The sequence below is a fragment of the Arctopsyche grandis genome, chromosome 11 (genome assembly GCF_051622035.1).
Source record: "Arctopsyche grandis isolate Sample6627 chromosome 11, ASM5162203v2, whole genome shotgun sequence".
Lineage (NCBI taxonomy): Eukaryota > Metazoa > Arthropoda > Insecta > Trichoptera > Hydropsychidae > Arctopsyche > Arctopsyche grandis.
Genome location: NC_135365.1, coordinates 3,679,514 through 3,751,602, shown reverse-complemented (window position 1 = coordinate 3,751,602; position 72,089 = coordinate 3,679,514). Strand labels below are relative to the sequence as shown.

General features: G+C 33.5%; 2 protein-coding genes across 2 annotated transcripts; both read right to left on the bottom strand.

Moving 5' to 3' along the window:
- Window positions 1-31,619: 31,619 nt before the first annotated feature.
- On the bottom strand, window positions 31,620-33,637 carry LOC143919305 (uncharacterized). Its single transcript, XM_077441557.1, has 4 exons — window positions 33,579-33,637; window positions 33,274-33,470; window positions 32,885-33,048; window positions 31,620-32,804 (listed from the first exon to the last, which is right to left on the bottom strand). Exons 2-4 carry the CDS (start codon window positions 33,465-33,467, stop codon window positions 32,623-32,625), a joined length of 540 nt encoding a protein of 179 aa, XP_077297683.1. The 5' UTR covers window positions 33,468-33,470; window positions 33,579-33,637; the 3' UTR covers window positions 31,620-32,622.
- A 301-nt stretch (window positions 33,638-33,938) lies between these two features.
- LOC143919306 (uncharacterized) lies at window positions 33,939-35,045 on the bottom strand. Its single transcript, XM_077441558.1, has 4 exons — window positions 34,978-35,045; window positions 34,665-34,864; window positions 34,380-34,552; window positions 33,939-34,267 (listed from the first exon to the last, which is right to left on the bottom strand). The coding sequence occupies exons 2-4, from the start codon at window positions 34,856-34,858 to the stop codon at window positions 34,101-34,103; spliced, it is 534 nt and encodes a 177-aa protein (XP_077297684.1). The 5' UTR covers window positions 34,859-34,864; window positions 34,978-35,045; the 3' UTR covers window positions 33,939-34,100.
- Window positions 35,046-72,089: the final 37,044 nt, after the last annotated feature.

Here is a 72,089-nt window from a genome sequence, read left to right as displayed (position 1 = left end):
TTAAGGTAATGTGTGGTTTTCATTTTAAATTTTCAGATATTATATTTTATTTTATATAGTAAAAAAATCTTTTTTATCCACCAATTCGTCGTAATAATACTTGTTTTAATAGTGCAATCGCACGTATGTATGTATGTATATGCCGTCTTTACGATGGTTTAGATGATTGTCCCGACTTTTTGCTGACTCTTTCAGTATTTTTAGGGCTAAGGTGAAAACAATATATACATAAAAAAAGTGTTTGAAAAACATACCTCTTCTATAATTTGTATATAAAATTATTATTTTGAATAAAAACAATAATTTTATTTTACTACCGCCATCTATGTTTAAAACTAATAAACAAACGATGGATAAACGTCAACGACTATCTCGCCGGGCAGATATCAAACGCTTCTTACGCGATATTTTTGCACCATCGTAATGACGGAGGATCCATTTACTTATATTAATGACCAAAATGAGCAATATGGCAAAGTATGAAAACGATCGGATAAGAGGCAAACTTTTTCCTGAATTGTAATCGTAAGTGAAACGTAAAGGAGATATGTAAAAAGCTAATCTGTGGTTGATTCACTTCTTCGCCTTCATTGTTATTCATTGTTTTTATTCAATTTTTCAATTTTTCTTTTTTCTTTTCTTATATTACCATATGGTGCTCACTGTACATGGAATATTATATTTTTATTTGTATCTATTGTTTTTTTGTCTCAATTTTATGCTTTCTTGTTTATATATTATTCTGTATGTGTGCCAATTTAAATAAATAAAATAGATATATACCAGGAAGGCTTGACAGGAAGACCCCAATGCGACTTCCTGGACAATTAATTACAAACAATGCAGCATTTTATTATTACATAAATCACTGCATTTCCAGAAACTGAAGAATACGAAAAAACAATTAATTAATTAAATAATTAATCCATTGAGACATCTATGGATTTTAGATTTGTACATCATTTTTACAAATTGTACATACAATAAATACAGAAGATTTGTGACAACAGGAAAGCTGGTTTTTTGACAATTTTGAGGAACCGTTTCAACAATGATCAGATATCGTGATTTAGTAAAAATGATTTAATAAAAAATGAAATATAAAATTACATAACAATATAAATTTATGTATATATACATATATAGGGTCCCAAAGTTTCTAATCTTTTTTTTTTTTTTTGATAATTCTAATTCTCTTACTAATAAAAATGCTCTCTTTTAGCACAATCAGTATAATTTTCCATAAATTTACCACAATTCTAAATAGCTAGTGCTTTTTTTGCTTGGCACAAACCAAATCAACAATGCTATAAGTTTTCTGAAGGCAGACTTTAAACTTCACTATCAAATACAACAAAACTTTCAGATCAATTTAAGACACACATAAACATAATTATAGATAAAAGGTTCTAAATTTGCCAGTCTCGTCTAATGAAACTTTAGCGTCGGTGTTACGAAACGAAAAGTTTGCCCTTTGACGCAAATACACAATATTCCATTTATTTCATAGGGGGGGAGGGGGGGTATGTTGTGATAAGACTCCCTTCATTTCATACATTGGAAATTTTTCAGTCTAAGTCTGGAATATTATTAAGTCTGGAAAGTTTGGCATGTGTTATACATTTTTCAGTACATTTCGGAGCACGCGATAACGAAGCCATAGTCGTCTAGACTTGCGACTAAAAGGTCTTGTTAAATTAATGCCTCAAATGAAAAATCAATGGCGTCGCTGGAAACGACATTAAAACTCACACATCCCCAGCAGTTACTGTATGATAAATTTTATACATCTACGTATAACACGGAGCAATATGAGTAATTTCGTTATGCGGGCAATTTGAGAGTCTCCTCTCCAGCTGGGGAGATATTACGATGTAATGCGATTTATCGTCGTATGGGAAAATTACAGACCATGTAAGAAGCCATTCCACATCATCCTCGCCGAATGCACCATTATTCATTCCACTGAATGCATTTTCACCGTATTAAATTGTCGTCGTCGTATTACTTTTAATATTATTTATTATTTCGCACCGACGCGGTCCGTTTCAATTAAACCGCTAACCGTATGATTTATCTCGCGTTTCGTTGTTTCTGTTCCAAGTATTGTACGGTCCAACAAACGAGACAATTGATATTGGAACAATTAAAAATAAACATATTTAAATACTTTTTCAGGTACATCACACATTATGGAAGTGAAATCCACATACATATATACAAAAGAGCTAGTTTTGTGAGTTAATTTTCAAAGAAAGGGTAGGGGGAGAGTAGGGCCCTGAAAAAAGGGCTCCGATTCTATAGAACATATAATGCTTATAAAATAAAGTATAAATATATGCTTCACAGTGGAGTGGTTATGGTTCGTTTCTCACTGGTAGCTGTTGGCCAGACCTTGATTTGTGACTCTAGATTGATCGTTTCCCCTCAGAGTCTGAAAATTTTTCTGATTTTCATTTAACAAGATGTAATTTAATGAGCGACATCAGATCATGATATCATTACATATGTGTGATAAAAATAACAAAATCATTTACATATGTGTGGTTAAAAAATATCATCCACATAAATTAAATTGTGTGATAAAAATAACATATGTATGTGTGATAAAAATAACAAAATTTGATAATAGTTTTATTTTCATATTATGTCATAAATAGCAAGATATGAAAATAAAAAATATATCATATATACATATGTATGTATAATATCGCTATTCCGTCTGTCTGTCTTTCTGAGATAACGCTCGCCGTACTATAATAGTCTTTTCAATTCAAATACCATAAAGCATTTGAGTTTACGACTACTTTTTTGTTGTTGTCAAGTAAAAGGTTTTGGGATAATAATGTTTTCTATACCTGAACTTAGGTAGGTCATTGCCACTACTTTCAATAATATTTTATTGGTTTATGACCTGGTCTTCGTCCATTACTAAATCTCAAAGAAACCGCTAAGTGCTGTATCTTTTTGGTTGTTCAAAGTAATATACGCCTATTACCTAAGAGAGTTTAGATATACATATTTAATTTGATCTTCCATAGAAATTTGAAATTTATATTTGTTAGTTTTGAGGAAAAAAGCATGTATTAAAGAAAGCCTTAAAAAGCCGGTTGATCGAGCCAAAAATACCGGTTTTCTGAAAGATGGTCAAAAAGCTGGCTTTTTGGTTTCGGTTTAAGCCGGCTTGGAATCCCTAGGTGTGACCAACCCATGACTTATCTATGTATTCAAGGAATATAAGAAGGAAAAAACAAAAATTGGACAATGAAACATACCAGTTAACCAGTTTTGGTCTATACGGTACGTCGCCTTATAATTTGGGATGTTTTGATTTAAATTTTCGAAACAAAAAAGCGGAGGATTTCATAGAAAGTTCGAAAGTGGGAGGTGGGTTTGAGAGGTATCATCGTCGGGGCGGAGAAACCCCATCGTTGCGGTCGGCGATGTTGAATGCGAATCCCAGTTGTTCGACGATCGGGTGGCTTTAATAATGAAAGCAAATCAAATAAGAAGAAAGCAGTTTCACGTGGTGGAGCCTTTGAGTTCAAAAACCCCTTTTATTCGAGCATCGATGCCCACAATGAATTAGATTCCATTGATTATATTTGGTTACGCACGGATCCTTTGATGCTTTTGAGTCCCTTCTACCCAATCCAATAATGCCTTTGTATTATAACGCACTCTCCGATCTATATATGTACTTATGTATAAACATACATGTGTAAACGTATATGCGGGAAAAATCAAGTGGTTAAATACCGCACACTTCTGATGGTTGGAAAAAATCGAATTTGTGAGGTATATCTAATGCTGCGTACGGACCAAACCAACAACGATTTTGATCCAACGTTTTAACCAGCAGGATAAAACCAGTAGCGTACAAAATATCTAAATAAAAATTAAATTTTAAAAATTGAAATCAAATATCAAAATTAAAAATATTATTATTATATTAAAATTAAATTCAAATATCAAAATAAAATTATAATCAATATATTAAATTTAAAATAAAATATTGAACGTTAAAACAGAACATGCCCAATTTAAATAAATTTTCGAGATTGACCTAAAATTAGATCATCAACAATCACATACAGGTAGTCCTCGACTTTTGTTTGTCGAAGATGTTTTACGCACTATGATCGAAAAAAAAATCAAAGAATTATTATTTTTACTTCCCCGTAATGCGCAGTTACTGAGAATATATCATGTGTTAGTATGGGTGACCGAGTGATGGTCCCAACCCGACACGTTGTCGGTTTATCAAAGTCTTTTTAGTCTTCAATTGTTTCTCTCGTCGAAATAAATCAATTAATTAAATCATTTCAGAGGTAAATTTTATCGGATAATGTCTTCAATTGTTTCTCTCATCGAAATAAATCAAATAATTAAATCCATCTCAGAGGTAAAATTTATCGGATAATGTGTGATTATTAATTTTATTTCGACGAAAGAAAAAAAAACCCTTTGACAAATCATCGACATAGTGTATCGTGACGACTTATAAGAAACAATAACAAGGTTTTTTTCGCTCGTAATTATAATATTTCTCTGGTTGTAATGCGTATCGTCGTAATTCAAAACATTGTTGTAATTCAAAACATCAACGATGGTCAAATTTTAGCTCAATCTCGCTCGTTAGCTTAATTTTGATATATAATTTCAATTTTTTTTATTTAATTTTTATTTCGATATTTTGTACGCTACTGGTTTTAAAAGTTGGCCCAAAATCGTCGTTGGTTAAATATTTCCGAAGGGGAAAACACAGTAGTGTATCGTGACGACTTATAAGAAACAATAACAAGGTTTTTTTCGCTCGTAATTATAATATTTCTCTGGTTGTAATGCGTATCGTCGTAATTCAAAACATCAACGATGATCTAATTTTAGCTCAATCTTGCTCGTTAGCTTAATTTTGATATTTAATTTCAATTTTTTTATTTAATTTTTATTTCAATATTTTGTACGCTACTGGTTTTAAAAGTTGGCCCAAAATCGTCGTTGGTTTGGTGCGTACGGACCATTAGTAGAGTTTATCATGGAGTGATACACTATCGCATTCGCATACAGAATGATGAGGATGGAGATTTCCTCATAAAATCTATAACGGAACTTTAAGGAAACAGAAAACGTCTTGATTTTCTTTATTCTTTCTAATTTTATTAAAAAAATTCTTATCAAAACAGCTCACAAATGTATGTAGATACGTATTACCTACATGCATATGAATGTATATAGATAATACATTACAAAGTGGGCTAATAATAATCACTCTATTTTAAATAATCACAATTTTTTTTCTTTATATAATTTGTATTTTTTTATATTAAAAATTAAATATAAAACCTTGCAAAATTTACATTAAGATATTAAAATTGTAAAGTCAAACGAAAATAATTAAATAATTCATACCTTAATAAGTATGCATAAATTACATATATTATAACGCGTATCTAAACTGTTTTTAGTTCTAATTGGTATTAAATACAGAATAAAAAAAGCTTGTAAGAATAAAACTTCATATGTATGTCATAGTATAGAATTTATTGTGGAAATAAAAATATCGTAGTTGCTATTTTGCTTTGTGAAGATCAAGAATAACAATCAATACAAAACATAAAACACTCAAAACATTTCGATGACTTTGATGCAAAACTTTAAACCAACTGTAAAACACTAAGCACAATATTCTTGCTCTATTCAATATATTTTCTACCATATACATATGTATATGTACGTATGTATATACGTATATGTATTTACAATTTTTTTTTTTTTAATTTAATTAAGAATACTTGAGAAAAGCGGCAAAGCCGATGGGTCCAAGGAGTTTGATATTCATACAGTAATACAGAAATATTAGTGAAGTAAAAATATATATGAGAGATAATGAGAGCCTATAATGCAAATTTTATAAGATATAGTGTTAAAAAGTTATATATATGTATATATACATTTTTAAAGGAGTTTAAACAATTAAAATCTGACGAAATGAGTGGGGGCCGGAAATTCAAACATATGGCTAACCAAAGACAGCTGACAGCTAACCAAAAATGGTTAGCTGTCATCGTATTTGGTTAGCCATAAAATTTCAACATTTTTGGATTCTTAAACGTGTTTATTACGATTATATTTCACCATCGAATTAGCGAATAAGCAATTAAAATCTCTATTGGCGGCCAAACCTCGCAGAATGGCAAAGTTTTAAACCGATTAGAAGAATGTAGGAATATTTTCAGACCGATTGGCGAAGTGAACCTAACATAAACCTTGTAAAAATATAAAATAAGATAAAAATAATGATTAAAATAAAACCAAAAACAAGAGAAAAATACAAAAGATTACAAATACAAATCTTAAATTTAAAAGGGAAGAACTACAAAAACCATTTACATATTTTAAGGAAATCATCAAGTTTATTTTTAAAAAGGTTAATGTTACGAGAAGTTACTCATTCATTGAATAAATTATGATATGGTTTATATTTGTCTGATTTTCAATGGAAATCTACAATTTTGAATTTGGTACCATCAAATTTAATTTGGTATAGGTACATCTCTCATGCACTCACTCACCTTAACCATGATAGTTTCTGAAAAAGATGTTATACCAAACAATCCAGAAGACATATTAATTTTCAAAATACATACATGATTTAATATTCAAGTGATGCTTCGAATTAGTATTAGGTGACTACATCGTTACATCGTACGTATGCTACTAAATTGTGTCGATAACAAAGCAAACGTTGCAATGTGTACAGGGAGGGGACCGGGAGGCATTTGCCGGTTTGGTGTATATAGGCAGGAGGAATATAGGGGATGGGGGGTCTCAATTAGAAGGGCTACAGCCCTATTGACTTTATGGGTGGCCGCATACCAGCTACAGACCACTCCATATTTAAGTCATCATTAGCCCTATGACCGCCCAGCATACATTTCGGATACCGTTTGAGTTCAATAGCTCGAATTAATTTGCACATGAACATTACTTATTTTAAAATAGTCTATTACTTAATTTGGTATACCAAAATTTGTTAAAATATATATCATTTTATATATCAGTTTAAGTAATTTAACCCTCCCTCGCCGAATTGGGGTATGCAAATGCCTCAATTTTTACGTTTTTCGTGATAACTATGTGGTTTTCAAAGTTATACACCCTATATTTCTTGTATTCCTAGAATGAACTACAAGAAATTTATTTTAATAGATTTTGTATGATTTAGAAAAGTAGTACATCGTAAAAAAATACATTTATACATTTCTACGTTCCAAAGTATGATTTAAAGGCGGTAGCGATAAGTCATGTTTTTGACTGTTCGCTTGCATATTCTTGTTGATCGATGAATTAATGTGAGAGAAAGAGACAGCTATATTTTTGTAAGTTATTGTTTTCGTCACTTTTGGCGCGTGGATATTGATTCATGCAGTCGCCTGCTGGCCTTACCTATCTGCGTTTGCATGTTGATGCTTGTCACTATTTTTTAATAATACAAAAGTAGTCAAAACATGCTATAGGACTAAAATTTTTCGTATGTATAAAATGATTAATAAGATATATATTGAACCCATTTGTATTGAAAAGAGCTGCATTTTGATTAAAAAATACTGGACTCTTACTCGACCCTGGTTCGGGACTCGTTCGATCTCGACGCTCCGTCTTTCAAAGGTTAAAGTGAACCTGATTAGCTATTAGGTTTTAGCACTTTACCTTTGTGTTGCGTATTTGATATCTACTTGTTTCATTTTTTTCCGCGTCGGCTTGGCGTATAAATTGCATTCAGAATATCGTTAGCGTAATGTAACTGCACATTCACACCTGGATAAATCCAGCTTTTAGAACATGTACTGATCAATAGACAAAGCTGTACTGGTCGTTTAATCGTGTCTTTGTGTGTGCTAGCTCAAAGAATTAGTTCAAAAAATATTCTCAAATTCACGGTGCACGATCTTGTCCGCTTTTGGTCACATCCTGAAAGGAACGATTATCCTTTTGGTTGGTTTTTACAAAGCCAGGTCGTTCCCGGTGTATTTACAGGGAAACTGCGGATGTGGACTCTGTCCTCTTTGAAAGGCGACCCGTTTGTCCATCCACCGGCAAAACCCGTGACACTCTATTCGGACGTGCACGTGACCCGATTGTGCATTCGAAAAGGTCACTTTAATTGCATACGTTGCATTTGGATCGTGATCTCGACGATAGTCCAACTTAGCCTGCTCCACTTTGGTAGGTTGGCCTTTAATCGTTTGACGTATAAAATCAACGTATGTATTTGTCATGTGATATATGCAGTGGTGTAGTGCTAAATAAAAAAAAGAACCAGGTCGGTGTTTAATTTTTACGACCCCCCCCCCCCACTTTTTTCCTTACTAAAAAAAGATTGTATCCTATTGGTAGTTCAGATATTTATAAAAAAAATCCAATGATAATTAAGAGGGCTGGACACCAGCACCTTGTCCATACAAACGTATTAGACTTCTCCCTTCCTCAATTATGACACTAGAGAAATTATTTTTTAATATGCTATGGATATCCACCATGGGCATGTTTTAATTTTTTAATTTTTTTGATTTTTTATTTTTTATAGGAGCTAGGACCTACCAAACATCTTTAAAATCGCTTCGTTTTTACAACCACGAAAAGAGTCTAGCATGCTAATTTAACGGTTTATTTAAAAAAAAATACGAAATTGAAACACAGAAAATATCTTTCTCATACTGATGATGAAACCTCGATTTTGTCGATTTAAAATAGGTATTATCTGGTCGAGGTGCAACTGTCGCATTCGTTCAATATACATACATATATATTGATATATATATATATATATATATATATATATATATATATATATATATATATATATATATATATATATATATATATATATATATATATATTGTCGCATTTACTCAATAACCAGCAGCGTGGTCTAGTGGTGAATGTTGAATTATTTCGTACTTGATGTTACGAGTTCGATTCCCCGCTAAGTCTCGCTGCTGGCCCGACCTTGATTTCTAGGTCGATCGTTTCTTATCAGAATTTGCCAATTTTTCTGATTTTCATTAAAACGATTCCTGTAAAATTGGCGTTTCCTTCCCAATTTTCTGTTGCGAACCTTTAGTTATTATTATATCTTAGATTTCGCCATATTGCTCACCATAGATGTCTCTGTGGTTGTTTATCGAATATAAAATTCGTATTGTTACATGAAAGTTATTTATCGTATTAATACGATGTTTGTAATATATGTATACTGACCATAGATGTCAGATATTGTATCTATGTAATAATTATGTGGACCAGGAAGGCGCATTTGGTGTTTACCTGTTAAGCCTTCCTGGTATATTTGTAAAAATAAAATAAAATATGTCTAAGAAAAAAAATAAATAAAAAATAAAAATAAATATATATATATATATATATATATATATATATATATATAAATATATATATATATATATATATATATATATATATATATATATATATATATATATATATATATATATATATATATATATATATATATATATATATATATATATATATATATATATATTGATATATATTGTCGCATTCACTTAATATACATATGTATACATTCACTCAATATATATATTGAAGAAAGGAACGGCATCAAAATTAAGGTTTCGGGTATCCAGCTATCTTAACAAATATTTTTACTTTTTGAAATTATGATGTAAAGACCATGGACAATCAACAAAAATTTTTATACACAGTAAACATGGGAGAAATACATAATGTAAGTAGCATTTATAAGATTCAACAAATTCGAGATGCTATAAACTAGAATTTTAGAGAAATTAATGAAATTTATTAGATCCGTTACAACAATTAGGCTAGAAAAATTGGATAATTCTAACAGGAGATAGTCGATCTGTGTTTTTATAACAAAAATATCTCGCTCGCAGAGTATTTGACCAGGATTTGAACCCACAACCTCTCTGTTGCTATGCAATCGCTCGACCAGTGCACTACAATGTCGCAATATGATAAAAAATCCACATTTTTCAATCTTATATGCCCTAACTTAGGTTTTAGAAGGGATTGGAAGGTTAATGGTAGAAGTCTTTGGAAGGCTTTTTTACTATCATGCACTTGATTTGCAAAGTGGGCAAAAATACTCATCAAAGGTATGTAAGTACTAAGTCACTTTTTTACGTAAAAAATTTTGAATTAATTATTAACCCTCAACTCAAATTACAACTATAGTATAACGTGTGGCATTTTTTCCCCTCTTTTCGTCCCCGGGCCGAATTTTGCACCCGAATTTATGGCTTTCAATTAAAATTAATCACAGTTATATCAGTCGGTTGTGGAGTTTACCTATTTAAGTGATGGTCGGGGTTATAAGTGGGCTAAGCCTCGTAATCAATTCAACACAAAGCCGAGGGTAGGTTTCGTGCCAGGGAGAACGAACGGTCCACGGGGAGGAAAATCCACGGGCATTCGGATGCGGTTCGAATTATACAGGTGACTTGTGGTGACCTGGCTATTTTGAACCGGTTGTATATACACACACACACACACTTATACATATGTATATTTCCGTATAATAGGGTGTGAATGTACGAAGTGTGGTAAGGGTGAGCGTACCCTTCCCATAATAAAGGGGAAGAAACGTACATCGAAGACAAATGACAAGAAGTTACGAATTGGTAATGCGACTTGCGGAGAAACTATATCTATCATGAGAACTTGCTTAATTACTGAGGAATAGTCTCATCAGACCGCGTTTAACTATATTTAGTGCCCCCCCCCCCCCTACAACATCCATCCGTCCTTTAATTTTATTAATTAATTACTTGAATATCCAAGGAGATATGTATAGACGCTTCTGAATGTATAATATATACTTTTAAGGGTTGGCACAAATCGTTCGGTTGTACAATTTGAATTATTATTTCACTTTGAGGTAATTATGGTATTACGTCAAGCGTCATGAAAATAAGAAACGGTGAAACATTTCATGAGACAAAAGTAAGATGATGCAGTCGTTTTTCTTCCTCTCCCTCTCCTTTTCATATTCCTCTCCTTTCTCCTTCTCCCCCTGCCGTCCATATTATATTATATTTATTTATTTATTTTTACATATATATGTACATAATATATACTATATATTACATATATATGTACATATAACCTTAACCAGCAGCGTGGTCTAGTGGCGAATTTTGAATTATTTTGTACTTGATGTTACGAGTTCGATTCCCGCTAAGTCTCGCTGTTGGCCAGACCTTGGTTTGTCGAGGTCGATGTTTGTAATATCTGACCATAGATGTCAGATATTATTTAGATTTTCATGTATCTATGTATGTAATAATTATGTGGACCAGGAAGGCGCATTTGGGGTTTACCTATTAAGCCTTCCTGGTATATTTGTATATATATATATATATATATATATATATATATATATATATATACAATATTCCTGTTATGCCACAATGGTCTGTTTAATATATATATATATATATATATATATATATATATATATATATATATATATATATATATATATATATATATATATATATATATATATATATATATATGTTTAAATATATATATATATATATATATATATATATATATATATATATATATATATATATATATGTATATATAAAGGCCTAACAGGTTAACCCCAATGCGCCTTTCAGGCCAATTACAAAACATTTTTTTTACAAATTTTTGATAAACACATTTTTTGGAGCATTGCTTTATATGTATGTAAATCATCAAATTTCAAGTTGCTGAAAAACTCAAAATTTGATGATTTGAGAGACATTTATGGAAAAATTTGCAATATTTTTATACGAATCAGCGAAATTCTAGATGGTGTATACTCGAAAATTGGGAGAAATGCTAGTTGTGAGTCTGTACATATTTATATGTTGGAGTTTAATTTAAGGATGATAGATAAAATCCTAGACAATACATAATAAATAACACGCTTTTTGTATGCAGTGTATGCAGTTTCAGTTACTACTGATTCATCGAGCTGATTACTTATATTATATGTATATTAAAATAAATGTTTTCTAAGTAATAAATAACATTGTTCACTTGTATAGTATAGTTTATGCCATTCACATATACATACATATAGTATATGTATTAAATATTTGTGTTTTTAAAAGTCTCTTATCGAGCAAATAAATCTCACGTGTAATACCCATTTATTACATTCGTATACATCAGCGCATATTTCATTCAAAAATTAGCAACGAATGCGCACGAAATTTTCCCCGCCCGTTGAAATTTTCCCCGATGAAAATGCGAGATGTAATCATTGCCGAAATTTACTCGTTTACGAAACACACTTTTCCACGAAAATTCACCCGCATTTTCTCTCGTGAAAAGCTGTTCGGAGAGGGGGAAAAAAAAGGGTAAGCGTTGCCCGTGACCCGTGGGCCGGCAAACCAAGAAGGACAACAAACTAATTGTCATTCCCAAAGCGCAACGCAAAGCTCGGTTAATTTATTTTAACAGCTAAATAAGACAAACTGTAACATCCAAGACCGGTCGTAAGTCAACAACGGGTTAACGCAAACTTGTCTGTCCGAACTTGGAGCAAGCAGAACAAACCCCAGAGACAAATTTGCGTACGAGAAAATCTAATTTCGACGATTTCACTCAATGCAAATCCGCGTTTGATTTCAATAGACACGCTTACAAACAATTGTAAAAAAAGGACAAAAAAAAAATCAAGGTAAATCTGGTTTAATTACTTCCGAATCGGAATTGAAGTGTGGACTATCGAACCATCTCTGAATGGGACGTTTGTGTGTTTCGTTAATTAATAGAGACCTTTTGGGATGCTGGGATCTTTTGACTGTCCCTCTCGTTTGTCAATTAACGCCTTGTTTAATATCGGTCAAAAGATCCTCGCTTTGAGCCTTCAATTATAATATGTAAATGTATCCTTTAGAAGTAAAGAAAAAAAGAAAAAAATGGCAAAGTTTTAAAACGATTGGATAAGAACCTAAATTTTGTCAAACGAAATCAGACAAAAAAATCGAAAGCGAAGTAAAAAGAGGATAGTAAAAATATAATAATTTACAATCAGTACACAGTATTGAATACATAGTTACAATATATTTGTTTTATTTTATTTTTTAACATATTAGCCACATATCCTCATACCCACACATAATAATAACTGCCTGTTATATTTTGATAGAAAAGCATTGACATTTATAATTGATAACAACCACATAATTGATATAATCCACAATCACTCAACCAGTTCAGCACAGCTTACATTAAATAGGTCAATGTCACCAGCAACCCGGTTGATCAGATATATCGTTTCAGATAATGGAGAAGTTGCCAACATATTTGTTGCGAGTTGCCAACATGCGAGCCAAAGGAGGAGAAAACAAATCACGATTCCTCAGGTCCCTGAACTTACTTGGTGTATAAAACTTAAATTCATTAAAAACCTCAGGTACTAACCTATTTAATAGCTTAAAAAAGTGCTTTCCCAGAAACATAACACGATGAGACTCCAATGAGTTGAAGCCTAACGCCCCTAATAGGAATGCACTAGGATATAGTAGTAGCTAAGGATAAAAATTTAATTAATTTAATTAATTAATAAAATTTAATAACCATATAAATTCTTATAAACATATCTAACATACATATATAAAGGCAGCAGTATGGCTTAATGGTAACGTATATTTTTAGCACCAAGTGATCTGGTTAGATTTGGGGGTATCTGTGACTCCAAATCGATCGTTTCTTATCAGAGTTTACCAATTTGATTTGATTATTGTTGAAGTGGTTCCTCAAAATTGGCAAAAAATCATCTTTCCTGTTGTCACCAATCTTCTGTATTTATTGTGTGTATAATTTGTAAAAAATTTGGACAAAATCTAAATCCATAGATGTCTCAATGGATTAATTCTGTAATTAATTAACTAATTAATTAATTGTTATTTCGTGTTCTTCAGCTTCTGGAAATACAGTGATGCTGCATTGTTTGTAATTAATTGTCCAAGAAGGCGCATTAGGGTCTTCCTGACAAGCCTTCCGGATATATGTCTGCATATGTAAAAAAATAAAAAATTAAATAAATAAGTAAATAAAATAAAATACAATCTGAGAAACCGTTTTTGGATTCTCTCAATCTTCAATGAATGATTCATATGGGCAGGACTCCATATAATGGAAGAAAATTCTAGAATGCTACGTACTAGAGATTCATAAATAATTTTAAGCATCAACGCATTCTGAAAAGATTTACTAACTCGTAGTAAGAATCCCAGCATTTTTGTGGCCCGCAAACAAATATTGTCTATGTGCCGTTTAAAATAAAAACGATATGAAAACATGACCCCCAAATTGCAAAATTCATCCACAAACTTTAATTTGACAACAATTAGGTGATAAGGATAAATCAAACGATTTGAAGATCTCGTCACATTTAGGACATAGCATTTTTGGATGCTAAAAGTTCATTTATTTTCGACAGACCAACTTGACTTAGATGCATCTAAGTCCAACTGGAGAAGGTCTGCATCACTATTAGACTTAAAAATAAAGTCTGAATTCTTTATTATTTTGGAAATGTCATTAATGTAAATTAAAAAGAAAAATGTCCCCAAATTGGACCCTTGAGGTACCCCAGAATGTGAAATACATTCTCTTGAGGAATTTGGGTGATAATAGACAAATTGCCTCCGATTTTCAAAATAATTTTCGAGAAGTTGCATCAAGCCATTTGATAAACCAAAGTGTCTTAATTTTACAAATAAAATATTATGGTCCACCATATCAAAAGCCTTCATGAAATCGGTATATGTATACTACATTAACTTGGATTCTGGTATCAACCGGTTTGGTTACGTTATTTGAAAAACACAAAAAATTAGTAACTGTTGAACGAGAACGTCTAAATGCATGTTGTTGGTCATTCAAATACGGCTTACAGTGATGCAAAAAGAAGCGCAAACGGTCTATAATTTATAATCGATAAACTATCACCTTTTTTTCAAAATAGGAACAATTTTTGTGATATATATATATTTTTTATTACATATTTTATAGCAAGAAGGCCTTACAGGTAAAACCCAATGCGCCTTCCTGGCCAATTACAAACAATACAGCATTTTTATTATACAAGTCGCTTAGTTACGAGATAATGAAAACTCGCAAATTAACGAGACATCTATGAATTGTACATTAATCATACTCAAATAGTGGTGACACAGTAGGTAGGAAGGATTTTAGTCACTTTTAATCGGGGACCGTTTCAACAATGAAGTCAGAGAAAATTGGCAAACTCTGATAGGAAACGATCGACCTGGAGTCACAAACATCCAGGTCTGACCAGCAGCACTACAGATATATCCGAAAAATACTTTTCGATCGAGGTCAGCTCATGGTATCAAGCCCGGCGCCTCTCGGTGGTAGGCAGAAGCTTAACGACCTAGCTATGCTGCTGGCTATATGTATGTGCAAACGGCTGGAATTCGTTCTGTTTATTTGTTCCGAGCTAGATTTTAAATTTATGTTTTATTATTTTGCAGATGAACCATGAGTGCATTCGTCCGACACGTTTGACACTGTCAGTTTCCACGCAAAAGCCTCGTATTTTTACTTGGTGCTTGTTAATTTCATCCAAAGAACCGTCCTCATTTTTTATTTAGGGATTTAAAGCTCGGTCTGCAATCTCTTTGGTGTGCTGTGCGGTTTTCACGAGACCGACCCACGCAAAAAGGGGACACAACGTTAGTGTGCTGCAACCGCGCTCTATTATGGTCAGTTAAACCGCGAGCAAAGGTAAATTCGGTCTAAATTGTTAGGTGAACATGGGTCACCCATGTCAACTGGTAACGGCTTACCGCGGCCGTGCACGGCCTGCTTAATGTTTACCCGACCGATGCATCAACCCCTACATGTGCGATGAAAATGCTGGATTTAAGCTCTCTTGTGTTCATCATACCTTATGTGTGTATGAACTTCTGAGCTATTGAAGAGCCACGTTGTTACAATTATGTATCACCTGTCTGCTCCTCTGCCTGGGTCCCCGTTACAATTCATCTATGTATTAAGTATTAAGTATGTTTGTATGTATCCTTCGTTCTAAGAAATCCGTGACGTCATCGAGAAAATAATTCGCTTTTTTCCGATTCAAAGGATTCAAAGTTCCCGGGGGTGTAGGCTTCGAGGGCGAAGCCCTAGGGGGTGGAGTCTTGGGGAACGAAGCCCTAGGGGGCAGAGTCTTGGGGAACGAAGCCCTAGGGTTCCACCCCCTAGGGGACGCAGACACCGAGGGTGGAGCCCTAGAGGGCACAGGTGCCGAGGGCGGAGCCCTATAGGGTGCAAACGCCGGGGGCGTACATATTATTTTTTATAAGAGACTTACTATATATGCTTGTTTGTTCGTGACAGTCAATTTAATAAAAAAAACAAATGAGTATTCAAATAAATTTATATAAAATAAAACTATTCAAATAAATTTTATAAAATGTTTACTATTAGATTAGTCATGTTTAAGTAGTTTATATTACAAATACCGAGCGAAGCCGGGTAATACAGCTAGTAATTTATAATAACAGACTCTTTTTTCAATATTGCTTTTTTTTCCTCATCGCAGAAAAGTTTCTGGTTTGTTATTTTTTACATACCTCCTTTAGGTTTCACTTACGATTACAATTCAGGAAAAAGTTTGCCTCTTATCCGATCGTTTTCATACTTTGCCATATTGCTCATTTTGGTCATCAATATAAGTAAATGGAGCCTCCGCCATTAAGATGGTGCAAATATATCGTGTAAGACGCGTTTGTAATTTTCCCGCCGACATTTTATTTGACGTTTACCGTTGACGTTTGTTTATTAGTTTTAAACATAGATGGCGGTAATAAAAAAAATTATTGGTGTTTTTATTCAAAATAATAATTATACAAGATTGCTAATGGTATCCTTAACATATCTGTTTTGAACGAAATTAATTTTAACGTTAATGTCCGATTCATAAGATGTAGAAATCTGTTCTATCCACCAATTTTTCAAAACAACACTTCATTCGACAGTACAATCGTCTTTACATATGTATGTATGTACATATATGCCGTCTTTAAGATGCAAATTAATTGATTATTATCAATTATTTTAATCGTTAGCGGTCTGTTTATATTAACTAGTATTGCGCGTCGACAGCTCAGCACAACACTGCATGGAACAGACTGCCTATTTTCATACTACACAGCACCATCTGCTTTCGGCAAGTGCAAGGCAAAACAGTTTACATATATGTAGGAATGATTTTTAAACGAGCCGAGCCGTATGTGTGGTTGGTCAAACTGCTATGGATAAAGTATGTGTGTGGTATGCATGGGAGAGTCCGGATGCGTGTTGTTATGGTCACTTGTTGGAGAACAAGCCCGAAGACATGTTATAAAAAATAGTCCGACACTTAATCTGTGCGTTTCGCTTGGAATCCTTCACCGGATCCTATATATATATATATTGTAGAGCGCGACGATACGGCGAAATATTGCTTTTCATCGTATCATCGAGTCGATATTGTCTCAATATGACATTTACAAATACTTTTGTTCACTCGCCACTATGACGTCACGGCATGCGCGAATATTTCCTTAGTTGCGAAATAAAACCGTTTATGTTACTAGAACATTTCGGAACATATTATATTAATGTGTCCATATAAAATATTTTTGCAGTTGCCGGTCTGTGCTTTGCTAGTATGTATAAATGAATCTCAATTCGATTAATTTTGAATTTTTTTATTTAATAAATAGCTTTATTATTAATTTAAAAGTCAATTATGAATATTAAGTAATCGAAAGGAATACAACATGTGTACATATTTAATAGTTAATGTTTTACTGTTTGTATTTTAATACTAAATATTATAGTTGCAAAAATATGTAGTTATGGAGTTTATGTAATAGTCTTCTACTGTTATAAAAAGCGTTTGTTTTATTGAAATAATTGTATAAAAAGGAAATATTATGTAGGTATATAAAAAGTTGAAACTTATACTTAAATATCATTAAAGGATGACACAAACGGATCATATATTTAAGATATACATAATGTACCTACATATATATAAAAGAAAGTCGATCTTTTAAAAATAATAATATAATAAAGTGCTCTCAGGATTCTTTATAAAAATGATAAATATCAAATGGAGAAAAATACATCCATGAAAATATCAACTCAGCATTGTTTTTGCAGTAAACCATTTCCGTATTATTTTCCGAACGATTTTCTTTCACTGGTCAACTTTCCAATCAAAAAAGAGTGAAACAGATTGCGCTGAAGATTTTTCGTCCACTCATCGATTTTATTTTGAGTTTTAAAAGATTTTTACTGCGCACGAATGTACATAGGTACATATTTTAATCCTAATTCCTCATCACACATATCCGTTTTATATTGAATGTGATTGGTGGTTTTGGATTATATGAGTCTCCCGTGGTTAATATTGAAGGGGTAATTTAAATTGGAACATGTCGGGAGGATTCGTGGTGGGAACGGTCATTATTTGTTGCATGTCATATTTACATTTTAGCCACGCAGAAGTTTGATACTTTAAAAGGCATAAAAGTGGAAGAGCTTTAAAAGCTTTTATATGAGCGACGTCGTCGGCGACCGGTGTTGCATTTAATCCCGAAACCCGGTTTATTGTCGGGAGGAGCGGGAAGACAGGGATGATCGCCGCGACGCATTCGTAGGGGAAGAATCATTAAAACTGAATTTTATGGTTGTAAAATTTACATCATAATGGCGAAGCTTTTAGGCAACGCCACTCCTTATATCCACCCCTGCTCGAGCACGCGCCAAGAAAACTCGCTCTAATCTTTGCGGGAAGGAAAAACGAGAGCAAGACTCGCCCTTTAAGGAAACGGCACCCTGGGTGGTATTTCCTTCGGGTGCTTTGAACGAAATCCACATTTTGCTTTTTGTTAGCTTCTGTTACGTATTAAAAATGCCTCTTTTAAATTTTCATGATTTTCGTTTGAAATTTTCGAAATTTTGTATAAAAAAAAACGTTAGTGTTTTAACTGTACTTGCAGTATGAATTCCGTTTAATTCTTTTTAGTATCAATATTATAATCTTGTTTAAAAAATGTGATGACACTTTCAGAAATAAGCAATTTTGTTAAAATCGCCGAGACTTAATCAATACACATTTATCTATAAACTAATCAGCTCAAGTTAGTACATAAAGAATACAAACATAATTTTTCATCTTGATACGTTCAGGGGTGTGGACAGAATCATGGTCACAAAATTTTTGACCTTTATAAGAGGAAAAAATCCAACTTCCGGTTTTTTTAAATTTGATTATTTTTTTTTATTTTCTTCACATTGATCATTGAGCACACATTTTTAAGAGGTCGGAAAAAATAGTGAAACAATAATCGAACTAGAGTAAACTGCCACTTCCTGTTGCGAAATGCTTGCCAAATGGTATACATAACTTGGTATTAAACTTAAACTTCTAGATATGTTATTTAATTTCAAGAAACCAAAAGGTTTGTGAGAAAAAAATTAAAAACCTCGATTCTCTACAGTAAAAGTACTACTTCCGGTTTATTTTATCGAGGTAAGCCAGTTATCAATAGAATTTTTGTTATTAATCCACAAGAATAGTCGAAGAATGATATGAAGTGGAATTTTATTTAATTCTCATATAAAGAAAATTTAATATATGTATTATCCCTATTAATTCAATTAAGATTCGAGAAAATACGAGTAAATACTAGTACGAGCTTTTTGCTCGCAACTTTACCTATTTAAAGTTCAGCACACTTCCAATTAACCCTTTTAAACGAAAACAAAAAATAGTGTGGCCAGAACACTATCTCAATAAACATGTTTCAATAGAAAATACTCAATATAAAATAGTAATAACAGTGGGAAAAAATCCCAAGTGAAAATACGTACTTTTGACTTTTGATTTGAATTGGATGACTACTTAGAGAGATTTGAAAGCTGACTACAAATGGAAGATAAAATACCCGAATATAGATTACAATATTCATTTTGAACAGAAAATTAACAAATTTTGAGACATCGACCGAAAAACACCAAGATATAGAAAAATCGCGCGATTTAAAAAACACATGTATATCTTCGAATCTCGAGCCAATCAACATTTTTTATTACCAGATTCGTATTCTAGAAATCTCACAATATTCAGTGACTAATATTAACAATTGAATATTGAAATACATAGGAGTGTCAAAGGGAAAGTACCATTGAATCGGTTATTAATTTTACACCCATTGCATTGAGTCGCTTCTCGCTTCGAAACCTTTCAAACTACAAAGTGCTTGTGAAACGATTGTAAAGTTATGGGAACTGTCTACAGCGGGGAACTTTTAACCTATGGATAGCGAGCCATAATTGGGTCGATTGATATTTTTCAATGGGTTGCAAAACACTGCCAACAAATACAATTTGTTTGTGATATATACATATTATTAAAATTCTTTCGAAGTGAATTCTTCAAGCATTTCTTCTCAGTTCAAACTATGCCATATGGAACTTAAAATAATTTAAGATGCTCTTTTAGCCCTTTGAAAGCAACGATATATCGTTGCTAACTGCTAATTTCGAACAACGATCGAAGTTAGCGTCTAAATGGTTCGTATTTGAATAAATACTTGTGGGCCAGGGCATCATTGGTATGAATCATTTTATATACATATGTACATATTTATATTAATTCATTGTTATAATATTTTTTTATTATTTATAATAATAATAACATTTGAGTAGTTATATAATTCCACTATTTTATATCTATAATAATGTGGAATAATAACAAAAACAAGAGAAAATCGTTTCTATTATAGAGGTCACGAGCCGTCGTGCAAGTTAATGCAACTAAAATACTTGTTTACAATACCTACTAGAAATAAATTACAAGATTATACATTCTCACCCTCTAGTGCATCTCAATCGCACGCTCGTACTAGCAAGCACGAGGAAAAGAGAGAGCTATAGAATACCAGCTTTAAATGTATTACACATATATACAGTGCTAATAATAAATATCAAAACAAAATTCTGATACGCATCCATATCTAGTGAATCTTACGCTCGCATGTAAAAGCAATAAAGAGAGAGAAAGCGATAGAAAGCAACCGTTTCAAATAAAATTCACAATCAAGTATGGTGAGCTCAGCCAATGATGTTAAATAAAAAATACATTTGAAATTTTGGCAGTTCTTGCTAGGATTTTGAAAAAAATCGTAGCAGCCAAAGGGTTAAAACTTAGATGAGATTTAAAAACGGAAAGATCAAGTTTTGATACTACTATCTCGACACGTTCGGACAGGTTTCGACATATCTAGACTTGTCGCAACTTGTCTTGGCGCTATAATATACAGCTGCGTGGCTCTTGTATTAAAATAAACATTATTTGTGTATTGCATTTGTGTTACATATGTATATGGTTATACTGCGCTTTATGTCTGGGCTTAATTGGATTTATCAAACTATCACCCTAATTTGGGCCTAGGCTTAAAAACGTTGAGAAGCTCTGCTCTACAGACTAGAGATGATTTGTATGAAAAATATAATAGCACAGTTGCAATGCAGTTAAAGTGAAGTGGCATTTTCCGAACCGGTCGGGTTTTTCCATTACTCGTGAGCCTTATTAATATTTCAGTGTCGCGAGAGGTTTTCCCTTCTCGGACAGCTCGACATTCCACAACACGTTTATTAGACAAGTTCTTATGTATGCCAAGTACATATGTACATATATACGTAAGTATGTATAGTTGTACGAAAATGGCCGGGCAAAGTTTTCGCAATAATCGCAGCCAGTATTTTTCCTTTCGCGCGGCTTATCTTTAATTGCACATATCGCCCAACCGGTCTACCCCCTTACCGAGATATAATCGCTCGCTTGTTTTACTCTTTTTTTGCGTTATTTCGTTCGACCTATTTTTATTTTCTGGCTTTTGGACTTTTCCTTCTCCGTGCAAGAAGTTTTACTCGAGTTTTTTCACGGAAAATTTCCTCGTAATGTGCCTGTATTATGCAATCATTAAATAAAATACGACACTATTTACTTGTTAAGGTCGATAAATGTTGTAGGTCCAATGATTGGGCGATTTATTAGTGTTATCGGTTCTGCAATGATAAAAGCCATATAAGATAAAGTGTATATACGGTCAAAGTAAAATTTTGCTAATAAAATTTAAATAAAATGCTTTGTGGAGATGTGATGGATTCATTATTATAAAAAAATACATATATTCACTCTTATAATATGAGCTCTTATATTTGAAAGTGGCAAAAGTCCAATTTTCAGTTCCTTAATCACTATTTCTGCTTGACTTAATTCACAAATAGTTTTTATTTTTTTTTTAATTCGATTTGTCCAAAATCTCGGAAAAGCATAATAATTGTATTACATACATACATTACTAATATTTTTAAATATTGTTCAACATAAAACATTATATATAATGTTTTGCAAAATATTTCTCGAAATGAAGAAAAGTGGACTTTTGCCACACCGAATGGACACTTGGCCAACAGACGCTTGCAAAACGAGCTTTAGGCCAACGAACTTTTGGCCAATTGTGTATTGAAAGTACTCAAAACTCACTGAAAACAGATACATTTTTCAGAAATCACTTCGACCTTATTTAAATTTAAAAAATTAAAAATTTCACTCCGCCAAATGTCTGTCGGTCAAATATCCATCAGCCTAGTGTTCGTCGGCTTATTTTCCGTCGGTCAAGTGTTCGTAGGCCAAATAGTTCGTCAATTATCTCAGTAGTTGCATCAATGCTAACCAACAAGAGGTAACAAGTTCGAGCACTGCTTTGACCTCGATTGAAACTAATTTATTCCGAGTATTTCAGCGCTGCTGGTCAGACTTGAATATTAAAACGTTTGCCAATTTATCTGATTCAAATAAGGAAAGGGGTCCTCGCCAAATATTCAACTAAAGTACCTACTATATGTCACCACTATATGAATATAATTTTAAATTTATCTAATATATAATTTCGAAAGAGACTTTGTATGTATGTATGTAAGTAAGTTTTAATTACTTAATTAATTGTTATTTCGTGTTCTTCAGCTTGTCAAAATACAGTGATTTATGTAATAATAAAATGCTGCATTGTTTGTAATTAATTGTCCATAAAGGCGCATTGGGGTCTTCCTATAAAGCCTTCCTGGTATATTCTTCTTCTTCTCAATGCCCTGTCCTCGTCGATTATTTGAAGATATCCGCATCGGCCTTTAGCGGATCGGAATACATCTTCGGAGCTCATATCGGTCAGCCAAGACAACGGTTTCGAAGCCAAGGCAACTTTTTCCTGCCAATCCATTTTTACCTTCTATTTTCCCCATGGTTATCAAATGGAGAAATTCGTATTTTGGACCCCGTATCATGTGTCCGAGGTACTCCACATTTCTCCGATTGATGACATAAACAAGTTTTCTGCCTCTCCCTACCATGCTTCATTTGACATTTGGTCCACGGGATCTTCAACATACGCCTGTAGATGTACATCTCAAAAGCTTCGATGCGGCTCTTCATCCTGGTCTTCAGAGTCCACATTTCACATCCATGTAGTAACACTGTCCAGACGTAACTTTTCACGAATCTCAAACGAAGATTGAGATGCTTGTTTGTAAGCGCCGCCTTCATTTTGATAAATGCTGTTCTAGCCATCTCGATGCGGATTCTTAGATATTCATCGGGATCCATCTTCCTGGTATACATACATATATCTATGTAAAAAAAAATACAAAGTTAAAAATTTTTAATTTGTTAAAATGCTTTAATACTGTGGCATATGCTAAAAGGAGCCGCCGTTATAATTGGTTATCAAGGATTATCTCGAGGCTAAATGCAAGTAGGCTAAATAATGACCACCGAATTGGCTCCCTTCTCAGACCTGACAGCGATAGCGTGAGACTGAGTGTCGTGGCATTGATGTATAATACACTAGATCCTCCCTCACGTGTTATACTGGTCTCCCTTTTGGCGCATGCAAAATACATGGCGCATGTACAGTTTTTTTTAGTAGGTAGGTAGGTACCGCTGCGTCGTAGGGAAAAAAACCCAACTTCCCCGCTAGTTAAACCCCCCGCACCCCTCAGTTAGTGAAGACAAGATCTCCGACCAAAATCACACGTCAGGGCCCATCTATGTGTATTATACATCAATGGTGTCGTGGGAATGCATATCCGGGTACTTGCCTAAACAATAGGGAAGTAACCGGACGTCGAAGATACAGGGAGCGACCTGTCCTTTATAAACGGGTACTTAGGCGATATCAAGGCATTCTGGACAGAGTACTAGCAGTGCGTGTATCTCCTTAATCACCAATAAATGCTGTGAAATGACTTTGGCCTTTTGATTGGATTCTCCACCCACCCCTACGCAACAATACTTACACTTTTCCAAACATTATTTTAAAAATATCACAGAAAACCGGTTGTTATTGTTGGAAAACCTAGATATGCGTTCAAAATGCTTAAACTCAACCCACTCACAGGTCCTACGTATGTACATATGTATGTTCGTATATCGGTGAGCAAGATATGCATGCATAAATCGAAGCAGAGAATGCACACGAGTACACGTGCGAGATCCCATCGCACATATGAGATATTTAGAAATTTACATGGTGATTTCTTGGCATGGAGTTGAGGTGCATTAGGCCTGATTGCAGCACGACACGAGTAATATTCTGGCGCATTAGGCGTTCGCCCGACCGTGTCGACATAATGCACACCCCGGACACTGCAACTGGATGCACCCAACACACCGCACAACTAATGGATCACTTTTCATACTCCCTGCCTTTTTTGCCTGCAAACTTTTGAGACTGATCACTCCGGTTAAATATTTACACGTACGGTGCGGTGCATTCACAAGCTTCGGTGTGAGTCGGGCCTAATGATTGAAAAGTGATTGGAGGGGAAATTGTGGAAAACTGTTGAAAGTCAAAATATGAAACTTCACACGCCCCGCTCCGCTAACCTAACACGACCCGTACAATACCATATATTTTTTTATATATATACTATTTAGTGTTGTGCCCGTTGATTTAAACGGGTGGTTTCATTAAAAATTACTTCTGAATCTTGTGTCAGATTGAAACGATCACAGCTAGCTAAACAAACTCGGATTTCTACCGCCCCTTCAGTGAAACAGTGCTAAAAGTTACTTATATTACGAGAAATCCCTAAAAATAATTTATAATACACCGATGCGGTGCAAACGATCGAAAAGCGCCAGACAGACTGAACCACAGATTAACGACACGTGTACCTTATGCGTGCGCACTGCTCGCACATATACTAAGCGAAATCTACCCGAAGTCCCGACAAACATCTACCCTAGGGCTTCCAAACCGGCTTAGACCGAAACCGAAAAGCCGGCTTTTTGGCTCGATCAACCGGCTTTTTAAGGTTTTCTTTAATTAATGTTTTTTTCCTCAAAATTAACAATTATGAATTTTAAATTTCTATGATAGATCAAAATAAATGTGTATAAACGCTCTTAGGTATAGGCGTATATTTCTTTGAACAAAAAAAAAGCTACACTACTTTCTTTCTTGAGCGGTTTCTTTCAGATTTAGTAATGGACCATGTCATAAACCAATAAAGTATGTAGTTTCAATGGCCTACCCAACTTCAGGTATAGAAAGCATCCTTATCTATCGCAAATCCTTATACTTGAAAACATCAAAAAAAGTAGTCAAATGATTTATGGCAAAATGCATAGGAATTTCCGAAATATAATTGATTTTTCTTCGAAGGAATTTCCCTTTAAATATTGAGGCCACATACCTACTTTTATTATGGATTTAAAATGTTCATCAAATGAATTTGCCGTTTCAAATGAATTTGTTTCCGAAATTTGCAACGGTTGCTTTTGGATTTTTTAAGCTAAAACAGATGCGTAAAAACAACTTTCAAATCTTTTTATCTATAATATATCTAGCTTATTTAAATCATTTAATTATATGTGCGTATTTAGGATCTACCATTTTACGACTGTGATATATGTACATATAATACAAATTTTATTATTTGTAATATTTGTAATAATAATATAAAGCAATGATCTTATGAAAGTTCATAATGTTTATAACTTAATTTAATTTATAAAAAACTATTTTTTTTGCATAATATAGATATATATTATGCAAATATATACATATTTACATTTTTTTTTTCGATATAAAAATTTTTAACTTAAAAAAATCGTATTTTTCTAAAACCGGTGAAAGCCGGCCAACCGGCTTTTTATTTGTATAAAAACCGAAAACCGGCTTTTTATTTCGGGCGGCTTTTTGGAACCCCTACATCTACCCTGTATACGTTATGTGCTTCTGATACTTTAGTTCCGAATTTTTCCTTATTAAATTATTAAAAACTCGCCAGAAAGATCCAACTCAATTTTAATAATTACCATTTTAATAATTGCATCTGTGCACATCGAAAGGTTACTCGTCATCTGATGTGCAATTTTTCATTCGTGAAGTCTTTAATAATAAAACGCATAATAAGGCGCTTTAATAAATAAACCCATAATACACCTAATATATACTATGTAACTTGAAAAAACTGCATGCCATACATAATATTTCGTTGGTAACAGACATTATTAACAAACTAACCACTAGATTATATGACAGAATCACTAATAACCATACTAACACACTTGTGAAGAGTCTCGGTGATTACAACAAAATGTCTATACCCTTCAGGTATAACACACAGATTACCTAAACACAATCTGCTTTAGGTCGTCAGCTTTAGAGAGTATTTAATTAATCTTTTGTATTAGATGTATTATGACCATTTATAAGAATTTTAAATAGGTGTTTGAGCTATTTTTCCTATTATGCTGTACATTAACATTATAATAATATAATACTATGATTACTAACCAAATTAAATTACAATTGTAAAATAGAAAATGATCAATAAATCAGTAGCTATTAAAATAGATATAAGATGTATTGTGAACATAATTTCGTAATAATAAAAAGCATTTAAAAATCAAAAAATCAAATTACGAGTTGAAATGGAAAATTTTGAATAAATAAAAAATTTGGTTCTCAAGTGTTCGGTTCAAATATAAATATTGCCTATTTATAATAGAATCACAAACATTCGTTTCAATTTACTTTATACATATATAGTTAGGCTTGAAATTTGCTTTTTATGGATTAAAACATAGATATACATAATATATTTTAATATTATTGGTAAATAAAAATTTAACAAGAGCATTTATGATTCAATTATAATGATTCAAAAATTACATATCTTATCAATTATCTTTGATATTTATAATATATTCGTTGATATCTTAAAATTTATATTTAGCATTACAACTCATTTGGAATGAATATGATTTCAAATTTATATACATATTACACATGTATACATACATGTATTTATAAATTACATAAACATGGCCTTAATTGTATGGACTTGGGTGAACTCTCATGAACTGTTAATGTACAATATACATATACATATAAAAAATATTAATAATATTATATTACAAATATGGATTACTCGTAACTAATTATACTAGGAAAATATTTCGTTTTGTATAATATACCTATAATTTAATACATCGCGTATGGAGTTTCAAGTTTACTTTTCACATGAATATCTACATTAATTAAGAGTTTCTTTTGATAACGCTTCAGGGCACGTGAATTCGGCGAAACATCATTGAATATTTTACTATGCAAAAACATGATTTTCGCCTCGTGTATTTTTCCTACGCTTCGATACAATTTCGAAACGAAAACATGTCGATTTCACAATGATTTCGAAACGACTTCGATGCGTTCGATCGTTCTGTAAAAAATGTGTATAATATAATATACAATATATATTTTATGAAAAAAAGGGGGCGAAAAGGGAACATTGATATGATAATGGGATAAACGAAGGATCACTACGTGATGTGGGCTCGCGCGCGTAATAAGATTGAAAGAAAAGGAAAATTCGGAAAATGGAAAAATAATGGAAACATTGAACAGATCCTCGTGTACATTATCAAGATAAAGGTGACGAAACAAATGGGAGTCGGGATACGACTGATATAAATTATAGCTTTGATAGAAAATTGATTTGGAAAATGTAGCCGAAGAAATAATAACCTCCGTAATAATAACAGGTCAGCTCATTTCTAGTCCAAATAAATAAATAACCACTGCTTAACTCACTGATTAAGTAATTTTTGTCCATTTAAGAAGTCTTCGTCTTCGCTGTGACCACTTAAGAATGAACGTGCTTATTTACACGTGGACGGCTGGGCGAGTGTGTGGGGATGGAATAAGGGTGCAGTGCGGGGGGTGAAGCTTGCCGCAATGCCGTTAACGTTAGAAACAATAGCGACTTTCCAAAATCACCTATTGAAATATCAACGGGCACAATACTATTTTTTTTATAAAAATGTAATGAAATTGTATTGAAATTGTGTAAATTTGCATATAAATTACGACCCAAACACTTTCCCATTTGAGGAGATTGAGGATATAAAAACGGACGTGATGTATGTTTGTGGGTATGTATGTGTTGCGTAGGGGTGGGTGGAGGATCCAAGTAAAAGGCCAAAGTCGTGTCACAGCATTTATTGATGATTAAGGAGATACACACACTGGCAGTGCTCAGTCCAGAATGTCTTGATATCGCCTAAGTATTGCCTTATAAGGGATAGGTCTCTCAGTTATGTCACATACTCGGATATGTATTCCCACGACACTCAGACCCACGGTATGGGTCACTTCTGAGAACTCTATGGGTATGCGACAGAGTACCGCTATAGCCGCATTCATTGTTTAGCCGACAGCACTTAGTTTTCCGATAATCCCCGAAACCAATTATAACGGTCACACAATCCCTGGGATGCTACTCGGGCTAATCCGATTGCAACTACTCGATGGCTCTTTTTATTATACGTAACATATTTTTATGTACATATGTGGGTATGTGGGTATGTATGTATGTGGCGGAAGCGTGGACAAGTATCGAGATTTCAAAAAAGCTAATTTTAGTATACCGGGAGTATACGTTATGCATAAGGATGTGGCGTGACGACCAAGGTCGTGTCGAGGAGACGCAGGGAAGAGGAGTAGCAGGGAAGGGGGGGTTGTGGAGCGTCTGACATGTGCTCCTGATATTGAGCGCCTGAGTTGTAATGTGTGGCATCAGCGTCAGATGCGCGGAAGCGTACACACATCCACGAAGACATACACACATTTATTTATCATATCGACGTGGGAGAACGGCGGTCGTTTAATTTTAAATTACCTTACACTATATTTATATATAACATATAATTTTAATTCTTGTATCAATTCCATTCCAATGCCACCCGTTGAAATCAACGGGCACAACACTAGTTTTTCTAATATTAAAGGAAATCAAAATGTAGTGTGTGTTAAAATTTATTGCATAAAATATGGATATTTCTTCCCACTTATTAATGATTATATGGACTGGCTGGAGAAAAGAATTTTTTGAAAGAAAGAGGCGCCGGGTTCGATCCCATGAGCTGACCTCGATTGAAAAGAAATTTTCTGAGTATATCTTTAGTGCTGCTGGTCAGACCTGGATATTTGTGACTAATGGTCGATCGTTTCCTATCAGAGTTTGCCAATTTTCTCTGATTTCATTGTTGAATACGGTTCTCGATTAAAAATTGGCTAAAATCCTTCCTACCTACTATGTCACCACTATTTGAGTGTGATTAATGTACTATAAAATGTATGTACAATTCATAGATGTTTCGTGAATTTGCGAATTTTCAATGTCTCGTAATTCAGCGTCTTGTGTAATAAAAAATGCAGCATTGTTTGTAATTAGCCAGGAAGGCGTTTTGGGGTTTACATTTAAGAGGGCTGGACAGCAGCGCCTTGTCCATACAAACGTACTATACTTCTCCCTACCTCAATTATGGCACTAGAGAAATTATTTTTTAATATGCTATGGATATCCACCATTAGGGTGCATCTATCGTTTTATTTTTTTTAATTAATTATTATTTATAGGAGCTAGGAGCCGCCAAACATCTATAAAATCGCCTCTTTTTTACACCCACGAAAAGAGTCTAGCGTGGTTACTTAACGGTCAATTTTTAAAAAAATACGCCAATAGATGCACAAAAAATATCTTTCTCATACCGATGATGAAATTTTCTTAAAAATTGGTCCAGTTTTGGAGGAGAAAATAGTAGAATATGAACCCTCGATTTTGTCAATTTAAAACACATTTTATCTGGTCAAAGCGCAACTGTCGCATTCACTCAATATATATATATATTGATACATATTTTCGCATTCACTCAAATATACATACACTCGATATATATATCGAAGAAAGGAACGGTAAAAAAATTAAGGTTTCAGGTGTACAGCCCTCTTAATACCTTCCTGGTATAAAATGTAATAAAAAATAAATAAAAAATATATAAAATAATATGTCCCCGTGATACGACAAAAGTGTTCCATTAGGTCCATATATGAGAATTCAAAATTCATGTTTTTCGCTTGGGCCTTGTATACATATTTATCTGGTCATTATGATATATATTGTAAAAATTAAATAAATCAATAAAATTTGAAATTAATTCGTTCAATTAAATTGTGCATTATTATACCTATATAATGTGATGTAACGAGTCGTCAATTTGGCGTTTGAAAATTGCTTTAAAAATATCTATAAAGTTTTATGTGCGTTGAATGACATCAAAATTGATTTATGCCCTTAATTTATAAGTGGAAATAACCCTGATCTTTATATACGCGTTTAGGTATAACCTTTCCCTTAGGCGGAAGCCAGAAATCGAAGCTTCATCTAACTTTTTTATGATTTTTACGATGATATAATGCTTCGAACTGTATTCTTTATGGTCCGCACAGATGGCGAAGCCCGTAAATGGGGAAAAACGAAAATTTGAATGATTTATAAAACAGGATATCTGTTTTTGATTGACACTAACACTTTTCGCAACCGGGCGTAATATGTATGCAAATGATCCACCTCATTTTCTTCACTTTTTCTTCATAAATAAATATAATTCCGAAGCGGTGTTCTTGACTCCGACGATTTTTCAATTAAATATTTAAATTTTGTTTGAAAAACAAAAACAACAAGATTAAGAATTTTATCACTCTTATCATTTGAAGATATACACATATCTACTATCTACATAGTATATGTGAATCAATAAACAATAGACGTATCCATCGTATGAACATAAATACATTGTTAATATTTCATTTTTTCTCTTTCAAGAAGAGTGACTCACCAATGTATGCAGATTTGATTCAGTGTTTATATTTTAGTCTTCATCTCATGTCAAATTGAGGAAAGCCCTGATATTTATTTATTTATTGAAAAATCAACAGGCAACAGATGTAGAAATGTATAAAAATAAAGAATAAATATAACAAAATAACATCTGAGGACAATTATAGGTTTTTACAAATTACATAATATATCTAGTACATATAGACAAACAAATGAAAAAGAAAAGAATACAAACTAAAATATGACTAAATAGGAAAATACATAATTAAACAATACTTGATTAGAGATAAAATACTTTTTTTATTAAAAAAAAAAAAAAACAGAAACAAACAGCATTATAACGTATATAACAATGACACTAAATAAAATTCCAAAAATTAATAAACTATAACATTGAGCTTAAATTAAAACAACCTTCATACTACAGAACATCTTTTCTAAACAGAGGTGTTTCCAAATTCCTAAATTTGCTGTTTTCGATGTTCCCTAATATACATACATACATATACATATATTATTTTTTTATTTTAATGTTACAATCAATATACACTCGTCATTACAGATTACTCCAATGCGACGAGTGTGCGTTTAACGGTCAGAAATACAATATACATATATGTACAATCAGATTATATAGCATATAACAATTAATCATATAAAAATTAATCAGAAATAATAATCATTAAGACATCTATGGATTGTTTTTAGATTTTGAGTACAATTTTTATACATATAATAAATAGGAAATTATAGAGATATCTATAGATTTCAGATTACTGTGCATAATTTATACAAATTATACACAGACAGATTTTTGTGACAACAGGAAATGATCTAATACCAATTTTTCAGGAGCCGTTTCAGCAATGATCAGATAAAATTGGCAAACTCTGATAGATAATCGATCGATTTGGAGTCACAAAACCCCCAAACCTAACCAGCAGTTTGACGATGACTCGAACCTTCGGTCTCAGTGGTGCTAATTATATACGCTACCATTAAGCTAAACTGCTGGCTTTATGTATCACGAAGAGAAATGATCAAAGAAATATGTAATACCAAATACGTACATTTCATGTACATATGTTATCCGTAAACAATTTTTTTTTGACTCCATAGTCTTAAGATTACGCATAAAAAATGTTACATCATTGCATTTAATAAGAATTTCATAATAGTATAAAATATCACGTAAAAACAGTATATAATATTATACACGTACATATGTAGATATATTTAGAGAATTTTCAAAAAATTAAATATACGAATATCTGACAATATTCAAAAATAAAATTTAATCGAGTGAATTTTTTCAACGTCCATTTCAGTTGCGTCATTAATTGTGATATATTTAATGTCTTTAAATGGACTTTGGTGAGGATAGAACATTTTTCCAGTATTATTATTGTAGAATGTGAATGTGCCATCTGTAGTTATTTCATACGTCACTTTAAAATTTTCCCCTGAAATAGACGAAATATGTACATTGGCATTTTATTTGCTTCACCGAATTATTACTTAGATAAAGGGGGTTAAATCATACCTGGTTTTACAGTTGGTGCATGGACGATAATATTATCGACCCATTTTTCATCAATCCGAGCACTAATGAATGTTTCCTGAAGGGTGATATCAACTCTTTGATGGTGATGGATAAGGTTCTCATTTCCATCTGAATATAAAGTTGACACTAAATTTAAATAGAATCTGAAATTATTTTTTTTACACATTAGAATACGTCATTTTGATGATGTAAGAATTAATTAACACTTTCACGGTTCCCATAAATGGAGAGATTTTTTGGTAGACTTGTCTCTTATAAAGATTTTAGCTATGTATAACGTAGCTAGAAATCCCACTAGAGATACATTTTTATCAAATATGTAAAATAGTATCAATAATTTTCAAGTAGTTACATAGAATCTTGCTTACTTGCTAGCCTGACTTGATGATTTTCCTTCGATTTCGATTTTGTTTCCATCTTTTAGTGGTTCTGGTATGTTGTAAATATATCTACCTCTTAATTGAGATATCCTTTCTAATTCAATTACTCTAGGAATTTTTGAAGGCAAATCTCTTCCGAGAACTAACGTCAAAGAAGCCAAAATCAAAAATTCAACGCGCATTATCTAATGAACATGATTAAAAATATAATATTTATAAATCAACTTAAATTTAAATATTTGTTTACTATTCACATAAGTGTCAATTTCTAAACAAATTCTAGAAGTACGTACGTATTTCTTCTCGGATGAGGTTTAAAGGTAGTTTACTTGGCAGTTGATATCATAAAACTGATTTTGAATTATGAGTATAAATTACGATTTAATGTTATCAAAGCTGATAAAGTCAAATCAGTTGAATTGATCTGTTTGTTATGAATTTTTTTTATCATTACAATATATTGATTCTAATTAGTTTTTTTGTAGTTTGATTTGACAATCGGATCATATCTTGCTTAGAAACGAATAAAAAGTATATTTTTTACAACAATTCAACTTATTGGGATGAACGTCAAAAAATATGCTAAGTATACTTTAAGCAAAAGATTTTAACAGTATCTGTAATAGTTTTCTAAAATAAAAATCAAATTCGATGACCTATAAAGTGGATAATCATTTCGATTTTTATTATAAATAAATTTTAAATAACAAATTTCAGCTTGATGGAAATTAACAATTTATTTATCAATTACGACATTTTTTACAAAAAATAAAATTTCATATCATTTATTTAAGGGAATATACAAATAAAATTAATTACAAATAAAGTTTAACCGAGTATATCTCTTCAATATAATAAGTCACGATGTATTTAATATCTTCGAAAGGACTTTGGTGTCTATAGAATATTCTGGGGAATCTATTATAGAAATAAGATATCGTGCCGTTTCTGATTATTTCAAATTCTGCTTTAAATATGTCACCTGAAAAAGTATATAAATGATAATATGAAATGTTTAGTCAAATATGTTTTATGATGTCATTTTTTACAAACCTTTTTGATTTGTAAAATCAATTGATTTTATCTTTACAAACCTTTTTGAATTGGTGCATAGTATTCTCGTACATAATCGTCAGCCCAATGACCATTGATCAAAGAACTGATAACTGTTTGGTTAGTACTACTCAAGTCGAGTCTATGGTGATAAGGGACAAGTTTGAGGCCTCCATTCTCATTTAAAGTGGTAACCAAATTCATACTTATTCTTCTAAATTACAAAAATGAACGACAATATATTTAGTAAATAGTTTTGAACGAGGAGTTGAAATTAAAAAAATCAGGTATGATTAAAACAATCTAAACTGTATCAAAAAACTTACTCTTTCAGATCTTTAGATGTTTTTCCTTCAATTTCTATCTTAGATCCGACTCTGAGCTGAGCAGGTAAGTTGAAAGTGAACCTGTTACTTACTCGAGCCATTTTTTCAATTTCAATTGCTCGTTGAAGAGTCAAAGGTAGCTTTCCTCCAAGCACCACAGCCAACGTGACAACAATCAAAAATACCACACGCATGGTCTCCTAAAAATAATACAATACTTGTTTGCAGTTAAACGAAAAAAAAAATAGAAATATCAATATAATAATTGAACAGCAAAACTAAATCATTTATTTTTTCTATTTTATATAATTACCACAAGAATGATTCTTAGATAGAGGTTAGCAAGTAGTAATGGTTGCTATATGTCCGGATACTAATATCTAGAGTCGACGGATTCGGACTTATATAGGTAAAGAAGAAGATAAAAATCATTTTGATTATGATAATTTACTTATCTGCATATGAATTAACCCTTTCGCGGGTGAATTATTTCTAGTTGATTTTTACAAATTTCATTTCGATTACTAAAAAATACACATTTAAGGCAAATATGGAAAAAAAAATTAATAAATATGTTTTAAACATGGGTAAACATAAAAGTGGGAAGTACATATACTTCCCACGGATCTTTGGGTGGTGCAAAAATATAATTAAAAAAAAATGCATTTTAAGATAAAATTATATATATTTAAAATTAAAAGAGCACGAACGACTTAAGATACAATTTGTTTTTAAATAATTCTTAACCAATCACGTGCTGCGTATTATTATATACACTAGTGTTGGGCCCGTTGATTTCAACGGGTGGTTTCGAAAAGGAATTGAAACTCGAATAAAAATTAAAGTTAAAGATATTCAATCGACTGGTTTCGGAAAGATATTGATGCACGAATGACAAATTACGAAGTGAATACGAATTACGAATTACGTTTTGTGCATCGCCGACGTCTCGACGCCTTTGCCCCCAGCGCTCCCGATGCCTTCGGCACCGGGGCCTTCGCCTGCGTTCGACGCGTTCGGATGCGTTCGACACACCGGGGGCTTCGCCCTCGGCGCCCCCAGCGTCTCCGATGCCTCCGGCTCCCCGGGACCTTCGCCCCCGGCGCCTCCGGTGCCCCCGATGCCTTCGGCACTCCGGGGACTTCGCCCCAGGGTGCCGAAGGCAAAGACCGAAAATCGAAAGATCTTAAGTCGAATGATAAAAAAGGGTGCATAGTAAACGGTACATACTCACGTATATACTCACGTAAATACTCACGTACATATTCACGTACAAACTCACTAAATTTGTGCGAGCAGGATACAACAGGAACAAGATGAACAGGATTTTCCTACCGTATTCTGCGCGCGCACATTAATCATTAATTAATAAAAGTCCGAATCTGTCGACTCTAAATATTAGTATCCGAACATACATATGTACGTACTGCTATGTTCCAAAGAAATAATTATTTAGATTTTAAACTACTTGGTTAACTAACCAAGTTTTATTTTATTTAATATTAAAAATGTTACATTTCTTAGAAAGTTCTTGAGTAAATGACTTTCACGTTTCGGCATTTTGATGACATCACTTGTCGGGAATCGTGTGTTTTACGATCGATCATTGAACCTGTTTTCTGGAATTGGTCGAAGGGGTCGTTGCCTTTGACTTCTGCGTGTGCTGATCGTCATTTGCGGACGTGTTATCGGATTCTTAATGATGATGACTGTTATTTATAAGGAAGGTACATAACACCCCCATTGTTAAGAAACTTATTAATACATAAAGTTTAAGAAGTTTACATTAAATATTTTCTTATCAATGGCTGGTATTAAGCCATTATTTGTTTTACATCCTTTATTTAACTTTATGATTCCTGTTTGGAATAATTCAACATATTCATTATTTTTATTCTTACAAATAATTGTTAATTTCTTATTATCCGATAAGGTATATAGCCATCTGTTGTTAGTTAATTTTTGTCATAGGTCTATTTTACCTTTAAAATTTCTTTTGTTACAATATTCAGGTATTTATTAGTAACATCTTTTAGCAATTTTGTTTCACAATGTATATCACTTAATGCGAAAAGTATATTTTATCCATTACATATATAAATTTGATTAATAATATTCTTACAATATTATAAAAAAATAGTATAACTCATATCGTCGACTGATACTCCAATGTATTTGTGTGTTGATATAATGAGTGATTAAATGTCTGTGTCTGTATGAGGTATAGGTAAAGGGTAAGTTTTATATAATTTATATTCTACTGAAGTAGTTATTGGTATCAGTAGTAAATATATAAGTTTTCCATCTTTATGGTAAACTACAATTTTAGAAACATCTATCAAAAGGTGTATGTTTTCTAATATCAAAGGCACTGGAAATTCTATTCCATGGGTTAATAAATTATATTTTTCTTTCAATTCATTAAAAAGTATAATAGGCGATAATATTTCAGGGTGAAGTATATTTTGTTTTGTCATTAAAATATAAGTAATTATAGTTTCAAGACGTTGAGACAAACTTTCAATATTAGCATAGATTAGTTCTATCCGTTCTTCAATAAGCAAAATGGTTGTTGTGTCATCTAATTTTTTTATATGTTTGTTCTAATGTCACGTCAATTTTCTTTATACCATTACTAATCAAGTATTTATTTTGTTTTTATTTTATTTTTACCGTTGGCTTACACCACAATATTTTATTTGTTATTCGAAATTTAGGTTTATTACCACGTTCAATTATTTTCGATTTCGTATTTATTTTCGCATTACTAGCGTTATTTATTTTAATAATTAATTTGTTTATGAAAATATCTTTTAAAATTTTAACGAATCCATTTTTAATATTACGATTAATTCCCTTTAACTTTTATTTTCACCTTTTAATTTTTTATTAAACGATTGCACAGGAAATCATTTTCTGGCAATTTCATATCAATAATTTTTATTTTACATAATATCGCAATTAAAATTTTTTTCATTGTATACGAATAAATTACATTCCTGCGGTTCAGGAAATTTAGGAAAACATTCCAATGACTTTTCAATTTCGTCATTACATAATTTTAATTCAGGTGATTTAATTTCGATTTTAATAATTATCGATTGCGTTGGCTAAATACACGCGTTTTTGATTAATTTCATCACCGATAATTCCGCTTTTTTTATTATCTCTGGATTTGTTATTTTAATCTTTATAATCGTTTCCGTTCGAGGTTTTATAGTATACTTATTTAGAATTTCATTATCCTCCTTATCATTGTCATTACTAAGAAGATCAATTTTTATTGCTTCGTTGATAATAAGTTTGATTGTTTTATAACAAATTTTAGCCTGATTGGTTTCAAAGAAGTCACCGCCAATTATACCGTCATACGTGGTATCGATTTCGTCATCTTTCATAATGTATACTTTGTGATGGGCAAACTCTAAATTTAGATGTAGCGGTTAATAATCTTGTGAATGCACTTATCCCTGTTGATCGCTTTGACAATGATCTACCTGCTCACGTTCTTATCCGTAATATTGCTTCTTATGTTACTGAACTTAGTTGCTATGAAGACCTTCCGACTTCGGAGGAAGTTTAATAACCTGGGTAGGGGTAAGGCTCCTGGAGTTGATATGATAGGCGGAGATATTGCCAGAATTGTTTGGTCGGTTGGTAATTTTGAACTTCTCAATGTTTATAGGAATTGTTTTAAATTTGGAACCTTCCCTAGTTGCTGGAAGGTTGGAAAATTGTTTGTCATTAAAAAGCATAATACTGATAGACTGGCTAGTGACCCTAAGGCTTATCGCCCAATCAGTTTGTTGCCTATTCTTGGGAAGGTCCTAGAGAGGTTAATTTCGAGTCGGCTCAATAGTTTCCTTGACGATAACTCTGTTTTATCCCGTGGTCAATTTGGATTTAGATCGGGCAAGTATACTGTTGATGCAATTCGCTGTGTCTTGAGGGAGTCTTCGGACTCTCCATCCTAGTATGTATGTTGTTGTTGTTTTGTTGGACGTTGCTGGAGCGTTTGATAATGCCTGGTGGCCCATGCTATTGATCAAGTTGCGTCTGCTGGGACTACATCCGAATTTACTATGCTTACTGCAGAGTTTCTTGTCGGATAGGAAATTGGTTTTCGAACTCGGAGGACAGGTTGGTTTCAGGGATCTCTCTATTGGATGTACACAGGGCTCCGTTTTGGGACCTATCCTTTGGAACATTCTCGTCAATGACCTCTTTACAATCAATTTGCCGGAGGGTTGCAGGTTGGTTGCGTATGCTGATGACATCGTGCTGTTAACGCACGCAAAGTCCCGTGTTGAGCTGGAATGTAGAGCTACTGCGGCTCTTCACCTTCTAGACCAGGCCTGGGCAAACTGCGGCCCGCCACGCAATTCCATGCGGCCCGCATGATTATTTCCAAATTACATATTTTCCTTCAATTTTTTTAAAATAGTGTTTATTCATTTTTTTTAATATATCCGTGAAGTGATTATAATACAATACCATGTATTATAATGTATCCGTGAGTATAATTTATTATAATGCAATCACATTTATCGACTTGTGACTTGTCACGGGGTTGGGTTGTATGCGGATAGTCTTATCTGCAATTCGTGCGATTCGAATTAGCGCGGTAAGTCCTACGAAGTTTTTTTACCTAAATTCATGGTAATTCCATTGTGAACCATCCATTCGCCAGATGTGAAATCATTAAAATAATCCCTAAGCCTTTTTTGACCATTTTGTGAGTAGTCATTTTGTGGCCAGTCATTTTGTGAGTGACTGGCCAACAAGGGTAGTGACTTCGTGCTACTTTGCAAAGAAATAACTTCCTTTACGTCTCCAAGGTATTTCCAATTTTTTTTAATTATATTGTATATATATCCTAGACTCTAGGTATAATTATATATAATAGATATAATTCTCTAGGACTTATAATTCTCTAGGACTTAGGAATTATAGATAATCTTATTGTTTGCGGAGAAATTGTTAGATAATTATTTAGAAAACCATAATATTTCTGACGATTTTTGTGCCTCTATTAAATATTACTCCAATATAATCAATTAAATAATCTTCAATATCAAATAATCTTCCTAATGATCAATTAGAATCAACTTAACACAACATCACAAAATACTGTAGTCATTTTTACTCTGTAATAATTTTAGTACTTTCTATTAACTTTTAGAATGAATAAAAAACGAAAAATTGAAGAAAAGAATGAAATACAAAATATTTTTTCGTTCAACTGAAAAATAAGGCTATTTGTCTTATTTGCCAGGAAAGCGTTTCTGTTTTAAAAGAATACAACATAAAAAGACATTTTACTACTAAACATTATGAATTTGTTGCAAATCTAGCCGAAGATTCGATCCTGATTATAATTTAATTGCACTTCATTGTATTATACATCAGCAAGTCTTGTGCAAAAACGCATTAAAAGTTGATCACGTAACATCACGTGTTATTAAGCTTGTCAATATAAATTGTCTGTGGACTGAAACACAGACAATTTATCAGATTTCTTGAAGATCTTGATCCAGAGTACACATATATTCCTTTTCACAGCCATATTCGATGGCTTAGTTTAGGGAAAGTACTTCAAAGAGTGTGGAAATTAAAGGATGATATAATTTTATTTTTAGAAATGAAACATATAACTGATTTTCCTGAAATCACTAACAATGACTGGCTTTGTGATTTTGCTTTTAATTTGGACTTCATAACACACCTGAACACTTTCAACTGCATTTTACATGGTAAAAATGTATATGCTTACGATTCGATAAAAAGCTTGAATGCATTTAATTTAAAACTCCAACTGTTTCAACGTCAAATATTAATTAAGAAACTGGATCACTTCCCAACACTGAAATCATTAAATATTGATGAAAGTAAAATTAAAAATACGGAAACACCATCATTTAGTGTAGATTTAGTGACTTCCGAGTAATTGAAAACAGCCTAGCAACAATCCGTGATCCGTTTTTAGCAAATGTTGACAACATTCCGAGTGAACTACAACTGGAAATTTTAGATTTACAGCGCGAAAGATTTATACAGAAAATGTCGAAAGAAATTAAACAACTTATCATTCTCATTAAAATTTTAATATATATATATAAATATAGGATCCGGATGTGAAGGATTCCAAGTGAAACGCAGATTAAGTCAGAACTATGTATTTATTGTACATGTCTTCGGGCCTGTTCTCCAACAAGTGACCATAACAACACGCATCCGGTCTTTCCCATGCATACCACACACTTTATCCCAGCTTGACCAACTATACCTACGGCTCGTTTAAAAATCAATTCTACATTCGGTCATTCCTGACTGTCATTCGCCCTCGGATGACATTCTTCGTCTTTTATATTTTTACAGCATTTCATCTCACATTCTTTTACATTTCATCTTCTACTCTATACAATGTATCATCTTACATTCTTTTAAAACATTTCCTCTATCATCCTCAACAATGTTTCATCTCACATTCTTTTACATTTCATCTTCCACTCTATACAATGTATCATCTTACATTCTTTTAAAACATTTCCTCTATCATCCTCAACAATGTTTAATCTTCCATTCCATAAAATCATCTTATATTCTTCTAAACATGCTTTCAATTGTCACAATTACAATTTAAATCACAATTACAATCATCATCACAACTACATTTCAATACACTTATACATCAATCATTTTACAATTTACATAACAATTACAATTATAACAAATTAATCGTTACACATTTCACTACAAATCAATTTTTTCATTTCAACACCATTCAATCTTCAATAAAGTTACACATCACAATTAAAGTTACACATAAATCATCACAATTACAATTTATGATATTTCAAGCAATACAAAACAGAAAGGTATCACAATTACAATTTAAAGTTATTACAAGCAATACAAAACATTAAAATCAATACCTTTACAATGACAAGTTAAATCTTTACATCGGAAACAATCACATTTTAAAACATTACTAGAATTAGCAATAAAACATTAAAATCAATACCTTTACAATGACAGGTTAAATCTTTACACCAGAAACAAACACATTTTAAAACATTACTAGAATTAGCAATAAAACATTAAAATCAATACCTTTACAATGACAGGTTAAATCTTTACACCAGAAACAATCACATTTTAAAACATTACTAGAATTACATTTCAATACAGTTATCTTATATTCTTCTAAGCATGTAACCAAATTAAAACATTATTCAATGTACCAAGCACTTCCCAAAAATACTAGAATAAGCAATAAAACATTACACTTTTCAATCATCAAATTACAAGTTAGGCTTAACTAAAAACCCTCCAGATATTTCACTTATTCTCTAATTCACAAACGCACACTTCACTTCTATCGGTACAACTTAAATTCTATCCAATGCCAGCGGCGATTCTCTGTGACTGTCCGATGAATCTGCCGTCACCCCACAGATATTCTGCTAGTAATTTACCATAAGTGAAGTCAACACATATTGGTTCTAGCTCACTGATACATCCAGTAAGTCTTTTCTCAATCCATGGTTCTATTTTCTTTTCCATTGAATTAACATCAATCCGACTACGACCGAGCTTGAAAGTGAATACAGTGTCTTTTGGTGTTGAAATTTTGACTGGGTCCCTTAATCCTTCTTGTGATTTAGCCATATCTTTCTCTTTATGTTTCTCCTCTTCTTTATTCTCATCTTCAGAATTCTTCAAATGACTATAATCCTTAGATCCTTTTCTAAATTGATCATCGGGTGGTTCATCTGTATTTGAAGACGGTATGTCTCCGTAGTCCCAAAGTCTTCTTCTTTGCAATCCATCACCGTCCATACTTCCATCAGCCAGGTTCACACCTCCATCAGCCATGTTCGCATCGTCCTCTTCATCATTGGAAACAATGAGTTCTCTTTGAGCAGACATCTCTCGTGAAGCCCGTCGCTGCAAAGGTCTTTTTCTGTGCAAACCATCACTGTTCACACTTACATCGGCCATGTTTACATCTCCATCAGCCATGTTCGCCTCGTCCTCTTGTGTTGGAATACTGACTGGTTCTCTTATCTCTTCTTGTATTGTCAAGACAGTCTTTGTTTTGGTGCTGTTACATTGAGCTGATATGTGCCCAAACTCGTTGCAATTGAAACAACGAGTTCCTCTCGTCTTAAACCTACAGTCGGCTGCTAAATGACCACGTTCACCACAATTGTAGCATCGTGAACTCAGTCTTTCTCGGTTTTCACGGTTTCTCACGGATCCCGTCACCCTGGGTTCGTCGTCTGGTGTTTCACCGGCCCCACTTGAATCGGAGTCAATGGGCTCTGCTTGTGCAAGCATTTCTCGTTCTTCAAAGACGAGCTCTTCGTCATCCCACTGGAACTCTTCTATCAGTTTCTGCTTAAGGATAGTCCATGATGTAATTATCCCTTCTGAATCCAGGAACATTCTCGCTGTTCCTACGCAATATATTCTCCCGTAGACCAGTTGCTCCAGGGGCGTCCAGTGGAAGAACTTCGCAAATTCTTCCATGCGCACAATCCACTGGCTGATTGGCACACCGCCGATCCCCTTAAACCGTGGCGCGTATGTCTCGAATTTGTCTCTGTCAAAATATTGCACTTCGTCTTCTTCTTCCTCTTCATCGTCGTCGTCATCATCTTCGTCTAAGTCCGCGAACCTCTGCATCTCCACGACAGTTAGCCGACGTAAAACTGACGCTGACAATAGCGCTATCGTCCTGGATATCATCATCGTTGTGTGGCGTGTTCGCTGACGTGACGTCACCGACGTCACGGGCTTCCGCGTTCTCGTCATCGCGCGCGCGTCCTAACCTCAACTGTCAAAACTCCGCGTCGTCGTCTGACCGCTCCTGGCTGTCACTCGAAATGTCTTCAGGCATCCCGGACAAAGCCCCCAAATATAGGATCCGGATGTGAAGGATTCCAAGTGAAACGCAGATTAAGTCAGAACTATGTATTTATTGTACATCTCTTCGGGCCTGTTCTCCAACAAGTGACCATAACAATACGCATCCGGTCTTTCCCATGCATACCACACACTTTATCCCAGCTTGACCAACTATACCTACGGCTCGTTTAAAAATCAATTCTACATATATATATATATATATATATATATATATATATATATATATATATATATATATATATATATATATATATATATATATATATATATATATATATATATATATATATATATATATATATATATATATAAATATACATATATGCGGCCCGCCGACACATATAAAATATCGAATTTGGCCCTTCAGCAAAAAAAATTCTTTGACGTATGCATCTAGCATTTGGGGTCATCGTGTCGAATTAAAGACGGTCCGTCGTACATTAAATAGTGGTCAGCGTTTTCCTCTGATCGCTCTTACACAGGCTTATCGCACTGCGTGTACAGACTCACTACAGATTCTTGCGGGTACATTGCCACTTGACTTGGTCGTCCAAATAAGAGCTGCTCGAGAAAAACTTCGTGGTGGGTTAGATGCTTCTGTCTCAGGCGTCCTTTTCCGTGCTCCTAATCAGTCACAGTGCGATGATCCTCGATCCTCGAAGTCTTTTATTTTAAATTGTGCTATTTCGGCTTGGCAACTTAGATGGGATTGTTCCACTAAAGGTAGACAAACCTATTTGTTTTTTCCGAGGGTCACTTCGCGCCTTGAGCGTGATTGGCTGTCGCCTAGTTTTTGGACCAGTCAATTTTTAACTGGTCATGGCCACTTTAACGGCAAGCTTGCATCTATGGGCTTAGTTTCCGAGTCCTTTTGTCCGTGTTCTTTTCCGGAGCAGGATGCAGATCATATTCTGTGGTCCTGTCCTGGGATGGAGGCTGAGAGGAGGGTTCTGCTGGACAGCGTCAGGGGTTCACTCATTGGCCCCCTACATCATGGGGATCTAATAATGAGTAAAGCATCGTTTAGAGCTTTCGAAAAGTTTGCGGGATGCTTTGGGAAGCTGTGTTCCCCTGGATGCTACTACTCCACTTATTTGCAAAAGCATTTATGTGTTGATTTATTTTTTATTTTTTTTAATATTATATTCTGTGAATGTGTGTGTGTGTGTGAGTGTGCGTTTGCTGTTTAGGTGAGTGTATGTATTTGTGGTTTATGTTTGTGTGTATGTGTGTGTGCATATGTGTGTGTGTGTGTGTGTGTGTGTGTGTGTGTGTGTGTGTGTGTGTGTGTGTGTGTGTGTGCGTGCGTGCTTATGCACGCATAATCATGCGTACATGTATGTTTACTTGAGGTGTGCGTGCATTCGCACGGCACATTTCAGGTTTTGTTTCCTAACGCATGCACGCTTTATGTGTTCATGTTAATTTTGTACTTGGTTATGTACAGTGTGGTTTTTTTTATTAGAACAGTGATGTGCGGTTGTTCTTGTGCGATATTCATGAACAACCGTCTCGTTCTCCGACGAAAGGGTCTCTTGGACTGTATTCGTCGGGGTGGCCTCATGTTGAAGGCTTTAAGGGTCAAATTCCGTGACCTTTAAAGCGGGCTTAGTATTATAAATAGTTTTTTGATCTAAGCACGATTTTTTTTTATTATGGAGATCCCTGCTCCTGTATCAACTAGAAAATATCTAGGAATGAATGTGTTATTATTTTTGATATTAATTTTAATATGTTTCATAGGATTATCGCTCAGATTTAAGTTAAAACAATAAGAGTCATTAACTAGTCTATTCGATTGACTCGGGTTTCGACAGACGGAATCAAGTTTAAATGATTGACCTTATTTTTATCCCTTTGCTCTTTGTTTTGCCGTTTGTAGCAATTCTCGTATGTGTGTCCTTTCATATTGCAATAAGTACATGACTTTGGTTGGTCATAACTTCTGTTATCATTATATTTATTTGTTCTATTATAACCGTTTTTATTTTGATCGGTATTACTGTACTGACCGTTTGGTTTATTAAATCCCGCATTGTTTTTATTATTATATCCGTTATTGTTGTAAAAAATTTTATGTTGATCATTGTTTTTATTATTTTCCCATGTCTTGGGGCGCGTCTCAACAGAGTGGACTAGGCGATTTCTAATGTCTTTATTCTTGAAATATGCATTGCTTAAATGTCCCCCTCGACCACAAATATTGCAATTTTTATTTCTTGCAGTATCAGTCTCTATTTCTAGAGCTGTTTTATAAGCATCTAAGAGAGTTTTTGGGTGAGTAGAGTAAAATACTATTCGCGTTTGTTTGCATTTATTACCGTGAATCATTCTTTGAAGACTTAATTCGTCTATTAATTTTACTTGTCCGTTAAATTCGTCTGCTTTGGACTTAATATTACAATTTTTTATACTTTTAATAAGGGAATTTGTTGCGGTTTGAATTCGATTCATGAATTTAGTTACGTCTTCGTCATGTCGTTGCTTTAATTGCTGTAGTTCTAATAGTAATGTGGAATAATTTTTATGGGGACTATAGTTTCTGACAAGTGCTTTTTTTATACTATTGAAATCTTTAGCATTTATGTTTGAAATAATTAATCTTGCCGATCCCGTAATTTGAGATACAATATAATTTAGTAGTATTTTACGTTGAGACTCCGATGCTAATATGAGAGCATTCTCGCAGTCATCGATAAATTCGTATAATGATATTGAACTACCTTTTTATAAATTTAGTGAGTGTGTTGAAGTCTCTTGCTTCCTGAATCACAACTTCACTTTCACTTTCCTTTTTAGGAGGCATTTTTTTTAGAATATAAATATCACCAGCTTTAAAATTTAATTTGTATATTTTGTGTGTTTATGTAATGTGTGAAGTATCAGAAGACTTACATTATTATAAACTCCATATCGATGTTGGTTGTTCTACTTGGTCTCGAAAATCTGGGAAGGTCCTTGCGAGTGTTGTTGGATGTAGAATCCACCGTAACTTGGAATCTGCTACGTTGTTTCGCCGTTGGTTTAAAAAATTATTATTAAAACTGAACTGTACTTCCGAACGTCACTAATTCACTCAAGAGCAATAATTGCTGATTCCCTCAGGAATGATAGATACTGAGATCTAATCTGAATAGCTATGTTTATAACGGAATGTTTAAGTTTACAAAATTTATTAAGATTTAATATCTTATTTAGCACATTCACTTTTTTTTTTTGGAAATTTTTTTTTTTTTTTTTAAACACTTTCACTTATCCTTGCACGGATATTTTTTATATAAACCAATTGACTCATCCCGCCGCTGCCACCAAAATTTATCACTTGTTATGTTCCAAAGAAATAATTATTTAGATTTTAAACTACTTGGTTAACTAACCAAGTTTTATTTTATTTAATATTAAAAATGTTACATTTCTTACATATATTCGAAGAAGCGAGATAATGGAACAATGATAATTTAATATGAGACACGTAGAACTTGATACGTAGAACTTTTCACAATCGTGAAATGCATTTGAGTGCTGATTTTCACCGCTTGCGCTGGAAATTTCGTCAGCGGGTCATAATGCTCGTAGACCGATGGTTAACGAAATGAGATGAGAGCTACATATTTCCGTCAAGTGCGGTGGAGCTAGTTGCTTCGGCAGTAGTGGATCCTTTTGGTTAATGCTGGAGTGTCCGTTTGTAGACGTGTTGTTCCAGGTGGACTTCAGTTTGGCTGCTTAAGGGAAACTGGCGATTTTAGAGCGGATGCACCAAACCCATTTTATATCCAACGTAATGGCAGACGATACATTAACGTATATTGATGATCAAAATGAGCAATATGGCAAAGTATGAAAACGATCGGATAAGAGATAAGAGATATAAAAAAATCGTCTTAATCTGAAGCGTAATGGAGGTTTGTAAAAATGCTGCATTGTTTGTAATTGACCAGGAAGGCGCATTTGGGGTTTACCTGTTAGGCCTTCCTGCTATATTTGTATATATGTATGTATGTGAAAATAAAAATGAAAGAAAATTATTTATACACACACATATATGTAATTTATAATTAAACATTCGTCGAATTTTCAACACCACGCACAATAAAATCGGCAGTCATCGGAAAAATGGCCGGCCCTTAAAAGCGGGTTGTTAAAATTACAAATTGTCGTCGGTTTGGTGAGCTTTCGGTCATCAATCATGGCGATGGCGTTTAGCGGTGGGGCCGCTTCATTAAAACGGTGCCTTGCTCGTAATCGCCCCTACGCCCCTGGACTAGGGGGGGTGGGTTGAGACTCAGCCCCCGACCCTAATCTCAAAAGAATATTATGTACACAAAAACTTCCGGCTTTCATTTTGCACGAGCAATATAACATCACGATGTAATAATTCGCGAGATCTAGCGACCCCCTCTCATCCCCCCCTCTCGGTTCACGGGCAGTTAGGCGCCCTCGACACCTACCCTCCTTTTCTGTCCCCTCCTTCAGGCGTGAATTTACGTGAAATATGAAAAACAAGATTGATCTACTTATTTATTTCCGTGTGAGAAATAAAAGTTCTTTTTTATATTGCGCTAAAAAGGGCGTTCACTTTTCAGTGCTGCTTTTGATTTGTGTCAAATTAAACGAAAGCGTTGAATGCTTTTCGCGACCGAATTCAATTTGAAGGAATTTTTGTATTAAATGTCAATTTATTTGCATAATCGTTATATATTTTTTTATAATTATAAAAACGTATAAATCATGCTATATTTCGAATATACATATATCATTTTTTTTATAAGTTTTTTATTGGTCCCACTCTATTAGTAACATAAAATATCTGTATCTTTATGCTTCTTTCTTTCAATAAATCTCCTTATGCTGTTGCTTTATGCAAATACATATATATTTTTACAAGTTTTTATTAGTTTCATTTTGATAAATGAAATTCAGTCAGTGAAATTCTTGCCCGTAAATAATTGTGATCAGATTTTGAACCACTTCCACTATTCAGGTCGCTTTGATATCTTATCGACATTACGGGGGTTAGCTATGTAACATTGAAGTAAGCTTATATCTGCAACATGAAGCTAGAGGAGTTAATTAATTAACAAAATCAGAACATTTTACATCGGAATGTTGCGTCAGATCGAAACGATGACAGATTGCTATCCATACTTGTCTTTATACGACCCCTTTGCAAATCAATTAAACAGTGATAAAAGCTTCTTTTCACTCTCATTTACACTTATCTCTTTTAAACTTATTTAGCATGTTTGAGAATGTAAATTTTCTCATTGTTATGATGTTATGATTAATGTTATGATTAAGACTAGAACTATAAGAAAATTATTATAGATTTTGACGGTCGAGATTTTCGATAAAATATAAATTATATTATTGAGTTGAAATTAAATCAGCAAAGTATTGATATTTAGGCAAAGAAACAATTCTAAAGTAAAACTTTTCCATTTTTAAAGAACAACGAAATAATAAATTGACAATAATTGCAATTTGCTAAAATTATAAAGATTGCATGGTTGTGAAATTTTGAATTAAAATTTTTTCAACTGTAGCCCCATTTTCTCCTGGAAATTGCCCAAATTTATGGTAAGATATAAAAGGATATTCACCAAATATTTAAGAAATTATACTTTTGGAAATTTTATGAATTTTAAGAAAGCATATCCCTGGAAATTCCATAACTTTCCACATTTTCCTTGAAATTCGTTGAATTTCCAAAAAGCACATTCTTTTTTTACTTACAATGTAAAAAATTTACTTTTTTACATACTTACAATGTAAAAAAAACCACTTTTTTTACTTACTATGTAAAAAATATATATTTTTTATTATAATTATTATATACTTGCCAAAATATCGCATTGGGTTAGCCTGTAAGATATTCCTGGTATAATTTTGAAATAAAATAACCAAAACTGAAAAAAATAAAAACAATTTTCTTAAAATAGTATTTTCATCAATTTTAAAAACATATTCACTGATTAGGACATCGATTAAGACTTTTCATTATTAACTACTCAACATTTCGGTTTGAGTAGTAGTAGTAGACTGGTTTGAATACTTAAATCAAAAGTAATTAGTCTTTTGAATATTTTAAATACACACGCACACACATTAAAATATATATATATACATATATATACTAGTATTTTTACCCGGCTTCGCTCGGTATTTGTAATATAAACCGCTTAAACAGGCTTAATCTAATAGTAAACATTTTATGAAATTTATTTGAATAGTTTTATTTTATTTGAATATTCATTTGTTTTTTTTTATTAAATTGAACGTCACGGATTTTACGAACCAAAAAAATAATAACAAGCATACAAAGTCTGTTTCGAAATTATCTATTAAATACACAAATAAATACATTCCGACATAAAAGTGGAATATAAATTTTCTACTGTGTACACATTCATACCATATTTACAATCGATAAATCATATTATAGAAAAAAGCGTAAAAATAACGGGTCAGTAAAATCATGCCCAATTTAAGCACTAAAAACCCACATAAATTGTGAGCCTCAAAGCATATTTTTGCAATCTAAATAATTAAAGCACATACATACATGTAATATATACGTATCTCTTCATATGCGGATGAAAAGCTCCCTTATTTTAAACGCTGTGAAAGCTTTTGAACAAGCCCACATGAGAATTTAGTCATACGAGGGATAGATTTCAGCTCGAAATGAAACACGGCCAAGTACATGAGGTGGCGAAATAGGGCGGGAATGGGTTAAGAGACCACCTTAAGCCCACCACAGCGAATACATTAAAGCCCGGCTGTAACTCCCCTAAAAATTAAATATCCAGCCTGAAAAGGCCTAAGCCCCACATCCTCCACGGGATGGGGTTGGGGGTGGGTGGGAATGGGAAGGGGGGGGGGTTTAGTTTATGATATTTAATGAAGAAACGAAACGACCGCGGTCCTATATTGCCCTTGAGATAGGCCCCTTTGGCCCCCCAAGCCCCACGTTGAAGCTCGCCCCATTTGATCCATGTCGTAACTTTTAAAATTTCATGGAAAATTGAAACTTTGATCTCGCAAAAGAGCGAAAACTACATCAATTATTAACGCGGTACATTTTACACGGAGCCAAGCGTTTCGTAATAAATGTGATATTGCGTGTACGTACTATAATGTGTATCGTCTGAGAGCGATGTTTTATGTACATACATAATAGGGAATAAAAATATGCTCGTCGTAGATCTTCAAAAGTATCTTACGATAATGGTGGTATTTTATTTATAACTAACTGGCTTTGCCCGAAAACTCCGACTAAAATACAAGCTACATACAGTATTGTAAGGTAATCTACCAAATTTACAGTTTATATACAAAGCAGTGGAAGACACACTTGCCCGGCATTTCCAGGGCATTTTTGAATGGAAGCCCTACAGTTCTGAGGCCCAGACCCTTTTCCAAACCCGGCAAAAAGGCGATGCGGGGGGTATATATGTACAATATAATATACCCAATATTTAATCGCCATAGTTCTTCATCAACTCAAAATAAAATAAAATTATATCGCGCTCTTAGATTACCATTATTAACCTATGCTTCACCTGTATGGAATAACGCCTCGAATACTAACCTTTCCAAGCTCCAAATAATACAAAATAAATCTCTAAAAATAAATTATAGCACAACCATATATACCAACTTGAAAAAACTGCATGCAATAAATAATATTCCGTTAGTTAAAGATATTACTAACAAACTAACCGGTAGATTCTATGACAGAATCACTAATAGCCATACGAACACACTTGTGAAGAGTCTCGGGGATTACAACAAAATGTCTATACCCTTCATGTATAAACACAGATTACCTAAACACAATCTGTTTAAATCGTTGACTTTAGAGAGTCTTTAATTAATATTATGTATTAGATTTATTATGAGCATTTATAAAAATTGTAAATAGGTTTTTGAGCTCTTTTTCCTATTATGCTGTACATTAGAATAATATAATACTATGATTAATAACAAAATTAAATTAAAATCGTAAAATAGAAAATTACCAGTAGATCAGTAGCTATTAAAAAATATATAAGATGTATTGTGAACGTAATTAAGTAATAAATCAAAATCAAAACCCGGCAAAAGCTTAAGATAGATCACCATGAGATACTAAACCAAATTGGCGTGTATATATTGAAAGCTGTAGAATTTCATAATGGACAAAATACAAGTAGATATTATATATTAGCCAGCAGTGTGGTTCGGTGGTTGCGTTGATATTAAGCACCAAGAGGTCAGCGGGTTCGATCCCATGAGCTGATCTCAATTGAAAAGAATTTATTCTAAGTATAATTTTAAATTATTATTATTATTATTAAATGCTGCTGGTCAGATTTGGATATTTGTGACTTCAAGTCGATCGTTTCCTATCAGAGTTTTCCAATTTATCTGATGTCATTGTTGATGCGGTTCTTCCATCAAATTGGAAAAAAACGATTATACCCACTATGTCACCACTATTTGAATATGATTTCAAAAAATTTTATTATTAAAAATGTATTACTTATTATTATGTATCGTATTTGTATTATGCTTATACTAGTGTTTTACCCGATGAAATATCATCGCATGGGTGTTGGCATATTAAGTTATTAAATAAAAAAATAAAAAATAAATGTGTTGGTTCTGTGTTCGATCAGCACGCCGTCGAATTTGTTTGTTGTCGAAAAAATATTTATATAATTGTCTTCTTCTTCTTAATGTCTTGTCCGCATCCGGACGTTGGCGACCACCTCGTCGATTATTTGAAGATATCAGCATCGGTCTTCAGCGGCTCGGAACAGTTCTTCGGCGCTCATATCGGTCCACATGCGCATGTTTCGAAGCCAAGATAACTTTTTCCTGCCAATCCATTTTTTCCTTCTATTTTCCCCATGGTTATCAAACGGAGAAATTCGTATTTTGTACCCCGTATTATGTGTCCGAGGTACTCTATCTTTCTCCGCTTGATGACAGAAACAAGTTCCCTGCCTCTCCCCATCATGCCGAGAACAGCTTAGTTTGATATATTTTTGGTCCACGGAATCTTCAGCATACGCCTATAGACCCACATCTCAAAAACTTCGATGCGGCTGATCATTCTGGTCTTCAGAGTTCACGTTTCACATCAATGTAGTAACACTGTCCAGACGTAGCTCTTCGCGAATCTCAACCGCGTACGAAGATTGAGATGCTTGTTTGTAAGCGCCGCCTTCATTTTGATAAATGCATGTTATATAATTATATAAAATGATAAAATCTCGAATTTTTTGAAATATTTTTACAAGAAATACACTAAACGATATATTGGACAAAATTCAGTTCCATCTTGATCATCCCATCATTGTTAGTTTACGAGTTACAAATTTTCAAAAACGGGCATCTATTTTTTGCCCGCCGCGTATATTCATTCATCTTATTCATCAAGTTGAATGTGTGTACACATAGACGTGGCGTGTAGAGATTCGGATACATATTTATTTTCACATGTATGGCAGCACTTAATCAAAAGATTGATTACCTCTCACATAAAAAGAATAATCTCGTCTGATCCGCGCACATTCACTTATAACGAAACTTAGCGTTAATTGATACATTTTCTTTAACGAACAGTCCATTCTTTCCCGTATTAATGCCCGGACGAGCGAGACGGGGAAAACGGCATTGGCTCCAGATAAAGGAGCTTTTTCTTTTCATAAAATGAATGACAGATTAATCTAGGGGTGGAGGATAAAGTGGAATAGGCGAGTGGGGTTATCTCCTTGTACATTTTCTATTCAAAATAAAACTGTCTGCGTTTGCACTGTGCGGATGATGAATACGGTGATATACATTCGGACAAAAACAACGCCACAATTATGCGAATGTCATTCATAAAAATCGCGGAAGTTGCTCTTTGGATGTGCTGGTATTATCTTAAACAATGAAGGACGGAGCGTCGAGATCAAACGAGTGTCTCGAACTGGGGTCGGGTAAGACCCCAGTATTTTTTAATCAAAATACAGCTTTTATCAATAGAAATGGGTTCAATATATATCTTATTAATCATTTTATACATCAACATGAAAAAAATTTTAGTCCTATAACATGTTTTTGACTATTTTTGTATTAAAAAATAACGACAAACATCGACATGCAAACGTACATAGGTAAGGCCAACAGACGACTGCATGACTCAATAGCCACGTGTCTAAAGCGACGAAAACAATAGCTTACGAAAATATAGTTGTCTCTTTCTCTCGCATTGATTCATCGATCAACAAGAATATGCAAGCGAACAGTCAAAAACATGACTTATCGCTACCACTTTTAAATCATACTTTAGAACGTAGGAATGTATAAATGTATTTTTTTACGATGTACCCCTTTTCTATATCATAGAAAATCTATTAAAATAAATTTCCTCTAGTTCATTCTAGGAGTACAAGAAATATAGGGTATATAGCTTTGAAATCCATATAATTATTAAGAAAAACGTAAAAATTGGAGCACTTGCATACCCCACTTCAGTGAGGGAGGGTTAAAAGAAGTAAATAGATCAAGTATATAAAATAAATCTTGAGTTCAAGAAATGTTTAAATTTTACCCATATTACATACAATTCATTTCCAATCATTGAAATATCAACGGGAAATACACTATTCGTCCATAACAAACATCTCAATAGTTTTTCATTGTTTCATAACGTACCAATACAAAAGACGAAACTTTTTACAGTTTCCAAAGCTGCTGGAAATATTATAGAATGTTTGAGTATGGTTGACATTTTTCTATCGATCAATTTCCATCAAAAAGTTATTTATTTATGTATGCATTGAAATTGGATTAAATGAAACTTTTTAGTGAAAAGTTATTGATTCAATGAATAAGTAATGGGATTATTTGATACATGTCAAATTTAATATTCACACTTTATATTGTAGAATATTTTTATTACTTATGCAATATAAATATAGTAATACCAAAATGGCGACGACAGAGTGATGATAAAGTGCATGCAGCTTTTCACACTGCAGCTCGTCTCGTTTAGAAACTTGGTAACTTGGTTATTTCGTTTTTGAAACTTGCTTATCATATACTTAGAAATAAACTCTCGTATGCATAGTGGTTTATTTAATGCTGCAAGTTAACGTTATTTACATACTTATATTACACACTGGCTGAATTTACCGGCGTTGCTCGGGAGGCGGAAAATGGAAAATTAACGTTTTCAGTTTATATACACATTAGCCCACTTTACAAATTCACAGTTTTTTTTTACCAGGGACCACCAAACTTGGTATACTATATCATGATATTCCGTAATTTATTTACTATTTCTAGTGTTCTGTAATGTATATGAAAGCCGATTTTGCCTTGCACTCGACCAAAACGGTGCTGTATATGTAGTATGAATGAAAGTAGTCCTTTCCGTGCAGTTTTGTACTGAAGTTTTGACATGCAGCGTTGGATAATATCATTATCGACAGCCATTCGCCATCCACTACTGGATGAAGGCCTCTCCAACACGCTTCCACTCGTCTCTGTTTTGAGCAACTCTCATCCATCTCACTCTACACATTTTCCTATTTTTTTCTACCCATGTTCCTTGTGGTCTTCTTTTTACTGTCTTGCATTCTTTTGGGTACCATTCTAGCACTTCTTTTGTCCACCTTTCGTCCACTCTTCTATCTATGTGACCCGTTCATTGCCATTTCAATCTCTTTACTCTATCCACTATATCCACTACCCTTGTCATACTTCTTACCCACGTGTTCCGTTTCCTGTCTTTTCTCGTTATGCCAAGCATGCAAAGTTCCATACTTATTTGAGTGCATTGGACTTTGTGTAGCATCTTGGTATCCAATATCCACGTTTCACACCCATACATCATCACTGGCAAAACGCATTGATCGTAGATCTTTTTCTTCAATATATGGCCCTTATACTTCAAGTGGTGGATATCAAATTTTCACTCCTAAAAATACTGCCACTTTTAAATATAACAGCTTATGAGCAAAGATCCGCGTTGGGATGATGCTTTTGGCACCAAAAACCGCGCAAATTCACTATTGTCAAGCATGCTATTTTCTCTCTCGCTTTGTATTAGGGTTTCTGACCCGGGTCTACCCGGGATTTTTACGTGTTTTTACGTGTGTCCCGGGATCCCGGGAATCCCGGGAACGACCCCGGTCTCCGTCCCGTGTCCCAGGAATTGAAAAAGTCCGGGAAATCAGAAACCCTACTTTGTATACACCCAGCCAACACCGAAAACTTATTATAAGAGTCTCATTTCAACTTAATCTCGATACATGATTTTCAAACAAATATTTTGAAGTTTGAAGAAGTAAAAGAAACGTGCTCTTGTGTAGTCACTTGGCGTTCAACGTTTCAAAAACAAAAGTTTCATATTCATACATCATCACTGGCAAAACACAATGATCGTAGAATAAACACACCTACATATGTATGTAAATACGTACTAGACAACCTTACTGTGTAAATTCGTACGAATACGTAAGCTATTTTTTTTAACCATTTATTTTTTATACTAAAACCAACCGCATAACTTTTGAACATAATTAAAAATACACATTGAAAACTCGACTTCTCGGAATCGTAGGAGATTTGTTTATTTTTTATTATATTTCAATTTACATGAAAATTTCCAGTGTATTTTTTTTTCCGCTTGGGCTCAACGCTAAGACTCAACTTGCTCGTCATCATAATATAACACAATACAAGCTCGCCCTACGCCCTTTGTAAGCTTTCTAAAGCTGGCAACGAAATCACGTCGCACTGTAAATACCTGGCGAGGATTTAACTCGATTTCTACGCGGCTTAGCGCCATGGGGCGGCACGCTTAACCGCTCTCCAGCCTCGCGCGCCCCTGTACCGTGACGGGTTAGCGGAACGCCTCCAAATGAATACTGCATTCGTTAATTTCCGGACTCGTATACTCTTCCGATCATCATAATTGAAGTGAAGTGCTTCTAAAACACGTGTCTTACTACATATTATGTATATAATACATACATAGTAAATGCTTTCATTTTTAATCACGGGTTCCGCTCTCGACGATCAGAAACTCACTTAAGTGGGTGGCTTTGTTTCTTGGCGCGTTAAATATGGATGAATTTATATCGTATCATAATATAATCTAATATATAATTTCGAAAGAGACTTTGTATTGTTGGTTCGTAACTTTGTATACAAGTCAAAATTTTCATGACGTCGTGGGGACGGCGGACGGGCCTCCGCCCCCGGGGGCAAAGGCCCAGGGGGGCGCCAGGGACGAAGGCCCGGGGTTCGCCGGGGGAGAAGCCCTGGGGCGCGCTGGGGGCGAAGGCCCAGTGGGATGCCGGGGGCGAATCCGTGACGTTAAATTTAATAAAACAAAACTATTCAAATAAATTGTATTGTTTACTATGAGATTGGTCATTTTTACATACCTCCTTTTAGCTTCACTTACGATGACAATTCAGGAAAAAATTTATCTCTTATCCGATCGTTTTCATACTTTGCCATGTTGCTCATTTTGGTCATCTATATAAGTAAATATATCCTCCGCCATTACGATGGAGAAAAATATCGTTTTAGACGCGTTTGAAATTTAAATTTCTGAAAAGTGCCTGACTTGAGTTTTAAACATAGATGGCGGTAGTAAAATAAAATTATTGGTATTTTTATTCAAAATAATAATTTTATATACAAATTATAGAAGAAGTATGTTTTTAAAAAACTTTTTTTTATTAAGCGGCTTATATTACAAATACCAAGCAAAGTACCACCACTAGTACAATATAAAATCAACAAGAAATAGTAGTTTACTCTTGTTGTAACAGAATTTATTATTTGTTGTTTTATAGTTATTTGTTGAGTTGATTTTGAACCACTTCTCCTCTACTTCTATATTTTACCCACATACGAAGGGTAACTGAATAACATGAGATTAGCAAGAGAAGAAATAAAAAGAAGTGCCAATTTACAGGAAACGTTTCAATGAAAATCCGAAAAATTGCCAAACTCTGAAAGGAAGCGATCTTCCTGGAGTCACAAACCAAGGTCTGGCCAACAACAACAGCAACCGGTGGGATTTAAGTCCGTGAACACTTTGTTTGAAAGCATTATATGCTAGCTACTAGTTTATGCTGCTGGTTGAATGTTAATATTTTGAACCTATGAAACAACTAAAGCTTTCAAAAATAAAATCAAACCATTAACGTACGCACAGAGTCTTCGTCAAAACTATTAAATCATTACGCTACCGTTTTCCTACCTCCCCCGATACTACATACTGTTCATGGTATTTTAGAAATCGTATCCTTTAACAATTTTTCTGTCAGGCGACGACTCACTGATGCTACATTATTTTTTTTGCTCTTAAATTGTTCCGATTAACTGATTAGGGCTGGTTTCATGATCCCAGTTAGGTATTCTAGACACGTTGCACTCTTTTCACTTAATCCTTTCAAAACCAATTCCCTAAAATATTCCTATCTACAGCGTGTTTATCGTATGCTTAACGAGGAGCTGAATGACGTTGATTTATTCGGTATTTCCTTACATAAATTCAGGACTGCCATCAGGAGAGTCTTGATTGATTGATCCATTTCTATTTATATTATATATGTATATTATTTATCCAATTATATTATATCACTTTATTTTTTAATGATGCATTGCCCTATTAAGTCATATTTTAGTTTCCATTCTTTTCTTTTTCATTTGTTTGTCTATATGTACTAGATTTTGTAAAAATTTATAATTGGGCTCAGATGTTATTTTGTTATATTTATTCTTTATTTTTATGAATTTCTACGTCTGTTGCCTGTTGATTTTTCAATAAATAACTAAATAAATTAAACTAAACTATCACCCAAACCCGAACACATTAGCTCGTAATATCAAAATTTTCGAATAGCACAATATACATACATATGTTTGTACATATAACCAGTCGTTATTAATTTGCGGTGACAATGGATGCGTAATTGATGCCACCGAGACGTAGTGAAATTAGTGGGCGAGTTCTGGGTGTGGGTGAATCAGAGTGACGCGACCCCACTCACCCTCTCTAGGGGGGGTGGGTTTGGGGGGAGAATGGGTGGCTTTAATTAAACAAATACCGCGATTTAATAAAGCCGTCGCATTAGGTGCTAAAGTATAACCCACATCCGCCCCCCTTGCGGTCGCATATGAGCATCTGGCTCCATCTCAGGAGTTCTGGGTATTGCCAAGCCAAAAGGCAACTGCTGTACATATGTATGTACATATTTTCGCCTTGACGCTAACTCGCCCTGGCGTCGTCTACACCTACGTGCTAAGATTTTTAATGTTTCATTTGCGGGAAAAGGTTGGTTATACCTGGTCGTTGGATTTTGGGGTTGGTGTGTCTTGGCTGGGATGACTTTTTTGATGATGGGTGTCTTTGGGTTTTATTGTGCCTGGGTTATTGCACAGCACCAACTGTATATCTAATATATAATTTTGAAAGAGATTTTGTATATATGTATGTATATATATAACATTCGTTCGTAGACGATACGTTTGATTTTTTTTTACATACCTCCTTTACATTTCACATGGCTTTCGTGTTAGTGGTCATTTTTATCTCTTATCCGATCGTTTTCATACTTTGCCATATTGCTCACTTTGGTCATCAATACACGTTAATGTATCGTCTGCCATTACACTGGAGATAAAATATCGTATACAACGCGTTTTAAAAACGGGGCCCGTAAACCTTCCTGACGTTTAATAAGCGTTCGTCCCGTGTCTTCCAACCTGTTCTAGGATAAACTATTCTTAAAGCAAATCATTAAAGCAATCTTAGTATTAATAAACTATTCAAAACTGTAAGGTTCCCGGCATAAATGAGTATACATATTGACGGCAGCAACTCATAACCTGAAATTTCATTGTTTATTCCTCCATAACAAACTTTCTAACCAATACAAGCTACATATGTACATAGATCAAACAGTGATAGTTTTATTTTTAGTTATCATTTCGATTCATAGGCGCCGATTCAATTCAAAGGATTCGAAGTCTCCGGGGGCGAAGCCCTAGGGGGGAAGTCTCTGGGGGCGTAGGCTCCGGGGTCACAGGCGCTGGATTCTGGTATGTATATAATTTCGAAAGAGACGGTAAATATGTTTGTCTGTTCGTGACAGACAATTTAATAAAATTAAACAAATGAGTATTCAAATAAAGTTATATAAAATAAAACTATTCAAATTAATTTAATAAAATGTTTACTATTAGATTAGTCATGTTTAAGCGGTTCATATTACAAATACCGAGCGAAGCCGGGTAATACAGTTGGTATGTTATATAATCAAAGTGTATTTTTAGTTGTATATATACATATATAAGTGGCGTTTTAGGTCATTCAAAGCGCAAAATACACAAAAATGTGCGCCACTTGTAATATAACAGTTGAATTTTGACTGCTCTGATTTTTACTAATGCTTTAGAATTAAACAATGCGTTCAAATTTTCTGGATATTACGAATAAAGGTAATGAGTACCGTATTACGATAACTCGAAGAATGTGTTCAAAAGAAAAATGAGACTATCCAATTCAATTTACCAGTTTAGTGGTAATTTACCAGTTGGTACCAAGTTTTCAGGAAAACTTGGTACCAACTTATATGTAATTGAACTATATTTTCAATTGTAATATATTTTGAACAGTTGGAATGTAATTCGCCATATGAATCAACTTACGTGGGTTAGACGGAATATATTCTAAGCAGTCAAAATATATTACAACTGAAAATACACTTTAACTATAAAAGTTGTTGGTTAAAGGTTAGATGGAAAATATTCCAATTAGTCAAAATATATAATGTACAACTGGAAGATACACTTCAACTGTAACATATACATACATTCAAATTAATGTTGATCCACTATGAAAATCTAAAGTTTGTAACGTAGGACTATGAAACATGATACACATATGTACATATGTACATATATATTATATACTATCTCACAGTGCATTAATTTAAAGCATAGATGAATTTTTAGAATGGCGAGATTCGAAGGATTTTCATACAAAAATGCTCCAGCAATGCCGGGAAAGTATGTTTGTCCACTATGCAATTCTACACTTTTAAATATATGCAGGACTATCAAATTTGGTACATCTGCATATTTTCTTACGGTACCTTAGATTAGACCGTAGACATATTTTGAAAGTGGCCAGAATCAAGGACTCGTGAACGAAAACAGTCAGGCACGTGTGATTATTTGCTATGAAGTTCTATATTTTGAAAATGAAAAGAGTTCAAACCGTGTTATACGCGTAATATAAAATCATTTTGTGACACCGTGCAAATAAAGTCTACGTATCGTACTAGTAATATATTTACATATGTATGCATATTTTCGTTTTATGTAAAGGTAGACAATATACGAATATGTACTTTGGTTTAGTTTGATTTAAACTCCCTACTTATAATGCTTTGTAAGCGATTCGAGGGTTATACCTTTTCTATTATAAATATTTACATATATTCATATGTGGAGTTGATTATTGAAGTTAGCTGAGTATGATAAAGTTATCGGAAATTAAATAATTTATTAATTGTACTCTATTTCTTTCATTGCAGTCAAATTTACAGGCAATACAGATATACGTATACTCTCCCATATGTACATAGGTCATCGTTATCATCTGGGAATAGTAGGCATTATATAAGAAGAGTCAATAATTGAAACCTCTCAGGAAATATATAAAAAAAAATCATAAATTTTTTATAGCAGATCATACAAATCATAATTTCACCATGATCCGCTAAAGGAATTTATTCTAAAATATCAGGATTTCAATATCTGTATTCTTCCAGAAAGACCTGCACTAATGAATCACTAGAATTGAACTTATCATTCATCTATGTATTATATATGTATGTCAGTATATAAAGAAAATACTTCAGCCAGTTTAAATAAAAATACATTTCAATATAGTTTTATATGATAGATCTAACTTAGATGCATGTGAGCTATATAATAGTAGGCAGTATATTTTTTCTTAAAACATATTCTTTCAATGAATTTTCTTTCATAAAACATTATAACAAACTTGGTGATGTCAAAAAATATTCAAAAGGAAAATATTTGTACATGCATACATTATCAACGACCAATCTTCATTTTTCTTTTTTATTTATACCAGAATGGTCTAACAGGTAAACCAAATGCGCGTTCATGGCAAGAAAGTAGATTTGATACAAATATTATTAGTATTATACAAAGTAAATACACATCAATTAACATCCACATAGGCAAATGTATATTGTAAATTTGCAACAGTTTATACAACTCAGCGAAATTCGAGATTGTTGAAAACTCTAGTTGAAACTTTGCAAGAAAATGGGTAAGGTTGCCAATTTTTTGGAACCGTTTCAATAGAAATCAGATAAATTGGCAAACTGATAGGAAGCGATCAACCTGGAGACACAAATCCAAGGTCTGCCCAGTAGAAACCAGTAGGATTTTAGCCAGTGACTACTTTGTTCAAAGCATTATATGCTGACTACTAGTCTATTCTGCTGGCTAATTGATTTAAATAAATTGAAATTCTCAAGTCTTATGAATTGTCAGCATCTAAAATTTTTATAATTACCGTTCACTACTAATCAAATCAGCGCAATGCTGAAAGTTTATTCTATTTAATCTTCTGATGAGAGAGAGAAAGAGAGAGGAGAGCTTCAAAGCAAAATATTTCAGTAAGCGTTCGAGCGTTTCAAAGAACGTAGCTTAAGGTTAAACGATTTCCCGGGGACAATTTTCATAGTTGCAGAATCTTCGCTTTTCCCGCGTCGTCCGTTGAATGGCTTTAATGCAACTCGCGTTCTCGAGTTAGAATTCATTAAATGCAATTGTAGCGACGCATCTGGGAATGCATCTCGGGATGCGAGAGACGGCCCGTCGAAACAATGCAAAAGCTCTTCACGTTTTCGCAAACCAACCCCATCTCCATCCCCACGAAAGCCCCATCCCCATCTCCCCATTGCCCGAGCATTATCTTTCAGCGTTTGCGCTCTTTTGACTACAAAGAAATAGAAGACGTTATCCGATCGCACGTATATGTAGCGAATTCAGCAAAACATTTCGAGATCTGGAATTTCTTATTAAAAAGATATCCGATACCCTTTTGCGTAAGTAGATATGTACATATGTATACGTTTACGTTTAAAGCTGAGACGTTTCGTCGTTTGGAGTGGAGTTTAATTTTTTTTTGTCAGTCCCATTTCTAACGTACGGGCCTGTCCAGTTTAATAGTAAACCTTAGCAATTGATGGATTGCTGAAATGTCGAATACGGTTTAGTTTTTTATTCTTTTTTAAAGTTTCGATTACAATCTGTATAAGTAATAGCCGGGCCGGGCCGTCTGCTTTGTAATTGAGTATTTTTGGATTCGATTATTTTTACGAATGGATATTGATGTGTCGAATGGTAGGATAATATCTTACTATTCGATTTTTTTTGAGTTTTGTATACATGATTTAATATTAATTGGATTTATATTAAGATTTAGAATTTTTGATATAAGCTTTACTATCGTGTACTAAATGTAATATCTTTAATACTATTTCATAAAAAATATGTATATGAAATATCGATATATGTATGTATGATCCATTAAAGTGGCGGAAGTCCAATTTTTAGTTCCAAAAACACTATTTCTGTTTGATTTAATTCATGAATTGTTATCACTTATTTTAATGAGATATTTCCAGAATCGCGGAAAAGCAGAATAAACTTATTACAGGCCATCAATATTTTTAAATATTGCTAAACTTTATTAAATTAAATATAATGTTTTGCGAGATGTCTTAAAATGAATAATAATAAATTAATATAAAAAACCTATACTAACAAAATTTATGTATTAAAATTATATTGTTGCGTAGGGGTGGGTGGAGGATCCAAGTAAAAGGCCAACAGTCGTTTCACAGTATTTATTGATGATTAAAGAGATACGCGCTGGCAGTGCTCAGTCCAGAATGACCTGATATCGCCTACGTACCGCCTTATAAAGGGTAGATCTCTCAGGACGTCTAATCTGTTTACCTGTTGTATACTCACGTATTCGGATATGTATTTCCACGACATTGGGTCTCCCCGTACCGATTCTGAGAAAGGACTAATAACGGTCATTGTTTAGCATAAATGCAGTTAGAGTCCAGATATAATCCTGGAAGTAAGTGCAAGCACTTAGTTAATCCGTTAACAGATATCCGTTGGTCCTAAGTGCAAGCACTTAGTTAATCCGTTAACAGATAACCCTTGAACGGTCACATAGTCTCTAGGATTCTATTCGCTTAATCCGCGGCGTACGTAACAATATAATAAAATAATAAAATAAATAAATAATAAAAAATTAAATAAAATTAATTTATTAAAATAAAAAGGCAATTTAAACAATATTTCCACAACAAATGTACAAATGTGTGGGATTAAAATTTCAATCAAAAAGATTTCAATGATTGGGGTTTCAATCAAAATTATGTTCCCGGCTTAAACTAATGTAATTAAATATATTACTAAGAGGTTTGGGCCGCTTCTATATCATCACTTACGCGGCCCAAACCTCTTAGTTATATATTTAATTACATTAGTTTAAGCCGGGATCATAATTTTGATTGAAACCCCAAAATCATTGAAATCTTTTTAATTAAAATTTCAAAGATCTAAGTTGGCTGCTAAGATCTAAGATGGGCGACACGCTGTCATCCAACTGTTAAAAATTATAATTTATTTGGTTTTACTTATCATTTATATTATTTATCTAATCACTTATTTAATTAATTACTGATCGAAACATTGTTAAATACTGATCGAAAAATGAATATTTACTGATCATTTATATAATTTAACTGATCACTTATTTAATAAATTACTGATCATCAATTTTAATTTTTAACTGATCATTTTAGTTATTTTTGACTGATCATTTTAGTTATTTTTTACATATACCTCTTTTATGTTTCACTTACGATTGCTATTAAGAAAAAATGTTGCCTCTTATCCGATCGTTTTCATACTTTGCCATATTGATCATTTTGGTCATCAATATAAGTAAAGGTATCATCCGCCATTGTGATGGTGAAAAAATATCGTTTTAGACGCGTTTGAAAATTCTCCCACGAAGATGTGCTTGACGTTAATCGCCCAAAATGTTCAGTCGCATTGTTCGCCTACTGCGATCGCTTCGTCGTTTTCTTGGTGAATATACCTTTTCGCCGTCATCTAGCTTTGTCAGATTTTAATTGCTTAAATGGCTATAACTCTTTTTTTTTCACTCTATATTTTATTAACCCACCAGTTCAGTTCAACAGTTCAACTTGAAGAATATGAAAAATCAAAAAAAAAGCTTCACCCAGCTATTATCCCCGTGCTTATAATAATTTAACAAAATAATTAAAGCCATAAACCCAGATGTGTTTTTTGCCTCGTGATTTTTCATTCCGACTTCTCATTTAAGCCGTCAGTTGATTAAAATTTTAAATATAAATAAACGAAAACGACTCGGAACCAATCTCGTCTTCGGTGCGGGAAAACTTGCTTTTCCGCACCGACCATTGTTGCGTCCTTCGCGGTCGATTTTCATCAGGGAGTTTCAACAAGAAGAGAGGGTCAAAAATAGCGTGGGGGGTTTCTACGTTTAAAATTTCATTGCAGCGTTTAAATTCTAATTAATTTTACGCGCACTCGTTTACCCGGCCGTTTGGGGCCGTTAGGAGGCTGCGGGCCCCGCGTCGAGAACACCTGACCCCAATAATATTTGCTTGTCCCAACAACCTTGCCATATCATTAAATTGATTAAAGGACGACTCGCACCCCTGGCCCCGTTTTTCCCATTTGTTTGCATTTAATCAAATTTTATTTGCGCTCGCCAGTCGCTCTAGCGATTGTTTTTCCATATACAATACGATTGCTTTGATTTTGCATCAATCATGATGTTTTATTTTACCTGGCAGTTTTTTTTATTTTATTTCTATTTTTTGGTAAATTGGTCAATATTTCACGCGCGATGAATAAATATATTATACATTTTGGTTATCTGTGGGTGCGTTGCATGTGCGTGTTTTTTTTTAAAAAAATGTTATTTTGGGTTTCATCGATTCAATAAATGTATAAGTCATGAATTTTATATACGATTTAAATTTTGCTGTACAGAATGACTTAAAAATAAATGTATTTAAAATATAAAAAATAATTATTAAATAAAATAAAAAGGCAATTTAAACAATATTTCAACAGCAAATGTACGACAGTATAATCTATAAATATATTTTTTTTAATTTTTTCTCAAGGGAATTATTTATTAATAGTTTTGGACCATTGTGGCATTACAGAAAAAACCTAATGCGCCATAATGGCCTACATTTAACAAAGATATAAATACAAGTAAAATTAGTAAAAAACAGAAAAATTTAAAAGAAGAAAACATGGTAAAATAAAATAATAATAAAAAAGTAACAAAAAGAAAATTAAAATAGTACATAAAAATGTACAAAGGAGACAGAAAAAGTAAAATAAATAAAACAAAATATGAATAAAAAATAAAGTCACAGCGAGGCCCAAATGGAAGAGAGTAGATTAAGATTCCACTCATACATCACATTCAAATTAAGAAAGTAATGATGAGTGCAGGTTACCAGATAAATATGTTAAAATAATATCCGATAATCTACGCTCACCGAGGTGGAAAATATCGCATTCATGGACGGCAGCAACGATTTCATTGAGAAGTCGAATAGCTCTAGGTATAGGAGCCATTCGAAAAAGAACTGTACGAGCAGGAGGTACAACCATTAAATTATGATATCTACCACGTACATAATTATTAGGTACATAAAGTCCCAACTGTTCCAGCAACAACGGGCATGACGTATTACCACGCAGTAGCTGGAGAACGAAACGAATTAACGAGAAGTTTCTCCGAAGTTCAAGGGAATTATACCCAAGCATGCCCAAAAGGAAAGGAGTAGGGTAGAGATATGGGTAATACCCAAATTCTTTCTTATATAGAAAACGAAGAAATGCTTTTTGCACCTTTTCGATAATAGGAGAGTAGTTTGCTTCATGCGGATTCCACACAATCGCATTATACTCTAGCTTACTTCTAACAAGCGAGTTGAAAAGCAAGCGAGAAGACATGGGGTTGGAGTCCAAGTCGACGAAAGGAAACGTCAGCGACTGTCTTGATGTGGTTGTGAAAGGTGAATTGAGGATCAAAAGTGATACCCAAGTCGACCATAGATTCCACACGCTTCAAAAATACGGATCCAATGGAATATCCGTGACAATAGAGCGAATTCGCACGTCCATAACTCATAATGGCACATTTACTAGTATTCAGTTCAAGCCCTAAACTGGAACTGAACTCTAAAACAGCGTTAATATCTGCTTGAAGGAGAGAGGTTTGCCTCTCATCCTTAACAGCAAAGAATAATTTAACGTCGTCTGCAAACAAGAGACATGAAGCATTGCGTAGTACATAAATATATAAAATGTGTGGGATTTCGTGATTAGGATTTCAATGATTGGGATTTCAATCAAAATTATGATCCCCACTCAAACTAATGTAATTAAATATAATTACTTAAAGGCTTGGGCCGCGTAAGTACGTATGTAATGATATAAAGGCGGACCTAAAGTACGTACATCTGTAATGATATAATATAGTAAAAGAACCCAAATTTCTTCTGACTACAAATCGTAAGTGAAAGTAAGAAGAGGCTTGTAAAAATACAGCTCAATATTAAATAGCTATATTTTAACAACCACAAATTCCCTGTGAACTAAATTGCTAGTACTTGCGAGAGTAAAACACAAAAGCCAGCAACGTGGCTCGGTGGTTGCGTTGATATTAAGCACCAAGAGGTCGCCGGGTTCGATCCCATGAGCTGATCTCAATTGAAAAGAATTTATTCTGAGTATAATTTCAAATGCTGCTGGTCAGACTTGGATATTTTTGACTCCAAGTCGATCGTTTCCTATCAGAGTTTTCCAATTTATCTGATTTTATTGTAAAAGCGATTCCTACATCAAATTATAAAAAAATTACTACTCTATGCACTTTGTCACCACTATTTGAATATGATTTCTAAAGTTTATTATCTATAACATAGATGTCTCGCTAATTCTTAAATATTATGTGTATATATATATAGTATTTGTATTATGAGTATTCTGTAATGTCACTGTGGCAAATACATATATAAATAAATAAAAAAAAATAGAAAAGAGCCCTTAACCTTAGTCATTCTCAAGTTATGTCATGTTTATAGACGGTTCATAGCTACGAAAATCAGATAGTTTTTTTTTAATGCCCTGTATAATATGTGCATATATTGGAAATGTATACAAATACCGGAAATCTAATATTGAAACTTACAAGTTTCCATTGATTCGTAGGAATCTTTCGATTCATTTTGTTTGTATTGAGATGCAAAGTAAACACAAACACATAGATATGTAAAAATGTAAATTTTCCGGCAACCCTATAGAAAGCAATTAATTGAAGACAGTTGGAAAATTGAAAACATCCATCGTTGCGAAAAAGTTTCGCGAGTGCCTGGGAACGGATAGGGAACGACGGGGTCGAAATATCGGCGCGAAAAACAAAGGGCGGATACGAAGGGAGATCCCATTTGTAAAACGTTTATTCTTTAACTCTCGGGAAACGACCGAGGGGTGGGTGAGGGGGGGGGGGATGAGTGTGGATGGGGAAGACTCCTGGCATTGATTGATTGAAAACTTAATACGAAAAGTGATTCGAACCGGGGCGGCGCGTCTTATCCTGACCGGAAGTAGAGGGATGATAGTTTGCCGGACGCGCCCGGAAAACTGTGAAAAGCGCACGCGGAAAATCTCCCTCGTTTTACACGCTGAGTTATGAATATTTCGCAATTGTTCAGAATCATCTCCACTGACGATGTGAAAATTCGTCGCAAGGGCAGAACGTGCACAATGGGTAGTTTCCAAAACGTTTTAATTTAACGGAGTTGTAATTTTTTAAATTACTGTTTTATACGAAGCTTTTAAGCACCCAACATTATCAAAAAAAAATGAAATTAAATGACATGAAACCACACACGTACATATAGCCATCTGTATTTTACCAAAAACGAGTTTTTTGATTATATTTTTGCCAACACAATAAATATGTACTTATTGTTACATTCGTGGGTGATGTGTATTTTGTTGTTATTAATATTTCCGCTGCCACCAAGCGTTTTTGCGGAACGCTACTCCGTAAATAAAACTCACTTTATTTTATAAGATAATTATCTTCTTTAATAGTAGTAAGTATACACGAGATAAGTTTGTATTACACGTTACTAGTTAGTGGTTACTAGTTAAGTCGTCTAATCGCGAGTCACTAGTTAGACGGTTCAATTGTAAGTCAGTGATTAGTAAGAGACGGTTCGGTTGTAAGTCAGACGGTTCGATCGCAAGTGACCTTCCATATGTTTAACATCAGTATATATTTAATAGACGTAACAATTTGGACCAATCATAGTTCGTGATAAAATAGGGGGGAACTCGAGTTAAGTAAAACAATATCTTAAGACTTTAATACTTTGACCCTTGAGTGTATCGAGAAATGGTTTTCACACAATTAGTTACGCAGCTTTAAAAGGGTTTTTGAGGGAATACGATTCGAGTCGAGTCGTGTGAAAAATGCTGGTAAACTAATTAAAGACAATATTTTTAGTGTTTGCATATGTATCCCTTGAGGGTAGATTTCACGCAATTCGTTGTGCGGATTAAGAGTCGTGGGAATAATGCAGAAAAGCGATAAAGTTAATTGAAAAACGATATTTTTAGTGTTAACATATGTGTCTTGAATGTATCGAGAAATGGCTGAGTAGATGCACGCAATTTGTTGTGCAGGCTTAAGAAGGGCTTTGATATTTTTGGGGGAAACATAATTCGTCTTGCAGATTGATTTAAAGGTCGTGGGAATAGAATACAGCTAACATAAAACAAATAAAGACTTATGTAGATATAACACTATGTACATATGTATAATATATATTTTTAAAAGCAGCATGACAAGTTAACTTTCAATTGACACTATAGTGAACTATGCACATATTAAAACGCATTTGACAAAGTGCATAGGTAAACAAATATGACTCACAGACCACAATCGTATGTATTGCTAGCAACTATCGAGAGATTCCGACTAGTCGAAATTGCGAAGAAGAAGATGCTGATTTTACTGGAACCGCCACAATAAGAAAATTAGATATATTGTCAAATTCTAACAAGAGAAGATCGATATGGATTTGAAGATCCAAATCTTTGTGACATTCATAATAACTAGCAGCGTGTTTTAGTGTTTAGCATGTAATGCTTTCGTGATCACGGTCGATTCCAACTAGTAACTGTTGGCCAGACCATAATTTGTGACTCCAGGTCAATCGTTTTCTGCCAATTTTTCTGATTATCATTGTAACGGTTCATGTAAATTGGCTTATCCTTTCTAATCTCTCTTGTGAATCTCAAGCTATTCAACATCTTGAGAATCACCAATTTCTATAATAAAATGACCCACTCGTTACTTTGGAGCGATCTGTAAAGGCAAGTGTACATGTTCAATTCCAATAAAATAAAATAAAATAATCATCAAGAAAATCGAATACATTTTTCGATTCTAGCTGGAATAAATACCTAATGGAGACTGGTTTTAGAGGGATTTAAAGTTCTTGAGAGAACAAAAACTCTTATCGTTGATATGTTTTGTATGGGTCTATGTGACGAGACAGAATGTTAAATTACAGAAAACACAAATATCAGAAGGCAAAGATCGAAAATGGAAAGATCTTAAGTCGAAAGATAAAAAAAAATGGTGCATGGTAAACGGTACATACTCACGTACATACTCACTTAATTTGCGCGAGCAGGATACAACAGGAACAAGAGGAACATGCTTTTCCTCCCGTATTCTGCGCGCGCACATTAATACGGGAGGAAAAGCCTGTTCCTCTTGTTTTTGTTGTATCTTGCTCGCGCAAATTAAGTGAGTATGTACCGTTTACCATGCATCATTTTTTTTTGATCTTTTGACTTAAGATCTTTCAATTTTCAATCTTTGCCTTCCGATATTTGCGTTTTCTGTAATTTAACATTCTGTCTCGTCACGGAGACCGGTTTTGTATATAAATATGTATGTATGTATGTATAATATGGAATAAAATTATTTAGCAAAAAAAAGGAATATAAATCACCAGTTGAGACATCAACGGGCAATACACTTATGTATGTGCATTCCAGTATAAATGTCTATTCATACTATTCAGCACTGAAATACAACATGCCGACACAGCAGTGCACGTAAAAGACTACTTCTATTCATACTATTCAACAGCGCACGTTCAGACTTGTTTTGGGCGAGTGCAAGACAAAATCAGCTTCATATACATTACAGAGTGTGACGATACGGCACAATATTGCTAGCATCGTATCGTAGAGACCAAAATTGTTCACAATATGACGTTTCCGAAAATATTCATATGTGCAGGCACACTTTTATAGTACCCGTGCACTACTATGACGTCACTGCAAGCGTGAATATTTCCACAGTCGTCAATGAAAACGGGCTTGTTTTAAACGTTACAGTTACTTGTACTGCTGTGGAATATGAATAGATTGTGTCGGCTACTGCTGAAACGTCTACACCACGTAAATATTACGGAACATATGAACGTATCCATTTATAATGCACCAAAGAATACTTTTCGTACTGTTGTTTACGTGTCTGTGCTTTACCAGTATAAACACACCTTAATAGTTGTAATTTTACGTGGATGAGTGTTTAAAAATTCATTAAAAAACGACACTTTAAAAAATTCGGAAACGTTCCAAAAACGGTTCGTGCAAAAAATTCGGTCCCGTTAAAATTATTACTTTTCCTTTCTATTAGATGAAAATTTTAAAAATATATGCATCGCGTGGTAATGTGTCATGTAGACATTTGCCAAAAATAATGAATTTTAATGAATGGGTCAGAAACATCACGTTGATTTATTTCGCGAAGTAATTTATGCGTTCGCTTATGCTTTATTATGACCGTGGAAATACATATTGTATAGTATTTTAACTAATTAATAATATTCGTACATACATATGTACATACGTACAGTAGGCAACGCGTATATAACATTATAAAAATAATAACACACTTAAATAAATTTCATTTCCATATCAACATACGTATTATACAATCCCGACTGGCGTATATGAATAATATTATAATTTTTCGAATAATTTTAATACATTATAAGTATAATACAGTCGAACGAAACCCTTCTTGATTTGCATATTAGAATGTGATGTATTATATTTGTAAACAATTTGTTTCATACTAAGTTTTTATTCGAATACTTTCAGCTCAATCTAGTTTCTAAACATGTTAGACTCTAAATTTACCGATTTATCATCAATAGAAAAGTTTTACGTTGAAATTCCAACTGAAAT

Bases quoted from the DNA above. Each gene is read 5' to 3' on its own strand.
- LOC143919305 (XM_077441557.1), bottom strand. From the start codon at position 33,467: ATGCGCGTTGAATTTTTGATTTTGGCTTCTTTGACGTTAGTTCTCGGA. The intron at 33,049-33,273 runs GTAAGCAAGATT...AAATAATTTCAG, and splicing joins TCATCAAGTCAGGCTAGCAA to ATTCTATTTAAATTTAGTGT. The intron at 32,805-32,884 runs GTATGATTTAAC...CGTCTATTTCAG, and splicing joins TGCACCAACTGTAAAACCAG to GGGAAAATTTTAAAGTGACG.
- LOC143919306 (XM_077441558.1), bottom strand. From the start codon at position 34,858: ATGCGTGTGGTATTTTTGATTGTTGTCACGTTGGCTGTGGTGCTTGGA. The intron at 34,553-34,664 runs GTAAGTTTTTTG...TTTGTAATTTAG, and splicing joins ACATCTAAAGATCTGAAAGA to AAGAATAAGTATGAATTTGG. The intron at 34,268-34,379 runs GTTTGTAAAGAT...ATACTTTTTCAG, and splicing joins CTATGCACCAATTCAAAAAG to GTGACATATTTAAAGCAGAA.